The following is a 72,089-nucleotide window of genomic DNA, read 5'->3' on the forward strand; positions in this document are numbered from 1 at the left end:
CATTGAGTTGACCGAGAGCTTATTTGGGCTTATGTATTGCTTCATGGTTAATACGACCGGTGCTTCATGTATGTCATGCTCTCTTGGATGCGCTTGATGCATTGACAGGGTCACTTATCACTGGTGCTTTCTCTTGGGTTGTTTGAGCTTCTGAGCTTGCTTTGTATGCCTTTTGTGCCAGTGGGAGCATTTTACATGCTTGCTTGACCTTTGACAGTTGCATGCTATTGGAGCACTTACATGTATTTGGAGCAGTTTATGTCTTGAGCAGCTTTTAAAGAGGGCATCATTGCGCGAGCGAAGGGTGGCGATAGAGTCAGGGTTCAGAGGGGAATCAATGCCCAATGTCGATTGGGGGGGTTGCTCACAGGCAGGAGATGGCTCCTCCATCACCATGGCGAAAAAAATCGGGCGCAGTATGGCACCTTCTTCTCCACGATTTTTCCTTCATCAAGTGCATGAAACTTTCATGCTACATTAAAATTTGGGCTCCCAAGGGTCATGCCCATTTTGGCCAAACTTTGGTCCACCTTTTCAAATCTTGCCCACTTTGTGGCTATTTCCCCGTCCGCACTCGGAATCAAGCTCTGAAAAATCCTGGGCATCCGGCTTAGCATCCCGCATTGGCCAGTAGCTTGTGTCAACCTGCACGACTATCTAAAAATTTATGAAAAATCAACAAGTGTCGCTAGGGCACTTTTAAAGCACTTTGGCACTTAAAATCGTCCTAGATCGAGCCGCCGCCTTTGACGTTGAATATTTTTTCCTTGATATTCATAATTTTTAGCTATTTTTAAGCACTTCCCGTCACCTAAATTCCTCTCTCACACAAGGAGACCCCAAGAGGCTGCAAGAGGGAGGTAGAAGGATACCCTCCAAGAGGCTGCGAGACGGAGCTAGAGAGAGAGAGAGAGAGAGAGAGAGAGAGAGAGAGAGAGAGAGAGAGAGAGAGAGAGAGAGAGAGAGGAGTTACCCCGAGAGGCTACGCAAGGAAGAGAGTTAGCCCAATCCCCATGTCTTGGTCTTGGACTAAGCCATCTTCTCTTATGCTCTCCCATCTCGAATCTATTCCCCCTTCCCTATCCTTTAAACACGCTTGTGGACGATGGCTCCAAAGTGACGAGGTGGAAAGAGCATGGGAACCACTGCAATTAGTCAAGGAACAGCTATTGCCAAAGATACGAGAGTGCCCAAGGTTGTTGAAGTTGCCACTACCAATGGAACATCAGATGTAGCGAACGCGAGCGCAAGCAAAGAATAAAATCCCAATGTCATTGTGCCAAACCAAGTTATTTACTACTATGTTATTATTTCACCACATAAAATAATATAGTTTATGCCAAATTTTTACATAAAATATAAGCTTCTATATTTTTCACTACACAAATTGACAAATTTATCTAGAGATTGTATTAATACACGTATAAATGGTTAACTACTACCTATGATTTGTAGTTAGATTAATCAAGATTATAATTCGTAAGATCATGATGGAAATAGTTGCAAGAGAATATTGTACGAAATGAGTAAAAGACTATATGCACACTTGAGATTAATAAGATAACTCAAGATATTGTCAATGCGACAATGTTAAGCTTGATTAACGCTTGTTATGAAAAGTCAATACCTATTTAAGGGTCGTGTAAATCATCTCGTTAAATTATTATTGCAATATTTTTTCTAAAGGAAATTCGCTTATGTTGGGTAAAGTTAGCCCCAAACAGAGAGTTCATGTCTTTCTTAACATGTTGTAAGAGATGTACTCAGTACTTCTTTATGGGGAGGAGAATCCTCATTAGAATGTAAGGTTACCTTGGATAAGGTCTACCTTGGCTATGGAAGCTATGAGTTGCACGATGGTGTGATTGTCATTACATAATTTAATATATATTAGAAAGGATTGTTTGTGTTTGCTAAAATCTAGATCTTTAATTAAAAACATTGACAAATAGGATAAAAGGAAAGGTTGTGCTAGGCTACTTCCAAGCTAGCTACGAGACCCTACTCCAAGAGTGTCATGGTTATTGCTTCGAGAGGCTTAGACCAGCTCCGTAGTGAAAGGTCCGCAGGGATAGTCTCGAGCAATAGGAAATGTGGGTGCCAGGGGGGCTCTAGCCGTAAATTCTACATTTTTCCTAGAATCTAATGAGCCCCTTCGTAACCCAGGATGGAATCCTGGAATCCTAAATACTAGTTACAAGGGTGGAATCTTGGTGGGTAGAATTCCCTTTCTCGTGGAATTTTGTATATCTTTTGTAGGGTTAGAAAGCTGAAAATTGTAATAAACTTCCAATATAATAAAGAAGTTTGCTTTACTCAGGGGTTGTTTGAATTGTATGCATGTCCTCAGATAAATTACGTGAAGGAACCTGTGATTTAATAGAGTAATTAAGGAAGATGGTTATATATATTCCAATAAATGTGTTATAGGTAATTAAAAAACTAAAGATGATTTGGCCATCAAAGGAAAGTGGGTGGTCGTAACCGCCGACAGGTCCGTCCAATGGTAGAATGGTCCCAGTTAGCTAGGAGCTTTTCTAAATCGACAATAGAAATAGGAAGACAATAAATAAGTCGTTAGGTAGAACCTCCGATAGGTCTGTCCAACAATAGGGTGGCCCCGATTAACTAGGAGCTTTTCTAAATTGGAAATAGAAATAAGAAGATGATGAATTAGTCATTAGGTAGAACTGACTTGCATTGTTTTAGGGGACGAGAATGGGATTTTGCCTTATGGGCAGGAGGGTTGACATACCACACTCCCCTCTGTCTCCCATTCTCTTTGAACCAAGTACAATGGCAAGTCCGCTTCAGTTCGAGTAATCCTATAGGAAGTGGGAACTCGAAATTACTGACACTAGTTGGTTGTTAGGACCGTTTGATTTTAGGAACCCCGAAATTCAGGTTGATCCTAGTGGATTTGGTCGGAACACTTCCTTTGAGATGTAGACTTAGTGGGGTCTAAGTGAAAAACCCCGTGAAGTTCCAGGGAGCGTCGGGCGGCGTCATTTGGAAAACCTACTAATGGACTATAAAAAGGTGCACCTTGAGCCTGGCGAACACCTCACAGTTGGTATCAAAGCACTCGTTAAAATAGAATACAATGTAAGCTTAAGAAGTTTTTTTTTTTTGATGGTAAACAAAGCCTAGGACAAGTTTTCTTCTCTTTGTTAATGCATATTTTTGAATTATGGCAAAATAACAAATCTTAGAAACGATTCTTGATCTTCTGAGTAATGTTTATGTCAGTAGTCATTCAGTTTTTCCAAGAGAAATCTAATGATGTAGATATTAGATCAATTGTACAACCCCTCACCTCTATATTGTGAAAGATGGTGGATGATTAGTGGAGGATACTGCTATATCAATACAAGCCGTCTAGCTTATCTTCAGAATAATCTAAAAAGGATAAAATGGATGGAAGATCTTAAAGTTGTCAAGATGTATCTATTTTATGAGGCCAGTGTAAACTCAAACTTGTATACTAGAGGCAAGAAGATCAAACTAAACCAATATATCTATGAGAAAGTTATGAAGATCCTTCTAGTTGTGCCGATAGAATAAAATTCATAGGTCACTCTAGCCACTGCAACTACAAAAAGGATGGATTTCCTGAACTCCCTCAAAAATATAGATTCCTAGATATCTACTCTCCAAATCCAAGATACTTTGTAAAGGATGTATCAGAATGTTATGCTTAGATTGTAGTAGGGAATTCTTTTCTGAAAAAAAAATGAGCATATGAGCTATCTAAATAATGTATTTATTTTCATCTGATTACCTTGTACATCCATTGTAATAAATATTGATTGATACTTTATCAATCAGAGAAATAATGGAACCTTATTTTCCATTGGAACCTTTGAAATTGCAGTTCAACTTTAGCAATGGGAAGAGAGTTTATTTGAAAATTATTTCAATAAATTAAGTGATAAATAATTTGAGTATCAAACTCTAATATTAATGCTATATAAATTTTGTAAATTTTAACTTTATAATTATTTAAAAAATTCATATTTTTACACCCACAATAATTCCCAACAAAGCCCAAGAGAAAATGAATCTTTTGAAGCAAGTCAAACCTTTGAAATTTGATAGGAAAGGTGAGAATGTGGAAGCAGATGCAGAAATTTGAATCGAATCCATGGAAGATTATTTTACTACTGTTGGAATTGTACTTTGGTTTGAGCTGCTCCTATTGTGTGGGAAGTACAATCAAAGCCTAACAATAATAAGTTCCAGAGCTACAATAACCAGAGTAAAGGAGCATTCAAAGGTCAAGCAAAAAGAACCCAAGACCAATTTTACCAAGGTCAGAAGAAAAAGGGAAAATCCAATACAGTTGGAAATTTTGTTCCTGCCCAGGGAAACAAGGATGGTCTTAGGTGCTTCAGTCTAAGTAATCTTGTAGGAAGTCGGAACTCAAAATTACAGATGCTAGCTAGCTATTAGGAGACCCGTTTGATTTTAGGAACCCGAAAATTCAGGTCGATCCTAGTGGATTCGGCCGGAACACTTCCGTTGTAATGTAGACTCAGTGGGGTCTAAATGACAAACCCCATGATGTTCCAAGGGAACGTCGGGCGGCATCATTTGGAAAACTTACTGGTGGACTACAAAAAGGTGCACCTCTTGAAATGAGCATGGCGGCGGACACATCACACATGAGCTTTCTTATGATTATAAGGAAGATCTTGTAGTTGATGCAGACTTGCCTATTGATCATGTTACTTGGAAGAGAGTTCGCATCAACTGGACTAGGACCATGTATGTTATGGTTTTTGGGGCATCAGACCATTAATGTGAATTATGAAGACTAGCCGATAGCCATGTGATAGTAGGAGGGAGATTGAAGATGCTTTGTGTGATTTTAACTGGGGGCAATCATGGTGGCTAGAAGGCTTGAAGGTGCTTCTCAGTGTGAATATGAAAGTTATCAATGACATGTTTATTACATTGTAGATCGGCAGATTTCTTGGAGCACTTGACTTGGAAGCCCAATTATAAAGTAACTATGCATGTTGCTCAACATAAAGAAGCCTCAGGCTTATGATTGGATAATGTTACCTTTGTTCTTAGAAGATGGCGATATTTTATGTGGAGGGAAGTTTGTGTTTTTTTAGGAGACAATCAAGCTTGTAGGGTGGTGATGTAGTTTTTTGGAGCTAACCACACACTTGCTAGAATCTTTGTATTGCTAGCATAGTGCTCGTATGGATCGCTATAACTGTCAGGTTCAACATTCTATTTGTGTTTCCTACAAGAACTATTCTATTTGTGTGATCAAAATAGAGAAAGGAAGGCAGTTAATGTGATTAAAGCAGTTGATGGACACATCATGTGTGAAGAGAGGCAGCATTAGTTTGATACTCCATCTTCCCTTTAGATTGAGATCAGTCTAAGTGCAGGTGAAAGGAGTATAAGAGATGATTGATGTCGATGCTTGGAAGCATTGTGAGGCAATCAGAGGTACGTTTGCAAGTGATAATTGTCATGGAGGCTTCATTGTACTAAAGTTTGGCAAGTTAGTGAGTGATCATTATGCTAATGTACAACCTTAACCTGAGTTACCAAGAGGAGTGGAAAATGTTTTATCATGACATGACCGATGATAAATTGCAATTTGTGATGGTATGCGTATTATATGAGAGAGTTTGGTAGTATGTCGTGTGGAGGAGATTGTCAAATTCTCATAATAAAAATATTATGCACAAAGATGGTTTTTCACAAGGCTCGCCTAAGCAAAAAAAAAAAGATGGCCACCATAAAGAATTGTTGGTGGCGACCTAAATAAACGTTAAAAACCTTTTAGAAGAAAAGCTTAAAAGAATAAAAAACTATGAAAAAACTTAAATGTAAAGGAAGATAAAAAGCTTAAGCTTTTTGAAACACAAAACGTGTATGTAGAGAGGAGAGGAAAAACTATACAATGAGGGTGTGTTATGAGAGTAGGGGCCTTCTCTTGATTTTGTTCTTCTTGCTATTGTGACAAGAAGAGTAGGGTTGCACATAGAAGCTATATATATATATATATATATATATATATATATATATATATATAGTGAGTGGTTCATGTAACCTTTGAGCATTGTGGAAGTAATATGACTTGTAGATTTATGAAAATAAAGGTACACTTTTGTTTCTATAGTGTTGGTTTTAGCTTCATGTTTTGTAGCTACGTAAGACAAAAGTGTTGTTGGTTATTTCATAATTGAATTTTTTTAGTTGATTTTCCTTCTTAAAACAAAGTCATACTCATTATCGACACTCCTTGTCATCTCGTTTTTGGACTGTATGAAAGGATTATCTTCAAATATTGCTCGTGAAACAATGCGAGAAGGGGGCCTCGAGATTTTGTGTCCCCACCCCCTCACATTGTAGGGTAATCCCCCCCCCCCCCAAAACACAATGTGAGGGGGGGTCCTCGAGATTTTGGAAAACCCCCCCCCCCCCCCCTTCCCTTCACATTGTGCAAGTCCACTCTCTCAAACCCCTCTGTCGATTAGAGTTTCTCATATAGTTGTGTTTACAAATGGATGCTACTAAGGTGCAACACATGGAGGAAGCTCAAGAGCTTGCAATGAGTGAAGACACCCCTAATGCTCTCGCACAAGAGCCTAGGAGTAGTGGAGTTAGTCCTAAGGACATAGTTCTAGATTTCCTTTCTCAAGTGGGACAAGATCATCTGGTACCACAAGTATTACATGTATTTTCTATCATTGCCACTTTGGAGGAATGGATCATGGCCTCATGAGTCTACCTCGAGGAACAAGACCACTTTTGTGGATCAAACATCTAGTGGAGAGGTTCATATTGAAGACCTTCAGTATGTTTATATGGCCGATGTCTTTGTCGAAAAGCCCCTAACACAATATTAGTGAGTTTGGGAATCTCCCAATTCCCATTTTTTGAATACTAAAAAGGTAGCACCTAGATAACATGCCCATAAGTTTCTCAAAACCACATGATGTGACCTATCATTGGAAAGCACTTGAAAAATGGAATCTATTGAGCTATAGAGCGCTCAATTTGGAGTTATAGTGCTCAAGTTATGACAAATCCAAATATTTGACCACGTGTCCCAAACTTATGGGAAATTCCCATATTCCCCAATATGGTTTTCCCTAAGAAAAAGGTTTAATAGGACAGTGCTAAGGGTTCCTAAGGGCATGAAGAAGGCAGATCTATAGTTCCCTCTGCACACAATTAGAAGTGTCATGCCATTGAGTACTTTTTTGGATTTGTTTGTTTTTTGAATGTGTTGCTAGGGGATGAAGGGAAAGAGCCTATAAAGACCCAGAGATACACAACAGCTTGTTAAAGTGGAGGCTAATGAGGTGCAAGAGGTCTCCCAACTAGTAGATGTGGCTAGTGAGAGGGAGTAAAGTGCTCAACTTGATATTGAACCATTGAGAAGGGAAAACATAGAGGTGGGTTCTATTGATGAGCAAGAGACTGAGGAGGAGGATGTTGATATTCCTACAGCTTTGCTCTCTGCCTTTCCTATTGGAAAAAGGCACCAATCCCTTTTTAATATTAGGAAGGACTATTGCTTGGCCATTATTGCATAGTCTTGGAACAAGTTCTGACTTTATTGTTTTAGATTGGGTTAAGTATCTACTTGTGGATTAAAATGTCAAGGAAATGGAATAATACTCCACAGTAAAGACTTTGACCATGATATACAAGGATGCACTTTGATATGAGTCGTCCCTTTCTTCTGAGGAAGAGTTCGAAGCAACACAAAAAAATTTGAACATATCTCACTTGGGCATATCAAACAAGGACTTGACTCTCGTAAGTCTTTCCAAATCAACCAATCAAGCATTCAAATATAGAGTAAGGAGTTGTTGGTTTCGTAGAAAATCAAAAGGTCAATTTTATAAGCTATGTTCATTTGGATACTATATTGATTTCCATAAGAATTTCTTAATAATTCACTAGGTATGTTTGCTAATTTCAACTTGTTGTGTACGAGGATGCGTTCATTGGTCATGCAGCCACCAAACACAAGGGAGGTTTAGGCAAGGACTCTACCCTGGGCCATTATATCAAAGGCATCACCTTTCTAAAGTTTGTTATTTTCCATCACAAGTTATCGAGAGATTATGCAAAGTTCCCTCTTTTTACATAGAAGACCCTGTCAAGATAGCTTGGAGGGTATCCTATTAGGTGGAATGTAGAGAAGATAATGTTTTTGGAGAAATGGAAAGCTCTACAAATTTTTGGTCAAGACCCTAGTATATACACGTATGACCTGGTAAATACCACTTAGCATATGCATCATTTTCCCTAATGAGTGGGATCAAGGATCCAAATGTGCTTGCAGAATATGGAAAAATTCACCTACTTAAAACTAGATCAATTCCAAAAATTAATAAACAATCTTTAAAAGAACTAGAGCAACAACTACAAGATGAAGCTAGGCCATCTTCAAAGAGGCCATGAGTAGAGGAGTGAGCTTTGAGCATTGACTGTATTGTCACTTTTCTCAAAAATTGTGGTTTTTCAAAAAAAAGTAAGATGTATTTTTAGTGTACAAAAAATCATTTTGAAAATTGATAAGTGTTCCTTTATGTGAAGATTTCTCCAAAACTCCTCTTGTATTTATTTCATTGTATATGGTCTTATGAGGAGCTACTGTTTATGGGTATCCAAGCCTTTCCTTGTCTTGGTCTAGTCTATCATCGCCACATAGTATGTCTCATTATTACTGTATTAGAATTCTCCCATGATTCCTTTCTTCTTTGTCTCTCCAAATGTTGAATTACTTTGTTAATTTTAGATATTTTTAGTGCTTCTTTTCTATTAGCTCTATGGACAAGCTTGCTAAAGGTCCATTGGTGTAGTTCTTCTAAACTATTAGCTTTCTCTACTCCTCGACCATGTCTTATGTAGTTGAAATAGCCAACATATGAGCTTGATAATGGGTTTCTCCATGCCTTGAGTTGACCATACTGATAGACTATCATATTTCTTAGTGAACCAAGGTGTGTGATTATATATAATGTGCTACCAAAGTAGAAGAAAGGATGCTAGATTAGTGCTGCACTTTCAATTAAGTGATTATACTTTATCAAACATTATGAAAACAACATACTATGTAGTGGGTAATGTGTTGATTTGTCCACGCACTAACCATTGACTTTTTAAACTTGTCCAATGTTGTTTCAAAGCTCTGATAGTCCTGTGAGTGCCATATGCACATGTCAAAAAACTTAAATATTATATCTAAATATTTTCAAATGTTGGCCTTGCGTGATCGCATTTCACCATTATCAGTGTGGTCCAAAACCGCATTATGGATGTACTTCCACCTATTGAATTGAATTATTTGAGTGGATTGTATTACTTGACAAGGATTATCTAAGGGTGGAATAGATAAAAATATTCATGCTTTCACACCTCCAATGAAAAGTTTATTTGGCATGTGTATACCATCCTTTGATCTTTTCTCGTCCTTTTCAATATTTATATTTTCACCATGCAAACCGACACCCGATAATGCATTCTCAAGTACTGCAATTGCATTGACATGCATAGACCTAGGTCGCATTGTCCATGCAAAATATACATGCAAGAAAAGTTATTTCTCAATGATTCTACACATACCATGCATTGTGCAGATATGGACTCGAGACAAGGGAATATCTAAAATTGCTCTGAAAGTTGGTTCGTTTTGTCGAGTTCCTTTGAGGTAGGCATGCAATATATGCATGGACTCTTCGAATTGGCCCCTTTTGAAACATTCTACATGCACTTTAGGGTATTTAGATTACTTACTAAATGCCATTCTACTTTGAATATTGCAACCCCTTCCACATCCAAGATTCTTCCATTCCTTTGCTCGCTAATGATTTGGGGTATATTTATCTTATGGAAAGTCGAAATCAAGGTTTCAAAATTCCCTAATATAACCTAGAATACACTCATCTTATAAGCATGTCACATTGCCCACATTATTAACACAAGTAATCTTTCAACATAAATATATTGCTCACCTCAAAGGACCCTAAAGAGAATATATTGCTCTATGACTGGACACTAAACCATTTTGGATTGTGCTTTGAAATTGTTGGATTGAGCGCCCTATTCATGAGGGTGATGGTGACCGATTCTAGTTTTGTATCCTTCACAATCCAGCACTCATCAAGCTTACGTATAAATTTTAGAACACCATCACATTCACTTAGAGTCACCTCAAATAGTTGAAAAAAGTATAACTGTAAGGCCTCCAAGCTATAAAATATATTTTTCTATTTGTTATAAACCATTGCCTCCCTTGTTGCTCCATAGTACATATCTTCAATATGAAAGGGAGCTCTTAGGAGCTATAGAACTTGATTATTCACTTGTTCCACATTCCTTTAAGTGATGTTGGATTTAGTAATATTGATCTATGCAACTTAAATTCCTTCATCTTTGAAGAGATTTGTAAAATAGTTGTGTATCCCGTGCTAGATATGCCTATCTCATCCAACAAAACCTGCATATCGCTTGAGCTAAGTTGGTTCCCTCTTAGGAAGGCATCAATCTCTTGTTATGTAAGCTTTTGATACTTTGGATCCTTCAACATCGCTTTGATAGCTTCCTTATTAACAAGCATTTTAATATGTTCAATTGATGCATCCATGCTTGAAGCCTTTTCTTCATTAGGTAATAGGATATCTCTGCATTCAGAATCAAAATGTTTAGTTATCATATAGTATGTTATAAATACTTTATGAGATGGAGGAAGGAGCAGCAAAGAGCTTATTTACTTCAATGCATGTATCCTTTTCTTAATGTCATTGCTTTCTAGCTTTATATCCTGAATATTTCAAAGTTTTTTTGAAAAAAAAAATGTTTTTAATGATTTTGTAATTGTCTTTCTCTATGTTGAGGTGGAATTTCTTACAAGGCCCAAACTTGAGTCCAAATCTCTCCTAATGGGGACTCCTCAAGGACTCCTATTTTGGTTATAGGGTCAAGAGAGGAAACCCTAAGCAAGGATTTGGGGGGGTAGTACCTATAACCCATTTTAGTAAAGGGAACATTTTCTCAAATATTTTTAATCAACTAGTAAATATTAATCATTTTGTATGTCGAGTAAACCAACCTACTATCTTTGTGGACTATGAAAGGTAGGGCCTCTTAGAAGCATGAGCATCCATTCACCTAATTGGAGTTCATCCAACAAGCTTTAAGCTCTTCAACTAGAATGTGTATAGATCACCATCTAAGCTTCATTGTGAAAGGGGATGGGTGGAAAAGGCAATAATTGTATCACTTTTTTTTAAAATAAAGAGATCTAGTCCATCTCTAATTTTTTATCTTTGTTTAGGTTTTATTCGTTGCACCTACCTTATAATTTTACAATAAAAATCACAAGCTTACTTTGAACTATGTACTTATGAACTAGTCTAGCTCAAATACTTGTTGGTTTGAAATCCAATCAAATACTATAGTGGTTGATTTTGAACTCCACAAAAAAGGATATAAAGAGGTGTCAATTAGGTATTGCATATGTTTGTCATATACGAGATTGTCCATGTGCCTCCATAACCATGTTGCCAAAACATGTGTGTACACCCTATATTACCATGAATATGATTTTTTAAAATTGATGTGTCAATTGTTGCTAATCAAGATAAGAGTAGTGACTAGGTCTAAAGGCTTAATGAATGTTATAAATTATTTCACCATAGCCAAAAGTATATACTGAAGATAATATCTAGAGTAAAAACTTGGTTTGTTGATATGCATTTCCCATTAAAAAGATGTATCAAACACATAGTATCATCATAGTGCTTGACGAATCTTACTATGTTGCAAGGTCTCATTGGTTAGATTATTTTAAGTGAGAGATATTGCATTAAGTTGCAAAGTTGAGCTCCTTAGAATGATATGTTTGGGCACACTTATGTCTCAATGACTCTTAAATGAGTGCAAAGTGAGCATGTTTCTATTTATAGGACAAAGCTCTCCATAATAGCAAGCCTTTATTTATTTTCAATAATCCGAATCTTAAAAACAAGAGTGCTAGGTTCCCCCTAGATTTTTATGATCTCACTCATGTAAGAGAGGAATCCTTCCTCATGTTGTATCCTCATCCTCATAATATTGCAGGGATGCACACATATCCACAACACGAATATGTGTGGAGAGGTAAAATGCATGGACAAGGGATGTTCATTGCCTTTCATGGCACCTACTACTTGGGTTCTTGTCATAGCCTTTGTTGTTTAAAATAATTGATTCCATTGTTGTGGCTTGCAAAGCTACATTCTTAAATAGGTTATGGTATTTTTATTCTTGGGTTATAGTACTAAAATGACCTTCCACTATTCCTTCGGGTGGTTCTACCATGGAATCTCCAATCTTGTGTTCAAACACATCTTCTAAGTAGTCCATCCTACCCTAGTCCATACAACTAACCACCGATCGATTGGTAAGGCCAAGTCTTAACAATAAGCATTTTAGCCTTGACTTTTGTATATGTCTTCATCCCAATAAGTTGTAAACCCAATCTTAAATAAGCTAACCTCTTGTTTAACTTTAGACTAATGGGCATTGAGAATCCTCAAACCCAAATGTTGCTTCTCCATGAGGTGCTTGAGACATGTGGTCAGCCATGTAATGTGTTTTTCTCTTCTTCACTACCACAAAGAAATGAAAATCAAACAACAAAAATAGTCATTGTACTATTGGTACTATCACACAATGCTTTTTATAAGATACAATAGTGCTTGATGATACAGTTGGCGAGTAGTGGCAAAACTCCTTAATTTTATGCATCGTTACTAAGCCTTCCCTTTCAATAGTTGAGTGGCTCGCCTTAGCATCGATGAGTTATCAATACTTAAAGTCCATAGCAAAGCCCAAATTATGCTCACCAAGCTAAGACAACACCCCTTCTATAGCCTTTTTTGACACATCAAGTGGACATGGAACGTGATTAATCAATTTAGGGGCTATAAAATAGGTGTGATGTGATCATGCACTTATTTATCTTTTGATAAGCTTCTTGCATTGGGAATAAAGGCACATGTGCCTACGTTGCCCATGTATTACTACACAAACACTACCCACACACATGTACACTGTAGGTGGTGCACACCCATCATTGTCACTTCATTATTTATTCTTTCAGTGACATTTGAATAAGTGAAGGCTAGTCACACATTGTGATTGTTGGGATACCCACATCTTGATTTTCTCTCTCTCTTGCCCTCTTACTCCATCCGACATAGCTCACTCCTCCATCGATGCCACTTGCTCGTGGTCTCACTTAGGCTTCTCCCTTTAACTAGTACTAGAGCATTGGTTCGAGGAACTTCTCCTTAGTTTACTTCAGCCCAAATTTGAAAAGCTTTAGCCCTTCATTCATGGCAGCCATGGTTTTAGTCTGTCAGGGTAACCATTGATGCCCAACTCTCTTTGGGCCTCTCAACAATCATTAAGGACCATCCAGGGCATACTTCAAGTATTATCAACAACCTCTTGACCTTTAATAACATCAGCATTGTGATCAACAAGGACATTGGCAAAAACATGTGTAAAATTTAGCATGAATTTCTCAAAGCTACTCTTCATGCCTTAACCTACTCCTCCTAGTCATCTCTTGCAACCTCAACACTCTTTTGCATTAGGCAAAGGCCCGACATTGGTATTGAGCATGTGGCATTAGATTTGAGCTCCCATACTTTAGTCCTTGTCTATCATACAAGACACTTTGTTGTAACAACATCTAAGACAACATACTCTCAGAGTTTGAAGCTCCCATTTATATCTACTTATGCTCATTTGGTACCTCGATGCTTGAGGGATGTTATGATCTTGTATTGGGATGTTTCTTGGCTAATTTGAGCCCTCATTTGGCTCAATTTTCATAGGTTTTTTCACTGTTGTTATAACAAGGCAGCAAGATTTTATCAAGGAAAAATAAATGCATATTGCTCTTGGATGTCATTCGGGTGCTAAATATAAATGTATTGATACTTAGCATTGTTCTATGCACTCAAATATGCTATGGGATACACTTGAGCCTTGATTTTAGGCTTGGTGACATTCATCTTGGTTGTGATTACATGCCTTGGTTGCTTCAGTGGCTTACATAGTTACGATCTTGAAGATTCTATTGGGTTTTATGCTCTTGCCTCTACACTCGATGTATCTGGGATCCTAGATGGCTATGTACTTGATGTTTTGAGCTTGCATTACTCATTTGGCATTTGGCTTCGTTCTAGTGGAAGCCACTTGAGCTACTTTGATATTTTGCATTTGAGTAGAGCTTTGGGTTTATGCAATTGAGCTTACTTTAGTGAGACCATGGGACTCAGTTGAGTTATGTCTATGCTCTCCATATGCTATTTGGATGTAGTTTTCACCTAGTGGGCTAATTTGATTCATACTTTGAGTTGGCACCTACCTCTGTCAAGTTTTTGTCAATGATATATTCATCTTGCTTGGCTATGTATTGATCCTCTTGACACTTAATCAATTGTGTATCCGGAAGTTATCTTCCGTTATCTTTGAGACTTATTATATACATGATAATTGTACCTATTGGATGTATCTCACTCTGACACATTGAGTTTGATAGTTCTCAATACCGGTTGCATGCTCAGTGAACTGCTAGTGGTTCATACATATCCCACTTGTTGCAAAATATACTTGGTACTTACAAATTGGATTCTGTCAATTGATTGCTCACACTTGGCTTTAGATGTATTGTTGTCATTATTTTCAAATTGCTGTAATTGCAAGTTTATGCATCAATTATGAGGGCAGATGTTTTGACTTGACTATCACTCCTTGGTAGTTAGTAGGTATAACCCTACTCTTTGTAGTTTTTTTCCCCTACTAGGCATTGTCTTGGTTGTGATTTTGAGCTGTTTTGCTATCATTTATAGTAACCTATTTGTATTGGCCTGTTCTCTTAGTCATTGCATTATAGCTAGTGGACTTAATGATAGTAATATCTTTAGCATTGACAAGTTGGATGGCACAAATTACAACTATTGGAAGGCACAAATGTGGTAGATTCTAGTGCAAAATTTGCATATTAAGACATTGAGACATTGACAAGTTGGATGGCACAAATTACAACTATTGGAAGGCACAAATGTAGTAGGTTCTAGTGCAAAAATTGCATATTAAGTCATTGAGATATGAGGGTGTAAAATCCAAATGCTTTGATGGAGAGTACTGGGCTGAATTGGATGAGTTATATAAACCTATGATCATTTAGTCGTTGTCTAAGAAAGTTTTCTATAATGTTATCTCTAAAGGGCAGATTGCTTGGTAATTATGGGAGAGAATTCATGATATCTATGACAAGCAAAGTCTTGCTTCACAGATATATTGGCTAAAGCAACTCATGGACCTTGTATGAAGGATGGGATTTCCATGTCCGTCCACTTGAATGATTCTCATTCTATTTTCAGCCACTTGTCTTCATAGGGGATTGACTTTTACGAGAATCTTCCTCCCTTGTTCTTCATGTTGGTTACATTGCCAAAGTCATGGGACACATTTCGTACTGTGTTTGCAAATATGTCTGTTGATGGGCTGAAATTACAAGATGTAGATGGTGCACTCGTGAATAGAGAGATTAATAGAAAGAATGTTGATGTTTCTTATAGTTCTCATGTTTTGACAGCCATAGGCAATATTGGTAAGAGCGATAATGATCGTCATGGAAGAGACACTTAGCAATCTAGTTTTTAGTCACATGGATAGCCTCACAATAAGTTGTGTGGCTGTAAGTCTGCATTGACTTGTCATTATTGTGGGAAGCAGGGTTATATTCGGCCATAGTGCCATAAAATGAATGATGACAAGCACAAGGAAAAGGAAAAGAGCAAAGTCTAGGAAAAGAATGATGATTGTAGCATTATCCCTAGCAAGTCTAGCATCAAGATTGAAGAGATTAATGTCATGTAGACTAATTCTGATGATGATTACATACTTACAGCTTCTTCTCTTGATGTTTCATAGTTGACTAATGCCTCATTTACATATGCTTAGTATTGGCTTATTGATTCAAGGGCTTCATTTCATGTTATCTCTCATCAAGAGTGACGCTACTCCTATCACAGCATATAATAGGTTCCATCCAATTGTGTAATAACTTGGCATTGGATATTGTTAGTATTGAAGATATCCAACTAGAGTTTCTTTTGGCAATATGTTTACCTTGCATGATATACACCATATTTCAACTTTCACACTGAGCCTACTTTCTACGAGATAGTTGGATGATGCACATTATGTTGTCTTTTTTGGTGATTCGTTATGAAAGATTACCCGTAGAAATCTTGTCTTGGCATGAGGTCCCAAGTCTCGAACTCTTTATCCCTTACTTGTATCTGGGTCTATTGACTATATTTTGGCAGTGGCTGTAGTACCACATGTATCATTATGGCATCGTCGCCTTGGGCATATGTCATTAAAGGAAATGAAAATGCTTACATGTTTGCACTATCTTTCACCCCTTGGTTATAAATGTTTTGATTTTTGTGATCATTGTCTTTATGATAGGAAAACCCGTAGTTTGCACAAGAAGTTTCGTATTATATACATAAATGAACCTGGTTCTTGTTCATTCTGATATTGTGAACCTATGCCTAACAAGTTATTAGGTGACAGGAAGTATTTTGATACTTTCATTAATGATTACTCACATAAGGTTTGGGCATACCTCATCAAAAAGAAGTTGAAAGTTTTCACTATGTTTTAGAGTTGGCTTGCATTTGTTGAGAATCAGTCTTGGTATCGGCTAAAATGCATACAATCAAACAACAGGAGGTGAGTATGTATCCAAAGCCTTTCAACAATTTTGCAATAAGTGGAGCATTAAGCTTCAGTTGACTGCCCTGTACATCCCACCCTAGAATAGTATGGCTACGCACATGAATATGTCAATTTAGGATAGAGTCCATAATATGCTTAGCTAGATAGGCTTAATGCAACACTTTTGGGTTAAGGTAGTTACTACTACTGCACATTTGATTAATCAATTGCCATGCATTGCTCTTGAATATCAAGTTGTTGCTAAGGAGGTATAGTCTAGAAAACCTCCATCATATGCTCATTTCCATATCTTTGGTTGTGAGACTTTTTGCCATGTTCCCAAGGACAAGTACAATAAGCTAGATCCTAAGCCTATAAAATGCATCTTGTTGGTTATGGGGATGCAGATGAGATGGGCTATCACCTATGGGATTCACAAGCTCGAAAGGTCATCCACATCATGATGATGTTTTCCCTTAAGAGAAAATGCATAAGAACTCTAAGTAGATTGTTGAGGTACATAGGGTGATATTTTAGGAAGAGCCAGTTGTTACTATACAGCTAACTGGATAGCCTATAACTAATGCTCCAGTGGCCCATGACCCTTATGTTAGACATGATGTACAAGCCCATAGCTTTTTTTTAGGCAATCTACTAGAAACAAGCATAAGTCTAATCAGTTTGTACCCTCCATGGATTATATTATGGTGACAAACGTTGTGGTAAGCCTCTTACCTATGATCAGACCATGCACAGAGATGATAGTTACTCTTAGGAGAGGTCCTTGTAGTCAGAGTACGACTCACTATAGAAAAATCATACCTAGGATTTGGTTCCTTTGCCTAGTGGAAAGCTTGCTTTACCATGCAAGTGGGTTTATAAGTTGAAGAGTATCCTTGGACGCCCCAAACTAGCCTATAATGCCAAAATGATTGCTAAGGTTTTAAGTAGGAGCATGGTGTTTACTTCGATGAAGTCTTCTCTCTTGTAGTCAAGATAACTACCCTACACTTGGTATTAGCTTTGGTTGCGTAGCTAGATCTAAACCTTTGTCATATGGATATCAAGATGGCTTTCTTATATGGGAACTTGCGTAATGAGCTTCACATGCAATAGTCTATGAGCTTCGTATGCAATAGTCTAAGGTCATTGAGAAAAAAAGGCAGGAAACACCTAGTGTACAAGTTGGAAAAGAGCCTTTATGACCTTAACCAAGCACCTAGGAAATGGTACCACAATATCGATACTTTCATACATTCGTAAGAATATGTGCATGGTGATATGGATTTATATTTATATACAAAGAAGGTATGCAATGGCAACCTCGTGGTTTTGGTACTCTGTGAATGATATGTTGATTGCTGGGAGTGCTCTCATAATGAGTTGGATGCCTTGAAAAGTCATCTCAAGTAGAGCTTTGAGAGGACATGGGACCAATCTCGCACATTCTTACGATGTGCATTACGTGCGATTACTCCAAGGGGCTTCTTTACTTATCACACGAGTACATCCAAAAGGTCCTTAAGTGAATTCATATGCAAGATGTCAAGCTTATTGGTTGTTCTTTATCTTCTCATGTGAAGATTAGTCAAGCCAATTGTCCAATGTCTGATGAGCAAAAGACTGAGATGGCCAAGATCCCTTATGCATTTGCAGTGGGGAGTTTTATATATATGCTATGATAGTTACTCATCCTCGCATAGCATTTGCAATCGGAGTTGTGACACGCTATATAGCTACACCTAGTAGATGGCATTCAGATGTCATGAAGGGTATCATGAGGTATCCTAAAGCCACTACAGACATGTACATACGTTTTAGTAGCCCAAATAGAGGAGCTGTGGGTTACACTGACTTTGATTATGCAAGATATGTAGACAATAGAAAGTCCACATTTTAATGTTGACCTTTGCTAAAGGTGTTGTTTCTTGGATGTCTTAAGTGCAAAAATGCACGACCCTATCCATTACAAAAGCAAAGAATGTCACGATCACTCTAGCTTGCAAGGAGGGATTCTAATTAGGCTATTTATTCGCAACCTTGGTATTACTGAGATGTGGCCCCTACATTGCATTTGAACTATATGTTACTTGACCAAGAATTCAATCTTCCATGCAAAGATAAAGCACATTGACGTGCATTACTACTTTAACAGAGAGATCCTTAAGGACAAATCCATCGATCTTCTCAAGATCTCAACTCACCAAAATCTTGCACATCTACTCACTAATAGTCTCTCAACAAAGCATTTGGTCTTCCTTAAGAAGCTAATGGGCATTAAATGAGATAATGCATTTCCTCATCCAATTGTACTTTATATGCATTTAAACTTTCACTTTTTTCTTGTTTTCTCCTCACTAGGGACACAATTGCCTTTTAAGTGGGAGATTGTTGGAGATAAAAATGCATGTGTCTATGATGTTTTTGTATTACTACACAAATAATAGTCACACCTCTACATTGTAATTGACAAGCACCCATCACTATCACTTTATTTTTTATTCTTTTAGTGATATTTGAATAAGAGAAAGTCAAACACACATTATAACTATTGGAGTTTCCACATCTTGAGTTTCTCTCTTGCTCTCTTGCTATATCCATCATAGCTCACTCCTCTACTTTTGCTTGCTTGTGCTCTCGCTTGGGCTTCTTTCTTCATCTTGCCATTCATCCATCCACACAAAGCACAAGCAACTTCTATATTGGTCTACTATGATCACATAATTTACAACAAAATACCAATAGTAACCACTGTGGCTTAAGAAGCCAAAAATCCACTTAGAATAAACTAATGATGCACATTAACAATCATTATTTATCTCAATTATGTCCATGACAATTCCCTTTATAGACACCACATGCCCAAGTTGCAACTATGCTTAACACCTAAAATTGACACTTTAAAGTATTAACTAACAATTAGTGATTCTTACACCTTAGAAAGATTTTTCTAAGCTTGTCAAGGTGTTTTTTTGAACTATAATTTACACAAAGATACTAAGGCGATTACAAAGTATGAGTAAAAGCTAACAAAGCATTGTAGATAATGATTTCAAAACTCTTGGTCTATCTAATAAGAAGCTTATTTTGATAAAACGATTAAAACACATTTTAAAATTTTAATATGAGAATATGTAGATAATCTTTAGCATGATATAGTTCAAACATAATATATTAAAATTAATCACACACTTGATCTTCACCCCAAAAAGTGTAATGCATTATGAAATACCTTTTTCAATACATATATGAGCGCACCTTTTATTGATAATGACAATCCAAAATTTTGAGAATAATTGAATCAAGTATTTATTTGTCTTTGGTGTAGGTGAAGGAATGAAAATGTCCTCCAATGTATCTCTTCATCTCACTCGTCTACCTTTAGATAGAAAGGGTTATTCAACATGTTTCTCCCTCTCTCTTCTTGATTAGTAAGGCTGAGATAAGGATGGGTGATGTGATAGTGAAAAAAAAAGAGATGGAACACCACCCAAGTCTCTATTATATGTGAGAGGTGTTAGAAAACATAGATCTAGAGTTAGAGCATGGTTAGAGTATAAAGAAAACAGAAATACACAAACATGACAACTAACAAATGGAGTCCTTTAGGTCAAATAATTAGCTTTACAATATTGAAGAGTTGAGGAAATGAAGCGAAGACCTTTTAATATCAAAGAATCAAAATACTATGTAGAAATACTGATATTACTCCATCCTCTTGTAGAAGTATTGCTATTACTCCATCCTCTTTAATATACTTTTCCCACAAAAGAAAGTTGCTTTGACTTTTGAACATGTTGAATGAAGTCAAAGAATCAAAATTGTTTAGGCCCAATTTCAATGAGTCCATTAGAATATCAATTTTCATAGTTTTTAGCTTGTGACCCAAAGATTTTATCTAGCTTATCCCAAGCCCCTTCAGCATTTTTTATGCTAGATATATGGGGAAGTACATCTAATATTACCACTTGCAATAATCCCCTGGCTTGTGATTTTTCTTATTCCATTGTGCAACATTTGGTGCCTCTTTATCAAGGAGTTCCCGAATATCCTTGTGCATTAGATTATATATAATCTTCATTTCCAAGGAATGAAAGTCATTCCCATTAACTTTCGTAACTTGTTCATCTTTTGACACATTTAGAATGATTGTTATATTGATACTAGATTCGATTATCTCCACAATACCCTTTGATTCTTGAAGATCAAGTTGGGTAGCAACAATCCTTCCTTCACCAAAATGTACTATTTTCTCCACACCTTGAGAGCAAGTTGTCTTGCGTTTGTTATCACATGAACCTTTATTTTTGTAGATAATGATTTTTCACTTGAAACTTGTTCCAAACATTTTATTCCACCATCTAACAGCATTGATATGCCAATTTCAAATCATATACACATGTTATTTCAAATATAACCAAACAGGACTTGAGTGACTTAAGTGGCTTGCAACCACTTTTGTGGTTGGCAAATTACAAGATTAGTATCAAGCAGAAGTTTTTGACATGGTAAGTATTCACCTATTTCTTCAACCATGTTTTGTCTCAAGTGGACAAACATTTTTTACTATAATTCAACCTTTCAAAATTAATGAAGAGCCACCTAAACCGTTGCCTTAATTACAAATTGACATTCAAGATGATTGTTGATTGCCATTTAATAATGGCTTAGAGTGTTCCACAGAGAAGTGTAAAGTCACCTTCAAACTTAAAGCAAGAACCAACCCGAATCTGTGCTAACAGCTCTTACAAGAAATTGAAACATCACAAGGACTTGACATGATGGATATGGGTTTACAATGGCTGTCATGCAACAAAGATATTGCTTACCCAATATTCACGACTAATGCATCAAGTCACCATTTCAAAGCCAACAACTTTAAGAAATGCCATCGTTGATACAAAATCATGCACGAAAGCTTCCCCATTGCTTCAGGGAAGCTGTACGATATACCTGTTCTTTCAACTCTCTACAGACTCTGCTTCAGAAAGCAGGTAGAGTCTGTCTGGATGCTTGATCTATTTTACCACATACAGACTGCTGCTATGTAGTAGAGCAGGTCAACATGCACTAACATGCTCCACCAACCACATTATCCATGTTAGGACAAGATTTCTGAGGTGCTCAACCACGAGTTGTTGCTGGACATTTGATGATTGCACAATTCTCTTCAACATGTGATACTTTGGACATGCCTGTCAGGGTAGTTAAAATACCAGGTGTCGTGCGTGGAAACTGCAAAGCACATTGTACAGGTGTTCTCTTATCCCCAAGCTCAGGAAAACCTTCGACCACATTCGGTTTCATATGCTTGACAAGACCTCCCTGGAAAAGTTATAATTTCTAGATCCGTTAAAATACCAGCAACTCAATCACCAAATATATGTTCAGGTAAGAACTTTCAAGTTTCACTAATAATACTTCACCTGAAACAATGGGGCAGATGCAATCACACTTATCCCGAGCTGGGCTGCAGCATGAATCAGAGGAAGCCGTTTACCTTTCACCACCTGCGTGGGATTTTTCAGCACATCTTGCAGACTCAGGTTGAATGGCACCATCACAACTTTGAAATGGTGATTTTCTCCACCTGTCAGCTAATTCACTGATGAGCACTTTGCTGCACTGAAATCGCTAAACCAGCTAGTAGATTAACTCTCAACTATCTGTATTACTGTCATATCCTTAACAAAGACTGTTATCACTCAAAACATTGATATACTATGTCAAACACAACAGTAATAAGTGTGATCAAATCAGAACTAAAAGAACCAAAAAACAAAGATCCGTTTAACCAACAAACTTATTTTTTTATTCACAAGGTCTTTGAGAACATGCTACCTGCTTCTCGTGCATACTTCCACAGCTCTTCCAGTGATAAATAATTTTTGGCTCCAGAGGTCACTCGAAAGGCACTCCAAGATGAGACACCATACATTGAAATTTTCCCTTCTTGGGCAGACTTTTCAAGACCAGCAAACAAAGTCTTCATGCGTGACATGACCACTTGCCGAGAAACTGCACCAAGTTCAATCTCTGGGTTGTGAACATAATATATATCAATGGTCTGCAGCCCTAGATTTCTTCTGCTTATCTCCAGCTGGCATACAAAGGGGCAATGAATCTCTCTCTCTCTCTCTCTCTCTCTCTCTCTCTCTCTCTCATGCACTTACAGAAGCTAAGTTCTGGAGATAAGTTAAGTTCTACAGAAAAGAGGTGAAGCATGTACTAGCCATGTTAGAAATTGCCACTTACAGAAGCTAAGTTCTCAAGGCTGAAATGAAGGTGGCCTGTCAAGAAGGCTATTGCAAAGTAGACCCATGCTATTTGACAAAAGATAGAGGCTGTTAGTGATCTCGGTCATCTCTTGGTTGTGAGCCCTACATTGAGTCAATGAAGGACATTAGGAGATTTGTCTGGGTGCACTCATTTTGGTCACTTTTGTTCTTATTGTCATTTGTCCCTATTTTTGGGACCCATCCATCTGCTTGGCCAGGGCACCATCTGAGATTCTTTGCAGGGTGTTTTAGGGTTATGCAGCCCGAAATAATGTTTTGGGTTTCTTGCCTATTTATAGGCACATCTGTCGACTAGTCATTATCACTTCCTACCTTATCACTTCTACCACCCTCATTGCAGCTACCGTCTGTAGCACATGGGGGGTCTGATCTTTGTATTCAGCTTTTTTCTAGTATTCAAATGAGTTTTGTATTCATTGCCTTCATCAATTCTTCTTGCTAGAGTATTCCTCTTCTGCTGCCATCTCTCACATCATATCATATCACCAATCAAGCTACATCTCCTTCACCAACTTCCTCCTCCCTTGCCATAGGTGCATTTACTGCAGAGGCGAAGCGGAAGCAAATAGAGAAAGAGAGCTGAGAGCATGCACAGTAATTGAGGAGTTCGATAACTCAGAGCTGAAGAGTGTTTGACAGTGGAGTAAGAGGGAGTCGTCGGATGGGTGTGTACCAGTGTGGTACACACAAAGAATAAAAGAATGTATTTATACTTGGGGTACGCTACAATTACACCCGTTAGGGTGGGTTCACATGTGTCAGGTAATATATAGCCGGGAGAGCGAATAAAAGGGCCTTTACAACAACCTCCCACTTAAAGGTCTTGAGCGAACCTTTAACCAACTCCCACAAGTCTAATGCAATGCTCATGTTGAGCCTTCGCAAAACTTTTAGTGGGAACATCTGCAAGGTTATCTTGTGATTTGATCTTAGTCAAGGTGACTAGACCATCATCCAGAACCTATCTGATAAAACGATACCGAACATCAATATGTTTGGTACGTGCATGAAACATGGCATTCTTAGGCAGGCATGCAGAGATCTGGCTATCACATCTAAGTACAGGTGTTTTGGTGGGCAGCCAAAAATCCTTGACCAAACGACCAAGCCAAACTGCTTCTTTTGAAGCCTCAGTGGCTGAAATATATTCAACTTCAATGGTAGAGAGTGCTACTATTTTTTGCAATCTACCAACTCCCACAAGTCTAATGCAATGCTCATGTTGAGCCTTCGCAAAACTTTTAGTGGGAACATCTGCAAGGTTATCCTGTGATTTGATCTTAGTCAAGGTGACTAGACCATCATCCAGAACCTATCTGATAAAACGATACCGAACATCAATATGTTTGGTACGTGCATGAAACATAGCATTCTTAGGCAGGCATGCAGAGATCTGGCTATCACATCTAAGTACAGGTGTTTTGGTGGGCAGCCAAAAATCCTTGACCAAACGACCAAGCCAAACTGCTTCTTTTGAAGCCTCAGTGGCTGAAATATATTCAGCTTCAATGGTAGAGAGTGCTACTATTTTTTGCAATCTAGAGCACCAAGAAACCACCCCACCCGTCAAGGTAAAGATATACCTGCTAGTAGATTTGCGAGTATCCAAGTCACCTACCATGTCTGCATCACAATACCCCTGCAGATCCAACGTACCATTGCCATGGCAAATACATTTTCTCTGTGTGCCCTTAAGGTACCGTAAGATACATTTCACTCCTTCCCAATGTGCTTTGCCGGGATTTAACATGAACCTGCTTACAACTCCCACTACATAAGCAATGTCAAGTCTAGTAGCAACCATAGCATACATGAGTGAACCACAAGCTTAAGCATAAGGAACATCTTTCATGGTACTAGCTGCCTTGTCATCTTTTGGGCGATCTGCTTTGCTAAGCTTAGGGTGGAAAAGGTACACCAAGAGGCTTAGCATCAAACATAAAAAAACGATCAAGTACTTTGTTGATATACTTTTCTTATGAGAGAAATAAGAGTTGTTGCTCCCTATCTCGTGTGACACGCATGCCCAAAATATGGTCGGCTGCCCAAATCCTTCATAGAAAAGGCTAAATTCAACTGCCTTTTCAATGCATTAATCTGGCTTTTATGCTTACCAGCAAAAAGCATATCATCCATATAAAGCACAAGTATAATAAGGCTTCCATCATCAGTCTTCTTAATAAATAAGCAGTGATCTGCACTACTCCTTTTAAAACCATGTGAGAGCATAAGGGCATCAAACTTTTTATACCATTGTCTAGGGGCCTATTTCAAACCATACAAGCTTCTCTTAAGCTTACATACCAAATGCTTCTTTCCATGTATAACAAAGTCTTCGGGCTGTTTCATATACAGCTCTTCTTCTAGGTCACCATGCAAAAATGCAGTTCTAACATCCATCTGATCAAGTTCAAAATCCATAGATCATAGTTGCATTCGTACTATGTACGGACTAGTTCGTTCCGTAAGGTTCGTACAGTACTGTACGGTACGTATCCGTACCATTTCATACCAAAAAACAAACTATTTTTGCCTTTGAAGACTAGACCATACAATATCTTCCAACTCCTAAGCCTGATGTTTATTATCATAATTCCAAGTCTCTCTCACACACACACACACAAACACTCTCTCTCTCTCTCTCCCAACTTCCAAGATGAGTATGCAATTCCAAGAGCATCCCTCCCCCCCCTCCTCTCTCTCTCTTTCTCCAAACTGCCAAGCCCCTCTCTCTCTCTCTCTCTCTCTCTCTCGTCACACACACACACAAAAGAATGAAGAGCTTGTTTGTCCATCCACCCTAAACTTTGCTTTGTTCTTTGATGTATTACATATACAATCCCATCTGTCTTCTAGTAGCGCATTGCACATGTTGTGCATGAGGTTTTTTATCCTCATGTCTTCATCCTATTAACTCAAGTGGCATTGCTATTTTAGCTCTAAACATGTGTTCTATTATCTATAATCCAAAATAACCGAGTTTTTGTTTTTTTTTTCATACTAATATCGTACCGTACCTTATAAAATCATAAGGTACCAGTTAGTACCGTATTTTATCGTACCGTACCGTATCGTACCTGACAACCCTGCCATAGATACTACAATGGCAAATAACACTCGAAGAGTGGTCATTTTGACAACAGGACAAAACACTTCCTGAAAATCAATGCCCTACTTTTGTGTATAGCCCTTAGCCAGAAGTCTAGATTTGTATTTGGGTTTGTCATCCACACATTTGATTTTATAGACCCATTTGTTAGGAATGGCTTTTCTATCCTTCGGCAATGTAACCAAATCCCAAGTATCATTCTGATACAATGACTTCATTTCTTCCTGCATAGCTAGCTCCCACTTTTTTTTTAACTCACATGATAAGACCTCTTTATACGTAAGAGGCTCACCTTCATCTGTAAGTAAAATACAATCCAAAGAAGGATCAAATCTTTCTATAGGTCTTCTGACACGTGTAGACCTTCTTACCCAATGATCTATGTTATCACCTAATGGATCCACATCCAAAGGAATGTCAATGACCTCATTGTTTGGCTGCTGAACTGAATGTTCGGGTTGCTGTAATACAGTTTCAAGCTGCTGTAATTCATTTTCACCATGCTGATTTTGGTACTCAAGCTGATGTTCAACTCCCCTTGCTGCCCATTTTCATCTGGCTCAATAATGATACGTTGATTGTCATAATCACCATCAAAATGAGCTGAATTTTCAGTGGCTGATGGCTACTCAAGTAACTGATCATACTGAAATTTAACTTTCTTTTTGTCTGAGTCATTAGATGTGACATTTTTCAGCAGCTTCGACTCATTGAATATTACATCCCACCTGCATAGCAGCCTTTTTATGCTTGGAATCCAAACTCGATAGCCCATTTCACCTTCATCTCCATAACCCATGAAGATGCCTCTATGAGATTTCATGTCAAGTTTGGTTATGCTATCAATAGATATATGTACATAGCATTCGCAACCAAAGACTCTTAAGTGGTCAAAAGACGCACGTTTGCCAAACCAAACCTCTTCAAGGATGCCACTTTCAAGTGCACGATGTGGAGATCGGTATCAAATATGCACCGCGGTTTTAAGAGTCTCTCCCCAAAACGATTGCGAGAGATTAGCTCTGGACAACATGCACCGAATCTTCTCACATAACGTGTGATTCATTCGCTCAGCCACACCATTAGATGATGGATTGTAAGGTGCTATAAGCTCTCGTTTAATCCCACTGTTATCACAAAACTTATTGAATTCTTTAGATACATACTCTCCCGCATTATCTGTTCTTATGCATTTTAACTTTAAACCTTTTTTAGTATTAACCAATGCATAAAACCTTTTAAAAGCATCCAATGCCTCACTTTTCAGACCCATAGCTTCCTAGAATGGTCATCAATAAAAGACACAAAATAATAAAAACCACTATGAGTTTTTATTGGCATGGTGCAAACATCAAAATGAACTAAAATCAAGATACATGCCTTCCCAGAGGCTCCATGAGAGTAAGGACTATTTACATGTTTATCAAAAACACAATCATCACAAAAGTCAAGCTTTGAGCTTTTCACATCAACTCTTTCAAGTGAAGAGAGTGCCTGCAAACCCTTTTGGCTCATATATCCAAGACGCTTGTGCCATAACTCCACGTGTGACTATACTTCAGCAACTACAACAAACTTTCCAAGAAGTGCCTTGTAGTAGAGATAATACAGAGTCCCCTTTTTACTACCTCTAGTAACTAGCATAGATCCTTTCTGTATTTTCCACATACCACCACTAAAAGTAGTTTCTGACCATTTTCTAGAGCCATATGTATGGTGTCCATTTCTTCAATATCACATGCATGATTGTTGCCAAGGTAGACTTTTCCAAGATTACCTTCTGCATAAGTAGAAAAACACTCCAGAGATGGAGTTACATGAAAAGAAACACCACTGTCAACAATTCACGATTGTGACAAACCATCATGAGCTGACAACAAAGCATTTATCACATCTGTTTTAGTGATACACATGTCCTCCATTATCATAGCAAGCAGATCTAAAAATGCAACCAGCAAATCAACATCTTTATCCTCTTCTATTTTCTCAATAACAACACTAGATACCACATTTTCTTTTTCTGTCTCTTTAGGGGTAGAGCTGTCATCCTTGTCATTCTTTTTACCTTTTGCATTAGCCTGCTTCTTGCGTTCTTATTCCTTTTTAAAGTACCTACAATGGAGCTTTTTATGCCCTTTGCAACCACATTGATAACAAGTTATATCTTGCTGTTTTTCCTTGCTTTTGCTGCGATTTTTATTTTTATTTGCAGCATTATACCTTTTTTCAAGTCTTCCTCTTACATTATAGGCTGATCCAATATTTTCCTCACTTGCCTTGCGTCTAATGTCTTCATTCAGAATAGAGCCACGCGCACTATCAAATGTCAAGTTGGGGTTATTGCTCAATGACACAACCAATGCTTCCCATGAACTGAGCAAAGTCATGAGCAAGAAGATGGCCCTCAATTTAGGATCAAAAGCTAGCGAACCTACTTCCTGTAACTAACTCAAAATACCAGTGAAAGCACTCAAATGCTCTAAGGCAAATTTGGCCTCATCAAGATTCAAGTTGACCAACTTCTACATGAGATGTACCCGATTGACAAGAGTTGTATTCTCATAAGTAGTCTTAAGCTTTTCCCAAACTACATAGGCAGTATCAAGCCCCTTTATATCAACCAAGATATCATCTGTGACAGCCATTTTGATGTAAGTAATGGCCTTTTTACTCATTTTAGCCCAATCCTCATCTGACAAAGCAACAGGCTTATGTTCTTCTAAAGCATCATCACAATCCTTTAGAAAGAGTATACCTTGCATAAGATCTTTCCAAATATCAAAACCATTTTCGTCAAATTTACAAATCTCAAAGAGATTCTTTGTGTCAAATGTAGATGCACTACCAGTCATCTTCAGCAATACACAACTGCAATAAAGGGCTGAATGCTTTCAGCCAATAGCAAGGTTTCTGAATTATAACAGAGAGTACACACTCTTGTACTTCCAAAGTGTCCAAGAAGCACATATTTAGCTGCAAATTTCAATCTCAAGTACTAATTACAGCATGTGCACGAATCAAATCTAATACATTTGCATTAAGGATAGCTTCCACTTCAATAGTACATCACCAAAATTCCCAAATGCAATGACCCAAATGCTGTATTTACCACTGTTTCACTGCATAATGAGTATTCAGCAATGCATGTACCAAGAGAAATTGCCCTTTTTCAACATTTGAAGCATCCAAAACTCTAAAGACTCCGTACTCAATAGTGAATCTGCTGCAAATTTCATTGTCCAATCTCAACACAACTCAAAAATGCATCACCAATGTGAAAAGCCCCAAAATTTCTGCGGTGAATCTGCTCCAATTGCATAAATACATCATCCCGAGCATCAAGGTTAATGTTGCAAAAATTTCACGATTTCTGCAAAAGCCCTAAATTTTGCGGTCCAACAATGCACAATTTCCAAAAATTTGGCTCATCCTAGTAAATATTTCCCTTGCATTTGAGAATCCTCAAAAATTTTTGAGGCCCATGCACTCAATGTCTAGAATTTATGGTCCAGAGGTCACTCCAATATGTGTCAAGCACCAAATTTGGGAAAAGTCCCAAATTTTAAGACACAGATTTGCACTCTATGCTTTGTAGGTGTGAACACCCGGTAGAGAGGGGAAAATAAGGTGAAGAAAATTTTTTAAAAATATGCCGTTGCCCTTCTGCTCGTCATTCGTGCGACAGGATGACCTGACGACTGACATGCAGCAGTCTTTCTTCCGTCACGTTGCATGCCTCCAGTCCCGTCGCAGAGCACTCATCGTACAGCCTTCCTGTCCCTTCACGCAGCAATCATTGTGCAGCCCCATCGCGCAACGTCGCCTGTCCATCAGTCGTCAGTCCGTCGTTGACAGTACCCAACCAGCACTTGCTCGTTCATCAATCGTCAATCTGCCATCGGTTGTTACCCGTTCGCCTACTCCCCAACAGTCCGATTGACTTGTTGTGCAGTCTTCAACTGACTTGTCGTGTCGCCTGCTCCTCAACAGTCCACCAGACTATTACGCATGTTGGTCTACTCCTCAACAGCTTGCATGAGCCATTGGCTCTGATACCAGTTTGCAGAGGCAAAGCGGAAGCAGATAGAGAAAGAGAGCTGAGATCAGGCACAATAATCGAGGAGTTCAATAACTCAGAGCTAAAGAGTGTTTGACAGTGATGGAGTGAGAGTGAGCCGTCGGATAGGTGTGTACCAGTGTGGTACACACAAAGAATAAAAGAATATATTTATACTTAGGATACAATACACTTACACCCATTAGGGTGGATTCACATGCGTAAAGTAATATATACATGGGAGAGCGAATAAAGGGCCTTTACACCTAACATTTACAGCCTGCAACCTTTCACCCTGCTTCTACAGCTATTCATCCATATTGACCCTTCACCCTATTGTTATCATCCTGCTTTCTTTCTCAGCATCAAACATCTTCCCTAACCCTTTGTTCTACAGTCCTCTCTGTTCATGGCTATTGCCTGCACACTGTTCAAATGTCCCCTTGAGGTCTGGACAGACCTGGATTTTGTTGTTCAACATCTTGCTGGCCACCTCACTAAGGCTGGAAGTGCTGCATTTTGATGCTGCACTGCATGGCAGACCTCTAACAAAGGCTGGAGATCTGCTTTTCTTGTTAGAGCAATTGTTAGGAGCTGTGTTTCTATTGTAAATGACCCTTGGTTGCTATTTTTTTACTCTGAACAACAGATAAAGACTAAAGACTTGGCGTTTGGAGGTCATCAATCCTCCAACTCTTCGATGCTTCACTCTTCTACACTTTGAAAGAATTTTCATGAAGTTTATTTCTTAGCATGGATCTATTTGGAACTTCCCCGTCTTCTACCACCTCTTCTTGCACTCAAACATTTGGTTAGATCCACATCTATTAACATCTATAAATAGAAGATGTGGATAGCCACTTAGCATCCTGTTTTGCATATTCAGACTCTCCATCAGCTGGCATCCTCCTCCACTGCTGTCTGCACCCCTCCATCAGCAAATATCACAGTTCATGGCACAGCCAGCGAGTCTCCAGCCCCTAGCAACCTTCTCGTGCTTTATTGCAAATTGTTTACTCAACAGCTGTTGTTTCCTGTTTTTGCTCCTCAGGCCTGCCGTACACCTGATGTCAGCATATCAGCTGTCACCTTGCTGATTTGGAGCAGTAGGAGGTTGTGTTCTTAGTTTGCAGCAGCCACCCTATCCCAGACATCATCATTCACATCATGCCCCGAATGGAGGTGCTGCATTTTCACTGCGGCAGTCATATGGAGCTGTCTCAATTTGCATTTCCAGCTTTGTACAAGCCACCCTGCTGCCTGCTACCATTCAACCTGTACAGAATTCATTATCTTCATTTGCAGTAGCTGATCATTTCTTGAGGCCGCCTACTGCCTTTTGAGATCCATTCAAAGTGCAACACACTTCAATTCATCCCTACCCTAGTTCACATCCAGATGCAAAGGCTCAAGGTCATTGTATTCACTTTGGCATGGTGTGTTTTATCATTCATTTATATTCTCTTTGAGTTACTCTTCATCTTTGAGTTCTACTATTTATTATTATTTACTGTCATACAAAGTTGTAGAGCATAGGAACCGGTTGGGTTGAGGATGGCTCGCCCTATGCTATTTGTAGTAAAGCTCCTTGAGCACCTATGATCAAAGGCTGTTAACACTTTGGTGTACATCCTCAACCAATGACCGATTATGGTGGTCCCTCATAAGACCCCCTTCTACTTACATGCCCACTCTTGATGACAAGATGGGTTAGCTCAAGCCCAAAGCAGAGCTCTTGGTTTTTGTAGTCTCTCTTCCGAAGCTAAGGTATACTTGTTTAATCCTAAAACAAGTCATATCTTGCAAAGAAGGGAGGTTGTATTTAATGAGAGGGGTATCATGCAATCCTCCTCCACCCACCAAGTTCTCCAAGCTTATTTGTCAACCTACACTTCCTAAGGTCATGTCGTTTGAGCTTGGGCTTCTTCTCACTTCTAACCTGCCCGCAAAGTCTCCAACTCCCAAGCTCCCTCCTAGGAACCTGTTACCTCGCTAGTGCCAACAAACCATGCAGGATATAGGAATCTTTCCACCAAGTACAATCTTGGGCAAACCTAAAGATCTACTAGGCTTGCGTTTATTGCTTTATTTATGTCTATTATTATGACAAATTACAAAGAGCACTCTAAGCCGAACAATTGGCATGAGACACTAAAATATCCCCCACGGCGAGAGGCCATGGAAGAGGAGCTTGATAGCATTGACCAAAATGAAACTTGGACCTTGGTGGATGATTTGGGCCACAAGAATGTCACTGGAATAGAATGGATCTTTCAAGCTAAACGAAAAGTTGATAGAACTTTGGGCAAGTACAAGGCTCACCTTGCAGTGCAAGGGTTTTGACAAAAACAACACATTGAATATGAAGAAACCTTTGTGTCTACAGTCATGGATGACATCATTCCGTTTGTTAGTTACTTTGGCCTCCCATGATGGTTGGCTTGTCTACCAAATGGACGCCAAGAAGTGCCTTTCTCAATGGTTATTTTAAGGAAAGTCTATATGGAGCAAACTCCTGGGCTCACTCTTCCAAACCATAGAGATGAGGCCTTTCATTTGTGAAAAGCTCTTCATGGGTTGACCCAAGCACCGCATTCCTAGTTCCATAGAATAAATGAGTTTCTTAAATCCCATGCATACCATTCTACCCCTTATGACCTTACTATGTACATTAAAGACACTTCAAAGAGAGACCGCTACATTCTTCTCTACGTTGATCATTGGCTTAGATTTTGCCACTATAGTGGATATAAATACAAAACTTTGCTCTTTACATGTATTGAGATATACTAAGTGTACCTATTCTTATGGCTTAGAAGGTTTGATTCTATGGGGTTACATTGATTCTGATTGGACATGAGACCTTGACACCTAGCATTCCTATGGTAGCTGCATATTTTCTTTGGACACAATTGCCATTGTTTGGTCAAGCTGGAAACAAGATACGATTGTTGCCTTCACTACCAAGGCTAACTATCAAGCTCTCTATAATGGCACCATCGACGCTATCTATTTGACGAGCTTGGAGGTGGAGCTTTACTTCCCGTGCAACATTCTAATTGTGATCTACCGTGACAACCAAAGTGTGATAGTGCTTGTTGGCAATCTTACCATCACTCCAAGGATGAAGCACATTGGGGTGCACTATCACTTTACCAAAGAGCAAGTGGAGCTAGGCAACATTCACATAGATACCTTGACCAAAGTGGTTAAGTGCCCAATCATTCAATATCTATTTTCACGAATCAAAATGGGTGCTCCCTCCCCTTCAACATCAGCACAATGGGGAGAGGGGGTCCCAATAGCTTACCCTTCCATTCTTCTCTTAGTACATTACAAGGTTGTAGTCACTATTTTTTTAGCTACAATTGTACTTTCTATCATCATCTAATTGCATCTCAATGATCATGATTGTAAAAGGGCACGTGGACAAGTGAATGAAACCCCTCCAAGTGTCACCAATGCATAGCCCCACATAAGAGTATTTTTAGGATTTCTCTAGATTGTTTTGCCTACACACTTGCCAGTTGAGTCATTATCACTTCCTGCCTTCTCACTTCCACTGCCTTCGCTATTGAATTCTCTCTTCATTGCCTTCATCATGTCTTCTTGCTTGATTGTTCCTCTTTTGCTGCCATCTCTCACAGAGGTGATCACCAAGTACATATCAAAATGCACAAGGAGTATATTAATAATTGGTGGACTGAAGACACCAAGAAACTAACCTCTGCAGGCTTATTACAACAGCCATTTCAGAGGAGACACAATGTGCCCCTATGTGTACAGGTTAGACATGATGGATGCATGGGCATTGTGATGAAAATGTGAGTTAGCAATGCATTCACATCAGCTTAGAGGACACAACCAAAGGCTACACTCAAAACTGCACTTTAATCCCAGGATGAAATTGTTGCACACAGATGAAAAGAGAAGAAACTGAAAATTTGAAGACCTCAAAGCTGTATGAACAACAAAATAGAAGGACACTCTACATCGAGATAGGAAAAATAAGATACATCTGGACAGGAATACATACATGAACAAAACAAACTGACATAGGTAGAAATGCCAAAGATACTAAATAGGTCAAACATGGAGAGTGCCCAAAATGAGATCATGCATAATATAGAGATGAGAGAGCTGAAACAGAAGCTAGTATGATTCATGCTAAGTCTAAAGAGTAGAGAGTAAAGGATTGCCAACTCTATGAACCTTAGACCTCTAAAAGTGACACTCACAACTCTGCCTGATAGGAGATTCTCAAAAACTCGAGCATTGGAGGATACAAAAAAAGCATCCCCTCTCAAAAAATTAGATAGGTGAAGATCTATGCTGTTTTGGTGATGGAGAATCTCTACACTGATCCTCAGAAACTGAAACTACAACTAGAAATGCCTCTAATATTTGAACCTTGATCATTAAGCTCAAGTGGATAGCTCCAGAACACATAATCATCCTCCGTAAGTGGCTCAGCTTTGTCCATGTAAGGAACATTGCAAGAAATAGTCAATAAAAATGTCACGGTACACACTTGCTTGGCCCCCTCAAGGACCAGAATGGTCCCTTGATGTGTCCCTATGATAATAAGTGAATGCTCCATTGTAGTTTGATATGTAGTCCTCTAGAAAGGTCCCATCATTAGACCTTGAAGTATCAACACCTGGAATGTCCAAATAATCTCTATCAATCCAAACGTAAGATCTCTACCAAGTGATACAGAATAATCATGCATACTACCAACAGTCTTTGACTCTTCATAACATCAACCATGAATGGTGAGTGGACGTAGGTATCTAAATATAACTTCTGCATAAGCTGACTGAATATAAATCTATTATGTTTGAATCAATCTACGTCCCCTTTTATCATGCTACTTAAACTCTAATCTATTCAGTCCCAAAAGAATTCCTCAAACACGATGGACTCGTAACCTGAAGCCTTTACACATTATATCACCCTTTCCACATGCATATACCTTCCATGTCTAGAAAGTAAACAAATGTCCCTTACCTCAAGATCATTATGTGGGACATCCTCAATGGCTCCTTTGTCAACCATCCTTACAAAAACTCAAGGAAACAGAAATTAAAGTGGTCAATCTTGCAGTTGCAGGGAGTTCTGGGTTTGAGAAATGAAATACTCACCATTTGATCACCATGCATTCAACTTACCAATTGAGCTTCACCTGTTTGCTCTGTCTCCTCCCCCCCCCCCCGGCCCCAACAAGAGATCATCTCAAGATGAACTGTCAAGGTTAGGGAAACATATATTGGACCTTACAATAGCACACGGATCTATCCAGATGGTCAGCCTCAAGATCCCTTACATGCTTTCCTTAAGTGGAGGATCTGGCACAAAGGCCTATGTAGATGTTGGTATTGATCCCTCACATGGTTCCTATGGTGGAGGATCTAGGACAATGAACTATGTCAAAAAAACCCCTCCTTAGTGCACCTTGCATCACTCAACCAAATCTAGAGATAACGTAATCCAAACTCAAAAAAGGGCGGAAGACACAAATTCACAATATCCTCGTGCACTAAATGGGTTATCCCCAAACTAGTGTGACTTAAGAGGCTTACCTAACAAACATGACTTACTGGTCTGCAGAATTCAAATAGAAGCAATTTGGTGATTGGCATTTCTTAGGTTTAGTTTTCCAAGATATGATCATCAGTTGGCCATCCACATGATATAACTTGCCTACTTCCAAGTAATCCAACCCTTATTAAATGAAATCTGTTGTTCTCTGTCAGCGTATAGCACTGGCAAAGGTGTTATAATTCATCCTCCATTTATTGTGAACACAACAACTATGTGATGTGGTACTCTGTGCAAATACACTCTCCATTTATCTCTGCCATATAAAATATGGATTAAACGATACATCCAACTAGACAGCTGATGACCCTATTCCTTCGAATACATAACATGTTTAATTTTTTGCCACCCTTTTCTCCCAGATTGTGAATATTTTGTACCACACAGACTCCAAGTGACCCCACATATGCACTTGAAAATGATCAACAACAGTCCAGCATTCAATATACAAAAGTATCAACCATATCACATGACAACATTATGTGCCTCTTGTACATTAAGCAACTGGCATTAGACATACAAATTCACACGGAAACTAAGTACATAGACATGTCACGGGAAATATGTGGTCTGCAACTAAAAACCCTAGGTACATCTCAAAATTAAATGCGCAGGCGCAAACCTCTTAGTGTAGGATCTTGTTATCGCTAGTGGGGATGTGGATCAAGAGAAAAGACATGTTCAATACCAATCTGGTAAGCAACAGAAACTAGAATCCAAATCTGCCCCGGTGAAGCAATTCAGTCAACAATAATTTTTTCAAACTGCTTGTGCTATCATGCATATACAAACACTGTCTCAGGCACAAAGACCACATATGATTGCACAATAATCATGAGCTAGTGAATAACAGCATGAGAAATATCAAGCAAAAGATATGTGTAGATGGATCCCAGAGTGATTAGAATGGATACTAGAGTCATTCCAGGTAACTAGATTGATGAACAAACTCATAGGATGAAACCATAGACAAATTCAATACATGGGGCCCACATGAACATGGAATCTTTGGCCAAATGCCTTTCTTCAATGCAGCCAGAGACAATGCATTAAAAATATGTCTCTCTTTAACAACCTTTTTCAGAACTAAGAAAAAGAAGATGCCACGAATAGCCAATGCATTTAAAATATGCATTTCTTTAAACAATCTTTCCTCTATAGAACATTCATGATCAACTTTCAAAAAATAATAGTGATATTGTGTGATATGGTTTCATGTTCCACCGTTGTGCCATCATTATTTGCCTTTGAACCAATACAGAAGCAGAGTCTTAAGAGACCAGAAATGAGGCCCTTACTTGATTTAATACAAATGGAGTAGAAAGGCAATGCACACCTCCCACAAATTCTTCCCATGTGAAGAGACCTGTTTTAACATATTTGTTCTCTATGTATGTCCGCGGCTCTACGCTCTCTCTGTAATCAAAGGATAAAAAGCCTCCCTTCGTACACACAAGCACTTCATTTCTTTTAATAAGCCCTTGATTGATTGCCCTTGAGATGCAACTCCCAACAGCAATTTCACTGCGCATGCTGCGATAGTTACTCGCTCTGCAAACTTATAAGCAAAATGTAAGATAGGTGCTTCCCTGAGTTCTCTAAAGAGCAACATTTACAACTCTGTAAACTCTGGTAATCAAATATTATATAATGGAAAATTAGATAAGCATTGAGTATTACGTGTCAATAATATTGATGCCATGTTGAAAGCACCGAGTTATAGCCTGTATGTATTCTCTGTCTACCTCATCATATTCTGATCCCCAAAATGTCCCGATACCTAGGGATGAAACTACAAGGTCTCCAACTTCGCCTCCAACTCTAAATTGCCTAAAGTGGCCCAAACCTGCAAAAATAAAGGATAAAAAAGGGTGATGTTGAACATTTAACAAAAACTGTAAGATCTATGAGACTATATGAGGTAAGTCTGACTACTTCGAATGTTTGATAAAACTGAGAACTGGTGAGACAAAAATGAAGCTAGTTGCTTGGCTAGAGCTATGAAGCTCCATAGATTCCAGCCTTCGTTATCCAGAAAATAAAAATGAGCAAAAAGTAGATTGAACTTACTTTTAAAATGTGTATAAAATAAGAAGCTAAATTGAAACAAAATACTTTCTGCAAAACTTATAAATTTAAGTATAACATCACACATCCTAGCAACAATCAAGACTTAGAGAATGGATATTTAGATGAAGACACACTTGAGTAAATTTGAATTTTATAGACCTACAAGTTTGCAAGCTACATGTCCCACCCTATGTTTCTATATTTGTGACCCACCCAAACTTGGATCAACCACTGTCGTGTCTTAGAAAGTTGGGCATGGGTTTATCTTGTGTTTATTTGCTCACCCCCATTGCAAGAGAGTTTTTATTTTTTTGTGAAGAAGTTTAAATTAATGTATGAAAAAAATTTTGTGAGAGAGCAACAGGAGAGAAACACGAACACAAAGAGAAGTAAAGAGATAGAAAGAGGAAGCAAAAGATGGAGGATGAATACTGCATTGACTGAAGAAGAATACTGATACAATGGAGATGGACTGATCAATCCTTGCACACAGCCCAAAGCATCAGTGAGGGCACCAAATGAGGCTGAAGACGATGGCAACACCAAGCACGGAGAGTCAGAGTGTCGAAGCGTGCACCTGCAAAGGGAAGACTAAAGACTGAAGAGTGTATGTGTCTGCCAAGTGGGAGTGCAACTATAAATAGCAAAAGCACCAAAAAAACGGCTGACCTGATCCTAAAGAGGCCATGAACGCTGGCCGACTAGTAGTCACTAAAGAAAAATACCAAAAAAAAAAGGGAAGACCTTAAAAAAATCCGAGATGGCAATGACAATGTCCGCAGGTGTAGGCAGACTGTGGAAAGCAAAAACTAGCCTAGGAATGCACACAAGAAGCCAACAAATAAAGAAAATGCACCTAAACTGCATACCTCCTATGTCTTCGTCAGACCCTAATAGAAGCTCATAACCAAGAGATGAAAAACCGACATAACTAACATACGCAAGCTAACACCCCCTCTCAAATCATGGGAATGTGTGAAGACCTGACAACCTCATGTGATGAAGCATAGAAGCCTAGGACAAAGGCTTCGTAAAGAGATTTGATGTGTTGTCCTCCCTAGGACAATAGGCAACAAATGCCTTGGTGGAGCCAAACCACTGGCCCCAACATCTCCGAGTCACTCGTTCTTCTCCAAGACAAGCAGTAAAATCTCCTCCCACGAGTCTCTCGTGGATCCTCGATGTGATAAGACTAGTATAGAAGACAACAGCTGAATCAGAAGGATCATAGCCATGACTTTAGAGGATATCATCCGACCAAGAGAGGCAAGCTCACCTCTCATGTCCTCCATCTTCATGATGTGCTCCTTCATAGAGAATGAATCATCAAGACTGAGCATCCGCAACTTCTTCTCAAGGGAAATCTTGTGGGCAAGCATTTTGTGCTGATACAAAAACGTAAGCTTCTTCCACACTTCCGTCGTGGTCTTCAACCTACAAACATGCACAAGAACAAAATCCTACAAACTCATAGAGAGAAAGGATCAGGCTCGAGAGTTGAGCCGATTCCACAAGGCTGATTGGTCCATAGAAGTCCCTCCCATCTACAGGATCCTCCTTAGGACGGGGGATGGAATCTAAAACAAGAGCCCAAAGATCAAAGGGTATCGAGTATGCACTCCACCTTACATGACCGCAAAGAATAGTTGGAACCATCAACTTTGTCTTCTTTGGGTGATGAAGGTAAGAGAAGCACCTACACCAAGGGTATCAAAGGCTAGCATCTTCACATTGGACAGAGCCTTCTGTGATAAATGAATACAAGGGGGACAGGTGCGAACAGAGACTCCTCTCACCAACTATAATCGCAGTAATCGTATCTCCGCTCAGAAGAGTGCCTAGAAAGAAGCTCCTCCTCTAAGTCATCAAAGCTCGTGAACTGTAAGATATCTTTGATCCTACAATCACCCAGAAAGTTGCATTTGGATGGAGACTGTGGGGAACAAAAGGTGGTAAACTACAAGGATTGTAGATGCATTGCCCATCAAGGAAAATCTATCGCCTGCCACCAAAAAGCTATCGCCTATAGCAAGAAACATGCATTTTCAGCAAAGCAAAATGTGGAAAAACAAGAGCTTCCCGATGCAAGCTGTCGCCTAGCTCCTGAGGAAGTCGCCTGGCTGCCAAAAGGTCAAACATGGACTAGACCACTTGAACAAGCACTGAATGAATAAAAATCCAAGCTGAAAATCTATGTTTTGAAGATCTCGGCTGCTCCTCTGCGATGGAAATCTACTCTTCTGCAAGAAATCTCCGGACTACGTCCTCACTTGAGCAATGATACCATATCAGAGTGTGCAACAAAAGAGAAACATGAACACAGAGAGAAGCACAGAGAGAGAGAGAGAGAGAGAGAGAGGAAGCAAAAGATGAAGGAAGAATATTACACTAACTGAAGAAGAATGTTGATTCAATGGAGATGGACTGATGCGTCCCTAGACAGAGCCCAAAGCATCAATGAGAGCACCAGATCGATGGCAACACCATGCACATAGAGTTGGAGTGTCGAAGTATGCACCTGCAAAAAGAAGATTAAAGACTAAAGAGTGTGTGTGTGTATGCCAAGTGAGGGATGCAGCTATTAAAGCCAACCTTCTTCTCAAATAGGGTGGTAAATCACCTACTTTAACACTAATTACAGCAAGCATAAAATTCACATAAGCTGAAATTGTTGTTGTGTCAAAAAGCAATGGAGTGCGAGACAAGAATCAACAAGGACAGACTTGAGGGTGAGAGTAAGGGAATCGAGGACGAGTGTACCAATGTGTTACGGTACACAAAGCATACAAATGTATTTATACGTTAGGGTACAAATAAAGGGTGTGTTCACACCCATAAGTCTATACACATAGGGGTTAATGGGAGTTTACACTCAAAGGGACTTTACACCCAACAACCTCCCACTTAAAAGCCCGAAGTGGTACTTTTTCGCTATGCAACTCCCACTAGTCAAATGCAATTCTCATGCTAAGCGTTTGCAAGGCTTTTAGAGAGAACATCTACAAGGTTATCTTGGGCTTTGACCTTAGTCAGTGTGACAAAACCATCATCCAAGGCCTATTGAATAAAGTGACACAGAACATCTATGTGTTTGGTACGTGCATGAAACATGGCATTCTTAGCTAGACAAACAAGCACAAGAGTACGTGAAGAAAGACCAAAATCCTTGACCAAACGGCCAAGCCAAATAGCTTCCTTGGAAGCTTTTGTGGCTGAAATATATTGAGTTTCTGTAACATACCCACTCGTAGATTTTCGAGCGTCAAGATCTTCTGCCACGTCCGAATCACAGAACAACTTATTGGTAGCAAAAGGGCTTTGGAATATTGTTTAGAGAATGAAGCTACATCCTACTATAGCTCTAAAAGTTGCAAGTGTAGAAGAAACAATTGCTACAAAGGATATTGTAGGTTCTAGTTCTAGTTCTAGTCCAATCAATACTAGAGTACCGTCACCTACTCTTGAGCTAATTCAGTGGGATAGCACAGATGCAAGGGCTCATTTTGTGATTACATTATCCATTAAACCTCATTCGAAGATTGCATTATTTGTGCGATGATTCTATAAATTCACTCATGTATGAGGTCTAAAATGGATTGGGATACATTTCCAAGTTTGTATCAAAGGAAGAAATGAGGCATGTATTGCTTACTTGCATAAGCAATTAAAGAGTAAAATATGGACGAAGGTGACTCCATGGATGTCTTTTGACAAAGATCAAAGATCTTTAGAAGAAGTTGATTGTTGTAGATGATATTTTGCTAAATTGTTTACTCGTGCAAATTATTCTCAATGGTCTTCATAGCTCTTATCAAAGTTTTGTGTATACTCATTGTTTGATTATGATATTAAATCCCAATGCTTTGTTATTTGATGACTTGCTTTCCGTTTTGCTACAATAATAATAAAAAGATGAGTCATGCTAATGAAGTGAATCTGATACAAGGGTGTTGTAGCACGAAGGATGCCTTGGAGTGCAGGAAGATTGTCAAAGAAGCCTCTGAGTCTGCAAATGCACGATGAGGTGTCATCTGGAGCAAGAGACTGTCATGGAAGGATAAGGAGTCTCTGAATTTGAAAACGTTGGGATGAAGAGTGGTACCTACGACTAAGGAAACAACCGATGAAGCCTCCGTCTGCAAATGCAAACCTGCAAAGCTGACGCCAGCTACTAGGAGTGATGCCAAGTGGCGAGGATGACCCAAATGCTGAAAATGCAAATGAAGACAAACTCTGGGAGTGAAAACGCCAGTTGTGGAGTGACGCCTAATGGGTGGAGAATCAGCTAGGAACCAAAACGCATGGTGCAACTACCTCTGATGATGATGGATGTTGACGCCTATGATGGAGAAAGGCCGCTAGCTGTAGAAGAACTCCACCAAGCTGCCAAACGCAATGTGATAGTTGATGCCTGATGGATGGATGAAGTCGTCAGCTGGAGAAGACTGATGCCAAGATGATGGAGCTACCGCCAACTGTGGAGGTGAAGCATCAGCAAAATATCGGGTAGGCTGCTACCAAAACACAGCTCCAAAGATGGTGGAGGCTAATACTTGATGGTAGGAGGTGAAGGTGATGGAAGGAGAGTGTCAGAAGACTGATGGAGAGAGAGTGGAAGTGACGGACTGAAGGATCAACCATGTAGAATGAGTGACAGAGGCAACTTATAAATAGGCAAGAGATTGTCTAGGGTGGCGCCCGGAGGGGAAGCGCCAACTATCTAGGGTGGTGACCCATTTTGGGCGCCCAACCTCTTTTTGGGACTATCCAGTATGTGAAACCCTAAACGCAGAATGCAGAACTGTGTATGAAGGACTTCTCAGCAGAACTTGTATTGCTTTCCTTAGCATTTGATTAAAAGTTAATCAAATGTGCTAATGTGACTCGCACATCTCAGGTGCAAGTCAATCATTTCAGAGTGTTGGACCTAGGATCCCAAGATATCAATTGGTGCCAAAGACAAAAGTTATAATAAGTTATATTTGATAGGTACTCGGTGGTACCCAATGTCAATCCCAAATGACAATGACAATGTTTGGCAAGTGTAGGCAAACTATGGAAAGTAAAAATTGGCCTAGGAATACACACAAGAAGCCAACATATATAAAAAATCCACCGAAACTGCCAGAGCTCCTATGTCTCCGTCAAACTGTGACACGACCTCGCAACTAGGAGATGGTAGACTGACATTACTAACATAGGCAAGCTAACACAAAAACTCTCTAGAAGGATCTCAAGCACCATTCCATAAGAACAAAGGAAGGGGTGTTGAGCTAAAACATGCTTTACAGCTAGATTAGCATTTTTAAATCACCCCAAAACACGCTTAATTAATGGAAAACACAAAGTTAGTGTGCATCTTGAGAGGGTTTTAGTAGCCTCCCAAAACCCTAATTTTTGGGGCATCACCCAATATCTATAAATAGATAGGCTGCCCACCTTTCAACCTCGCAGGTTTCTCACTCTATCGTGCAGACTTCAACCATCAACCAACTACCATCTACTGCCCAACCATCACCGACTACAGTCCATCACTATCCCCAGCCTTGGGCGGCCTATTTTCAGACCTCTATGGAACTCTCTCTTAAACAAAGACAGGCCAATCAAGCTTCAGTGATAATACGTGAGAGTCAATTGAGAATAATACGTTACATATCCGTGATCCATTATTAACTCATGTCAAAGTTAGTCTTTAGACAAGCTATACTATGGTTCAAACCTCAAACATTATGATTCATATATATCACACAAAGAAAATGGAAATATACATATAACTAGCTCATGTACTATATGGACTGAGTCAAGTTGCAATATCATGATTCTCATTCCAAAACAAACAAACCAAATGTCAAAATCCAAAATGAATCATAATATATCATAAATAACTAGTAAATGAGACTAAAGTCATATATTAATCAACTCTCAAGACAAGAATAGAATCTAGATACTAGATTGACCAAGTCCAATAGCTAAACAAAAGCATATAAAAGTATGTATATCATCCAAAATTATGAGTCCTCACGAGTCAATGATCATCTTTAACATTGCCCAGTAGTTTTTATCAGAAAACCCATGTTTTTGGGTCTCTCCTCCAAAAAACCAAAAAAAAAAAAAGGTTTAGGATTCAGGGTTTAGGGTTTAAAACGTTTCTTACTTTAAGAAACGTTTCATAAGTTTTCAAAATCAAAGAAGCATGTTTCTTTGCTGCTATGCCACACTCTAACTGGTAGTTGATGCACTTGGGACCCATCTCTGATGGACATCACTATCCAACACTACATTGCTCTGCCCTTGGGCATTCTCTACACTCTTACATTCATTTACAAAATTCATTCACTTCAAAGATTCTTCTCTCTGTGTATGACTTTTGAGTTGTTGCATTTTGCACTTAGGGTTTGAGTTCACTTGTCTCTATCTGAGATTTTGTATTTCAGTCTAGGTCGTACATGCTATGTTTCCTCAATCCAAACCCTAATATATCTTCACATGGTATCAAAGCTCGTGCTCTTGTAAAGAGTATCCTACGATGATTGTGGAGGCTAGCCTTTGTGCGAGACTCACATGTGACTCAATTCTGACTCAAAATGTCTCAGGCACCTTCTTCTTCAGATCCTATGACGTCCTCTCAAGCTTCTCTATTATTGGAGACTCTAAGAAGGCATTATGGCCTCAAGGAGAAGGTAGACACACCTTCATATTTACCATCATCTTCTTCTCATTTTGGTCATCTTATAAATGAAGAGCTTGAGGAGTACTTGCGCATCATATACAATTCAGTTTATACTCCTCCAAAACGAGTGCTACTACTCCGTATGAACCAATTGGTGAGACTAGCCATCTCCCTAATATTGGAGGGACCATGACATTCGACATGTCTAGCGATCCATCTCTTTCATCTCAACCAAGCCTTATATCAGGTTCATATTGATATAGACAAGGAGTCTGTGCGTGAGTTGAGCTGAGAGTGAAGGTGCGAAGAGTTGAGAGCAGCAGAGTGAGAGAGTGAGCACAACACAATGGGTATTCGGTACAATGACAAATGTATCACATTTTAGGTTTTGAATATATATAAAGTACATAGTGTAAGGGTGCATTCACACCCGAATACAATAAAAGGTACGATGACCCTTTATTTTCAACAACCTCCCACCTAAAGGCCATGTGCCTAAATGTAGAGGAAAGAATCAGCTAAGTGTGTGTATCTACAAAGCCAAAAGACACATATACTATCCAACCCCCATCTTTTGGCAACAATGAGCAAACCGCTCGGCTGAGAGATCTTTCGTGAGAAGGTCTATAGGATTATCATATATATGTACCTTGACAAGCTCAATGCCTTTGTTGTCAAGTATCTCCATGATGAAGTGATAGTTCACTTATATGTGCTTTGCCTTTGCATGAAAAATAGGATTCTGTGCTAGCATAATAGCACTCTGACTGTCACAATGGAGGATAGGAACCTCTATAATCCCTAGTTCTCTCACCGGACGTGAAAGCCATAAAGCCTCTTTGCATGCCTCTATGGCAGCCACATATTCCGCCTCTGTAGTAGACAATGCAACACACTTTTGTAGCCTAGATATCCAAGAGATTGCTCCTCTTATGAACATAAACACATATCCTGAAATAGACTTCCTATAGTCACGATGGCCAGCAATGTCTGCATCCATTAAACCAACAACATATGACTTCTACTTACCAAAGCAAATACACAAATCCTTTGTACCCTTAAGGTATCTCATGATACCCTTCATTGCTTCCCAATACTTTTTACCAGGATATGCCATGTATCTGCTAACTACTCCCACTGCAAATGCAATGTTAGGACGTGTAGCAACCATAGCATACATCAAGCTACCAACAGCTAAAGCATAAGGTATCTTGGCCATTTCAGCCTTACCATCATCTGATGTAGAGCTGTCGTCTACACTAAGTTTCACATATAGAGGCAATGGTACACTAATAGCTTTCTCCCTCTCCATACTAAAGCATTGCAAAACTTTCATAATATACTCCTGCTGTGACATATAAAAAAGACCCTTTGTTCTGTCTCTGAGTATACGCATGCTAAGAATGTGATTTGCCTCACCAAGATCTTTCATATCAAAACTATTGTGTAGACTCTGTTTTAAGGAGTCCAAGGCATGAACATCCTTGTTTGTAATTACCATGTCATCCACATATAAAACCAGGAAAACAAGGCTACCATCTGCTACCTTCTTGGTATATAAGCAATGAACAACCTAAGAACAATGAAATCCCTAAGATTGCATGAATGTATCAAATTTGTGATTCCATTTGCAGGGTGCTTGCTTCAACCCATACAGACTTTTGTTGAGTTTACATACCATGTATTATTTTCCCTTTGCAACAAAACCGTCAAGCTGCTGCATATAGATTTCCTCATGCAAACCACCATGTAAGAAGGCGGTTTTTACATCCATCTGTAGGAGTTCAGTGTCCTCAAATGCAACCAAGCCCAAGATGGTTTGCAAAGTAGTCATTTTGACTACAAGAGAAAAGATTTCATCAAAATCAATATCATATTCTTGCTTGTACCCCTTATCAACCAAGAGTGCCTTGTACTTGGGCAAAGAACCAAAGGTGACTTTCATTTTGTAAACCCATTTGCAAGGTAGCACTTTTTGTCCTTTTGGCAAAAGTACCAAATCCCAAGTGCAATTATTCATGAGAGATTCCATCTTTGATAGCATTGCTTTTTGCCATTTCTTACTATCCTGTCTATCTATTGCTTCCTGGCAGCATGATGGTTCACCACAATATGCTAACATGACATAATAAGCCACATAGTTTACTCCAGGAACAAATCTATTTGGTTGTTTTTGCACTCTAGTTGACCTACGAACCTAGTGGTCAATATTTGCTGGCTGTTCAGCCTGTAAATCTGCATTAACAGCTTGTTGTTCTACAGGTACAGCTTGCTGTATAATTGGTTCAGGTTGTTCCAAGTACACATGTTATTGCTGAATTTGTGGAACATCATGGGCAAGATCAACAACATCATTCCCTACATTTTCAGGGACATTGTCCACAAGTATTTGCTCCTGTCTAATGGGCATTCTATATGTCCTATTGGTACATCCTCCCGGAATACAACCCTTTGGACCTCCTTTGTTCTTTCGGGCTGTTTGTGCATGCGATCTTCTCGGAAGATAACATCATTGCTACGTACTACTTTTCTTTTCTCGGCATTCTCTCTAGCCGCTTGTTTTATCAAATCACTAACCCAAGTTCAATTCTCTTTTTCTATTCCCAAACTAAATGCCAAATGATATGGTGAATGTAGGAATTAAAGTCAAGACTATCTAGTCACCATGCATTCAACTTAGGCTGGTTACATAAAGGCTTGGACGGCCAATTTGATGTGCAAAATGAAGGGGTGTTTGACTGACATGTTCAAAAGGGATTGAACTTGCAATGTTCGCACGACGAACAGTTTTGGATGGAGGATATCCCCCACCCGAGGGTAAATTGTGCACCCAAGCCACTAGGAGGTAACCACCTTTACTTAAAAAGTTGCACAGCAACTGGCAAGTATTGAACTTTTGACCAATTACCTCAAAGTTTGAGACTCTAACTAGTGGGCCGATCACAATTTGTTGATTACTTTGGTCGTGCCCAACATTTAGGCTAGAAGCCTAGACTAAATTCAGGGCGAGCAATACTTTAGGCCTAGTGTATAACCGGCCTACAACCCCTTTTGTAAATGCCCCGAACAACGTAGTATGCTTAACAATTATGATTTTCGCTTGTTTTCGAGATTTAATATAAACGAGAATGAACACTTAAAGCTGAAAATGAAAATTACTCACAAAATTATAGCCATGAAAATGTAAAAGTAATGGAGGTAAGATTGAGGGTTAAAGATACTCCCCCCCTCCCTCCGAAGGAATGTATTTCTGCTCAACCCAAGTCCCTTAGGGAAGAGCTCAGTTACAATCAACCTGAGAGTGAGGATGTACAAACACATGCATTATCTATTATGCAATGATAAGAATTGATTTCTTTACAGTATGAGAGAAGAAAGAGGGGAAATCAACCTTTCTCCATCGTTGATCAACAGTACATGGATAGGGCTTGCTTCTTGTCGCTAAAATGGAAGAAAGAGCTCGAGAAGGAGGTGCTGTAATGAATTTACAGGCTTGCTGTCCTGTAAAACAGCAGTGATAGAAGAGGGAATATGGAGGAATTTAACAATGGAGAAGTGGGGGATGATGATGGGGATGGATGGGGCCAATTTCTGGCTATCTGTGGGTGCTGTACACGAGTTTACAGCAAAGAAAAATGATGCTGAATGAAGAAAAACGAGCTCTTATTTATAGGAGAGGGAAGAGCTAGTACAAAAGGGGAAAGTGAAGTAACACAAGACAAGTGTCCAGCCACATGTCATGAGATGTGACAAGTGGTGGGACACTTGGAAACTTGTGTGACAAGTGTCTTGACACTTGTCTCTTCTCTATGGCCTTCCTTTTTGGGCTGAATACTGTCAAGAATAGAAACAACCAAATTTAGTAAGCACAGTCAGAGTACAGAATTTACTATTTTTAGAATGGCATCCCTATTTTTTAGGACTAGCATTTTTAGGCTAATTCAAGGCTCCTAAAATTTAGGGACATCCTAAAATTTAGGGAACCCCCCAATATGGGTGTCATATGAAAGCTTTTTCTGTGTACATCGCAAAAATGGTATCAGAATCTTCATGTGACTTTCCTATGCAAAGAAATGTGCATTTTAAGCTTTCAGCCACACATGCACATTGTACAAGCATTTCATGATCATGCCATCTTGTTGATTGTAAATGTCTGCTCTGGCGGATCTAGCCCACACTTCAAGGCATCAATCCTTTCTGTGTGCGAGTCTAACCCTGATATGCGCGAGTTCTGGTCACAGGCGCCCAATCAGGCCATATAGGTGGAAGTGTGAACTATCTTTTCTCTAACCCACCACGCCGGTCCACCATAACTTGTGACCACTCATCAGTGGCCAACTCCAATGCACTTTTCTTTATATCTAATTAATGCAAAGTAAGCAAATTTAATAAATCATTATATAGACAAATTAATGAAAAAGGATACAAATTCTATTTCTATAGACTTATAACACCTTTGGCCAAAGCTCGTTCATTGTCTCTCTTTTTTTGTGAAAATAATTGAATTAAGTAGCAATATTTACATCAGACTATCAGGTTAGCTAAGAAAAACAAAACAGACACAAATCAAGGCGAAAGGTTGTCAAGACCCTATCACACAAAAAGGACAGTCGGAGTGGAGCGAACAATATCCAACCAAGGAGCAGCAATGTCAAGAAGAACCAGATCAGTTGAAACCATAGAGGAGATCTACCATAACACTAAACCACGAATGCAAGCCTTATGACGATGGATACCGGAGACAAAATCAAAAATAAAGGCATTCCAAGTATGATAAATATGCCACAATGCTGTCCATTGAAGGAAATGGAAGAGACAAAAATAATCTAATTGCAAGACAGACATTGAAGGCATCCTTCCCATAATCCACGAACGAGTTGATATCCACTCCTAAGTTGTCGAGAACCACACACAAGAAACAAAACTCCAAATCTGTTGCGCAACAGGGCAAGAGACAAAGAGATAAAGCAATGTCTCATCACATGTAGTGTAAAATAAACAACGACCACAGGATATCTTACGAACATGCAACACATCCCCAATTGGAAGACCCCCAGTAAGCAACCTCCACATGAACACTTTACCCTAATAAGGAACCTAAGGAACCTTAGACTTCCAGAGTTAGAGGAATCTTTCCTACCACTTCTTTTTGCTGTCCTGAATATACCATAATTTATTAGCCTTTCCAATGACCCATCTCTTGGCCTCGTCTATCTGATGATAGATCCGATTAGCTGAGCTTTTCTCAAAATCATCAAGAAGCACAAACATCCAATCTCACCAGGGAGACAATAGCTATAAAGCAGGCAAAGGAGGAAACCTCAAAAGCTCATCCTGTAAATACGACCAAATGTCATGATAGCCACGAGGTACCCAAAAGTGCCCACAAATACGCCAGAAAGAGTAAAGACAGGGCTACCCAGGAATGAAACCATCATGAACTGTCTGAAACCCCAAACGAGCCATCCAATTAAACTTATCTCGCTACAAGCCTTTATCAGGCCAATCCAACAACTTGGAGGTAGCTAGCACTTATCCTTGCAATGAATTCTCCTCCTTATGAAGGTTAGAAGGGCGCCAAACTACAAAATGTAACATCTCCTGAAACAATGCAATCAAATGAGAAAGGAGAAAAGATTGGGAGACCTTAAAAGGCCTCGTGGAGGTAAGCACATACCACCAAGAAACTTAAATAACCATGCGACCATGAAAGATACCAATCTTTTCTATGAAAATTTTTACAGTATCTGAACAGAGATGACTCTGCATACATATTGCCTACAAAAGTGCTAGTCTCAAAGCAACTGTATGCAAATTAACATCCAATAAAGCTGCTCTTCCCATCCTTTTAGAAGTAGTCACATGCTACTACGAAATCCACACCTTGCCCAAACGATTCCCTTTCTTTTTCCACAACATGAAGCAGATTAATTGAACCAGTTCCAAAAGAGACTTTTTCGTCCAAGAAAGTAAGGCATAAAAAACGAGACCATACTAATCATGATGCATTAAGCAACTTTAAGTTTGGCATGAAAAGGCTAGCTTTGAGATTTCTAGTACATGAACCGATCATGTATATGGAATGGCATACAATCAAGCAAGGCACGGGAAGCTCCATCCACACCAATAGGATAACCCAAGAATCGGGTAGTAACTCCTTTAGAAATCATAGCTACTTGCCAATTCAAAGCTTGCAAATCACTCTCCATTCAAGAAATCATGGTAAATTTCTAAGCATTAATATGAAGCCTCGACGCTAAAGCAAAAAGATTCCACATAACCTTTGCCCTATTAACATTAGTGCAATCAGCCTTAAGAAACATAAAGGAATCATCTCAAAGATCAATCCAAAAGTTGGGCACCAATAGGAAGAGACACACCAAAAATCTCAAAAATCTCACCTTGATCAATCAACTTATCCAACAATGAGAGCATTGGGTGAGTGACCTCTCTCTCTCTCTCTCTCTCTCTCTCTCTCTCTCTCTCTCTCTCTCTCTCTAAGGTCACTTGTTTTCAATAATCCACTAGCCCATATTATACTAAATAACCCCCTTTCTATAACACCTATACTAAATTGACCGTGCAAAATATAGGAGTTGGACCCAAGACTTCTTGTTCCCACCTGTTCAACTTAACCAACAGAGCTACACCGGTTTGGTCTTTCTCTCCCTCTTTTTGTGTTTCTATTTACAAATGCACACAAAAACACACAAGAGCGTGTGCACACCAGTTTGGTCTTTCTCTCCATCTTTCTGTCTTTTTATTTACAAATGTGCACAAATACACACAAGCGTGCACGCGCGCGCACACACAAACGTACGCCTATTAAACTTCGATGGGGGAGAACGATACCTGCCGCTGCGCCAATCCGTCGTGCAAACTCGGTGGTGCCAGCCCAGTCAGCGCGACCTGGGATGTAAGTGGAGGGGTCACAAGGGGGAATTTCTGCAGGCCAGGCGGCGGGCATGGAGTAGGAGGCGCGGGGGGTGCAGAGGGCGGACGGCTGCTGACGACGGGGGGGGGCAGGGAAAGACACACACGCAGAGCCTCGAAAGACGAGAGCGCTCGAGCTCGCCATGTCCTGTGGCGCAGCTGGCGGTGAGGGCAAGCATGCCATGGCTGCCTCTCTGTGTCTCTCTCTCTCTCTCGCCCTCCTGGGGTGCATACGATAGATACCAGTCCTTTATCTGATATCGCTGTCTCACTCGAGTAATCACTTTCACAAAATATCTAATCTAACTGTGTGAACTTCTTATGATAAGGCTATTACCTTTGACAAAATATCGTTCCTCCTAACAAGTTTTCACCTTAATATACTTACACAATGATTTTAGACCCAAATGATCTTCTATTTTTTGAATGTCAAGGCTTATATTGAGACTTGTAATCGAAAGATACTCAAACCCTTGACTACCAACTCAACACGTGATCATGTTACAATAGCCATCTTTGTGGCTAACCGAGTGGAGCCATTGTTTTTTCCTTACATTATACGAGGTGCCAAGAATGGAAACCTTGAGTTTGGGTTTACCACAGCATCTCACTACCACTTAAGCTAGTAGGTCTTCTCTTAGCTTCCATAATGATTTTAACCCTAACAAACTTCCACAATGATAAGCCATTGCAAAAGTTCTAGCAATAACGTTGTCATTGAAGCTTATGAGGGCTAAACCTTATTATAAGCATGCTTGATTTTTTGAAGAGCTTCATGCACATCTTTTGGCCTTCCAAACATGTTAATTACTTCCATTTTTCTTTTTACATGCCATCACAAAACACATTAGAAGTGATGGAAAGTTGAAAGTTGCACATTTGGGTTTCCTTCAATGTTTAAAAGGTACGGCTAAATGTCAAAACTCAAGCCCAATTCAAAGCACTACCACGTGGTCAAGATGAGATTAACTAGGCACTCCACATTAAGATTCTCCCAGCGCTTTGTATCAGTGTTCTCTTAGTGCTTCACACTGAGGCTCAAAAGCATGTTTCATGTGTTCCAACAATAAGAAACATAATCTAAACTTTGAAAGCTTTGGTAACTTAGACTGATACAATGTTGAATACACAAAAATGCAATATATGGGGATATGGCACTTGTGGATATATAAGGAGTGGAAGACCACATTAACATGATCAAGCTTAAACTATATCTCCAGAAAAACTTCTATCACATCTTAATGGTCTATGTGTGAAACAATTGTGGTGTCATGGTTTGAAAGGTCCATCCTAAAGATGCTCAAGTGATTATCCTTGTTCTTTCATTTTTGAAGTTACATAAAGCGGAGCATTATAGGGGTTCCATTTTCTATTTCTTTCTATTCCTCTCTTTGTTAACTTAACAACCATTCATTGCTACATGTTTCATGGCATTGTAATTAGAGAGAAGGTTTCTAACGAATAATTTGAAGTTATGATAAGACCCCAAATGTGGAAAGAAATAAGAGAACTTGGGGCTTAGAGATCGCAATGGATAGACTAGCTAAGGTCCTAGAGGAGATTTGGGCAATTAAGTTACCACTAAAGGATAGGATTTTTAATTGGAGAGTTATCATGGCCACTTTTATAACAGCCAGTAAGCTACAAGGTATGGGCATCTCAAATGGTAACTATAGATGCGACATTAGAGAGTCAATGGAGCATCAGTTCCTGAACGAGTGTATTTCTAGCCAAGCATGGATGCACATTCTACCTCATTTGCACCAACATGAGCTAGATGCAAATCGTTTGGAACTTTGTGTGTTTAGGGAAGGGCTTAATGGAGATAAATTAGAAGTGTTAGTGTATCATACTATTCATTTTGCTACCCTACAAGAAATATGGAAGTCCAGAGTGAGTGTGATTTTTGAAAGAAAGAGGATGGAAGTGAATTGGTCTATAGTTTGGTGGATTTGGCATACTGCCAAAGTTTTATGTCGCATTAGTCAAATAGATCTGGCTAGAATAAGCTTCATGCTCAACTAGCTAGCTCAAATTTGTAAAGTTGGAAAGTTATGTTTCATTTGATATATTACTACCTTTTTAATAAATCTAGCTAGAATAATTTGTTATTGGGCATTAATTCTTATTATAGCATTGTTTGAGTTTCACCAAATTGGAAACTTTTGGGTGTTTATGGCGCCCCATTAGAGAACAAATTTTCTTCTTGAACATATAGCAAGAACTCTAAAACTCTGCTAAGTCATCGTTTGAATTTTCATTCATAAGTCCCAATAGTAGCTTGTATTCTTCATTTGGAAGCACATTAAGGACATAAATGTTATGGTCACAAGTTTCAATGAGCATAACAATCTTGAGTTTCATTTTTGAGTGAATTATTCTACATGTTTGGTTATAGTCATTAGGAAGAAGTATTGTTGGACTTCAAGTTTGATGTCTATGTTCCACACTTTTTCATGTATAAACACTACCAATAGTCTTCAAAAATATGTCCATGGCGTGGCAATCATTTTATTTGCTAGTATAGGATATGAGCATAGTTCTATTGATCAAAGTACCTTTGATTGTCCTTCTTTATGGTCTGTGCAAACTCACGAGACCTTATGTGCATTTGTCAAATGTTTTAAACAATATAAAATTTAGACATATAGCTTTTTGTGGTTTTACATTAACAGCAAAATTATGCTAGCTTACATTGGCACTAATGTTGAGATTCAGCAATCACACTCACTAAACAGCCTCTTTGTATGGAGCTTGAGGGCCAAGGACATGCAGGTTTACCTATCCCATATGCACAGTGGTGCCTACTGCAGTTTCCTACTTTCCTATAAAGCATTGTACTTGCTTCCTTTTCTTAATGCAATGATAGTACTCTTTTCTTTTCAGTGAAGTGTCAATGTCATTGTCCACATACACAAGATTGTGTTTATGAGTCCAAGTCTCAATCTTGGAACCTAATTCACTTGTGTAACAAACAGTGTCTTTGTCTTCTCCATCATGAGTCCACACTTCTCTTTCCATCCACCATAACTCACTGCCATGTCCTAGATCCCGTATCTTTAACATGGTATCAGAGCGCAGTCGGGAATGGCCTAGCTCATTTCACTCCTCTCTCAGCTCCTCTTCACTCAAGTCAGCTCAAGTCTAGCTCAGTCCCAGCTAATGAGCTCATTTCTGAATTCTATCTCCACTTGACCTATGGCAGCCAAAGCCAAACCTGCACCCTGCCTCAGTGGAGCTTCTTGATCTCCCTCCACAGGCAATATTTCAACACGCCTTCTTCTGGAGAAATGTTCCTTGGCTCAGGGCGCTACCTCCTGTCACTTTAAACACCAACATTAGTGACCTACAGCTCCAGCATTGCGGAAATTCCCCATCGTTGTCCTAATCTGCGCCGCCCGTGTTCAAGCTCTTTGCGTGCGCCGTGCTGCCCACGATCTGGACGATTTCCATGGGGCTTTGATAGCCCTTGACATAAGCTTCCTAGACATGTAAAAAGTTTTGAAAATGATCAACTACAACTCCTGCAATCTGAAAAAAACCAAGCCTCTGTCTGAGAAACCCTAATTCCACCATAGCCAAAATCTCCCAAGCTCTTTTTTTCTCTCATTTTCTCACTCCTGACACTTTACCAAGCTAAAGCCCACTCTAATCCACTATCCCAGCACTAAATCAAGGAGGGGAAGGACCTAAGAAGATTGAAGAACGACCGAACCATTCCGAACAAGAAGAATCAAGCTCAACATCAACACAGACATAGTGTGTTTTCACACTGTCATTACTTGTGTCTCTTGACACATTGTAATCTGCTCTTCTACTAATAAAATCTAAGAATTCTAGAGTTGATTTGTTGCTGATCTTGCAACCTCAACATGGGAAAAGACTCTCCAAATGCTCGATTTAAAGGAGTCGGGTTTCACATTTGGCAAACCCGCATCAAGCTCATTCTGATGAAGAAGGGTCTTTGGGCCATCACAAATGGCAAAGAGAAGAAACCTCGAGATGTGGACCTTGCAGTTACTTGGTAGAAGAATGATGACAAGGCACAAGCCATCATCAAACTGGAATTGGATGATAGCTACATCCATCATGTGGATGCCTGTGACACGTCCCATGATGACACTTGGGATAAATTGGATACCTTATTTGGTGCCCAGTCAAAGTCATCTAAGTATGGTCTATTAATTGAATTTTTCCGACTTGATATGAAGCCTCATACATCCCTGGCATCCCATCTAAACTACATGGAAAGCCTGCTTACTCAACTTGTAGGGATAAAGCTAAAAATGGATGAAGATGTTTGCATTGGTGTCTTGTTAAAAAGTCTACCTCCTGCTTATGATAATGTATCAACCACTCTAACCAATATGCCTGATCCTCAACTTGTTGACATTAAAGCCTCTCTGCTAGAGGAAGAAAAGAAACTTAAAAGCAAAGAAGAGCCTAGCACTTCAAAGGATGAACAAATGTTATATGTAAACAACAGATACAAAGGTAAAAAGGAACCGCTCTTCTGTGACTTCTGCAAAAGGACCGGACACATTGAGAAGTTCTGTCATGCTAGAAAGAGGTCCCAAAAGGCCTATCTTGCAGCTGTGAAAGAAGAAGAAGACCATGGACCAAAACTAATTGTGCGCTTTTAATAGAGTGGAGTATGTGATTTAATATATATAGCCCCTTTCTCCCTCCTTGAGCTTTCCAAACAACAACAAAAAAAGTGTTTATTAAAAGAGCTTAAAGCTTTAAAAGCTTTGATTTTTATCAATAAATCAACGTGAACAAAAACAGAGAGACTCACAAGTAACTGACACGGTTCAATTTTGTTGTGGCAATTCCATGAATTCATGATAGTTTAGAGATGTAATGCTAGAGCAAATCAATTGGTGTTCTTTGACTAGTCTTTGCTTCTCTCTGGCATAAAACCAGCTCTCCTCCCAATACCACCTTTATGAGTGGTTTTACTCAAATTCATGGTTTTGATGAAGGGGGGTGTATAAAGGCTCCTTCATATAAAGGTCTGACATACTTTTGAACCAAAGACTTAACATCCCCATAAGATTAAGGTGACCACTTGAGCAATCCACTGGCCATCATGGGGGACATACACCCAATCTAATCTAGCCCACCCCCCGCCCCCTCCACAGCAAATCATGGTGGTGATTGTGCCAACTAAACTAGCATGTGAGAACTCCTGCCAACAACAGCAAAAGAATCCTAAAAAGCAAAGTCAAGTGCTAAAAAACAAGATGTTAACCCTCAAAAGCAAAGTCAAGTGCTAAAAAACAAGATGTTAACCCTCAAAAGCGAAGTCAAAGTGCTCAAACTAAACTTATAAATGGATAATTATCGTAGGCACTATCCATGCATAATGCACACCAATATGTTAACATTCAAAAGTAAAGTCAAGTGGAGAAGTATGCAAATTAAGTGTTGAAACTTAATTCAAAAATGGATTATTATCCTAGGCATTATTCATCCATAACATGTAGTTCAAAACTTTTATTACAAATATGTGAATATTATTTTTGTAAACATTATATGAGGGCCATGCTTCTTTTGTGCCAATTGTAATACCTCCTAATGATAGATTAGGTAGTTTCATTCACCCCAGTTTGGATTAGGCTAGATTAACCTATGAGATATGCATACAACATTAAAAAGAACCACTCAAACTCCTTACAAGTAAACAAGGTGGCCAACTTTTAGTGGAAATATTAATTCTACCCTTGGTGTATAAAAACCAAAAAGTGAATGGAAGAGCTCATTCTTGAGTGTGCCATTTTGTGAGATCTAACTTTCTTCGAGAGAAGAGTGCAATGCTTTTGCTCAAAGGTGAGTGACTAGGCAAGAGATAGTCAACCAAGGTTATTCAAACCCTTGTATGAATAAGATATCCATCTATGTCCCCTTATTGAGTGCTTATAGAACCCGACATTTTAGTCATGTTGACTTGGATAAGGGCACAAACTAATTAAGTAGGGTGCTTGTACTTTGACTATCCATAGGAATTGGAGGTTTGTGCATGTAGAAAAGATGGATTGATGAGGAATCAGTCTCTTTCTTGTGTGGCGTGCTCTCTCCAAAACATGCATGGCTAGGTTGAAGATGTAAGATGATGTGTTTTGATAGAACTTGATTTTGAAGGCATTACATCATGAGGCATAGCTTAAAGAAGAAATATTGAAATCAACTAGATAAAATATAAAGTTAAAAAAGAAAAGAAAATCTAAGATAAATATCTCCTTACCATTGATAACTATGATGAGCTTACATTGCATGTGGATTTGATTGCACATGGCATGATGATAGTGTGAGAATCAATTGTTGGCTTGCACAATCTTGCAAAAGTAGCCATGAATAAAATAGTAATAGAAATTATGCTCTCTAGTAACCATGAGCTAACTCTTGAGAGAAGGTAATCATGAGTAGACTAGTAAGACAAAGTAATCATGAGTAAACTAGAAGTGGTTCTTGTAAGAGAAACTATGCTCTCTAGATCAATTGTACGTCAACCATAAAGGCAATCGCACCACCTTGACATCCTAAAGAAAGTTATGCACTAAAGTAGTGCACTTGAGTGCATACACTCGATGGCCATGTGCATGCGCTAGATTTGAGATGGACAACAAAGATGTAAAGAAGTATTCAATAAGGATATGTGCACTATCCTAAATTGCATGCCAAAAAGAGAACTAATGACAAAAAAACATGACATTCTTAGGATGCCAATCATTCAAGTGTAGATAGGAACTCTATCAAATGAAGGCATTGCATAAAACACATTGTTTGCCCCACCCAAAAAGCACATAAGGCATTGCATAGGACATGCCTTGATATGGAGCATCATCCTATCACCATTTCAGGTGCAATGGTGGGTGCATTCATTTGGTGATGGTTACCACCATGACCTAGAAGAGAAGCACATAATGAGATGGAAGCATGGAAGTAGGGATTGGAAGGAAAGAAAAGGAGTAGGAGATGGAAGTGTGGAAGCATGGATCAAAATAGAAGAGAAGGAGCAGGGAAGAGGCATTCACAAGAGTGAAACAATGCTTAGGTTCACCACATCTCCTTTTGTCCTTTTTTGTATGATCCTCAAGTTTCTTTGAAGCATCACAACCCCTAAACTAACCAAACCATTCGAATCCATGCTTAACTTGAGAGTGCACACTTATCTCATCATGGTTACTTGAGGTCTACCACCATTGTTTCAAACACTTGAGTGCATGCTTGAGTCTTGCACAAATAATCACCTTCTCAAGTTCACTCAATAGCCAATAGGAATAGTTGAAATGCCATTTGCTCGAATTTCCATCACTTTGTCCCCTTGAGTGGTTGTCTCCCTGAATTTCCAACATCACTCCAATGAACCCTCTTTGCCTACTCAATTACCACCATAATGTGGTGTAAAGGCATGACCACCCACTTTTGTAGTTAGCCACATGCATTCACTATATATTGAAACCAAAATTGAATGTGCTTAACTTTTGAAACCATGAGTTAAAGAGACACAAACTAATAGAAGGGGGAAAATGGAAATGACAAACTCAATCATGAAGAGAGAGAAAATCATAAGGGACACAAGCAATACATGTAAGAATTGGATCAATGACAATGATTAGACTAATAAGGTCTTATAATGCATTGGTTGTGCAATAATCAAAAGCATTGACTCTGAACGTCAACTGCTATACATATTTTGAAGAAATCTGAGATCATAAGCACTTCAATATCTCTTCTATTTGAGAAAATGGTGCAACTAGTAGAAGAGGAAAGGCAGAAACACACAACTCACAACATGGAAAAGGAGAACTCTTAGAGAATGTCTCATGAGACTTATATGAGTCCTTAGGAAATTTTTTAGCTATGATAATAGAAATAAACTCAAGCCAACTAGCACAATTTGACTTAGAATGCCAATATCAAATGTTGGTAGACCAAGTAGAGACATCCTCATGGATCTAACAATATCAACACAACATGAGAGAGTGAACATGAAATGTGAGATGGATGATATACAAAGGCTACTACAAAACATAGGCTTAGCAAGATCCTCTAATGACTACATAAATAACCTTGTACAAAGAAAACTTATAGAATTCAAGTGCACTACAACTTGGGATACATGTGGCCAATACACTGCTTGTGGGAAGGGGCATCACATCCCAAACCAAAGAGAAGTCAAAGATCCCCTCAATAGCCAAACAATTAGATAAATAGAGAGTAGGTGATTACCTCTAAGCATTATTGAGTAGTTTTAGCACATATGCAAAGTAAACAACCTAATCATTGACTTGAAGAGGGCATAAGAATTTTGGTTGTTGCAAATCAAATAGCCTTAGAAGCTTGGGCAATCTCAACAATTGAGAATGTATACTTCAATCTAACTATAGTAGTAGAAGAGTTCAAAATCCATCAACTAGGCAGGATAAAGCAGTGGCCTATTATGATCGAAAGTATCAAGTTCTTTGTAAATTTCATGGTGATGAAAGGGGTAGTCCATGATCTATTTCTTGGACATCCTTAGATACAGAATGTAATATTAATCAAGAATTGGGGCAATCATCTAGTTTTCCTAGGCAATAGAGTGATGTTGATTTCGATGCAATCTCTAGCATGCTTAGAGGAGATACAAATTGCTCATTAGCATCAAGACCACTCAACAAATATGTTTCTTGCCTTGAGGATAAGTAAGACTAGATGCATATCCTAGCACATTGGATCTACTATTCGTAGAAGAGGGAGAATATTAGGAAGTTCACAAATGGATTAGCCAAGGAAGCAAGGAAGAAATCATTGCACACATGATTGGGCCCAACACAAGCACAATCTTAGTATCAATACTCATTATAAACCTTGAGATGTTACAATCTAGGAGAAGAGGGTTCTATGTGCCTTCTAATCTTCTTAAACTTTTAGAAATACTTACAAATGGATATGGTGTCTTAGAGATAAAAGCCAATTTGCTAATCTTTGAAGAACTGTTTGAGCAACCTAGTTGGTAATGGATCAAATTTCCCTGGGCATTGTTCAACTATCACATAGACTTAGTGATAGCCCTGATGAGAACTAATGACTTTGATGCTAATAAAGGTAACAAAGTAGAGTTTGAGTCATGAATACAACAAAGCAGAAGATAGAGATTAAAATCTACTTATTATGACACATATAGATAAACTATTTAGCAATTCTTAGTAGATCTCAAGCCCTCAAAGGTTGAAGTACTACTTGTGGGATGTTGTAATAGTTGAAATAAAATTTGAATTGGAATGTTTTGACCATTTGGAGGTCTTAGATCATGAACTATTAAGGTATAAGCCCACAAACCTTTTCTCCACTCTTGAAATCCTTGCAACAGAAGAATCAAAGGATGTAAACTTTTGAAGCTCGAAGACCTTGACTCGACTCTTGAACTCCTTGTGATTACAGAAGAAGCAAAGGATGTAAACTTTGACTCCCCTAAGAGTTACGTAGCTTGAGCTTGGAGTTTGAATGCAACATGAATGTTGACCCTAAAACTCCTCATTTTCCCAAGAGTGATAGATGGAGAGGGATCTCCCTATTCACTTGAGATAATGATAATTGAAGGACACTCCAAAAAACAATGACTTTAACATGAAAAATCAAAAGAAACCATAAGATCTTCCTAAACATTTTACAAAATACAAGAAGGGGATCGTATTGTCATGATGCTTGGCACAAAGAGACATGATAAGTCCAATATATTAGTTGATGGGCTCACAAAGGTTAAGGAAGTAAATCTCATTGAGGAAGGAGGAATTAATGGGACCAAGTTGACAATTAGAAAACTAGCATGACAAAGCTAGCTCCCCCACTAGCTAGCCTAAAAATAGAACACACTCGATATTCTATATATCAAATCATGTTCTATATAGCACATTCAAAATCATTGTTTGAGTATATGAAATAATAAATATGGGCGTAACAAATGACTAGGTTGTCGAGGCTATTTTCCACTAGGACACCACCTAAGAAGACCACAAGTATATCTTTTACTAAATCATGTCACTATAGAAAGAACTCTTACAAATCTTTATAAAGAAATATGCAAGTGTCTTATGATCATTCCCAATTAGGTGCCCAGTACTGAAATTTATGACCAAACAAAGATAATAGAGCTTTAACAAAAAAGTGATGTGAAAAGTCAAATTTTAAGAAAGTGGTATGCACATAGGGTTGAGATTCCTTGTATTAGCAATTGATTCATGTCGAATGCCAAACAATGTCATGTGATAATGACACTCCAATATGACCCCCACCCATTGTGATGTGATCTCTCTTCAATCAATCATTCTCTCAAGAAACTATCCACTAGAGCTTGAACACCATCCCCTCTTGGACAAAATTTATATTGAGGAGAAGCTTCATATTGTTAGCTTGTTCGAAGGACCCTTGCTACATAGTGACATTGTTACATAACTCTATGTGTTAGCATGCCTGACATTTTGACCTAGTTTCCCAAACAAAATAACAATACAACCATAAATTCTACATTGTGGCTTTTTAAGACCGAATTTCCAAAATCCTATATATAGATAAAATTAAAGACCATACATATAACTGTAATTTGTCTTCTTTCAAAGATCATGCACATAGAACAAACTATCATGAATCTCCCCATTGTACAAAGCTAGGATGCTCTACAACTCTTCTTCTATGGAGGGGAGGAGCACGAGAAATCATTGATATCAAGTAAAGGTAAAAGCAAGTAAAGGTAAAGGCTAAGATTCACAACTTATTATGACAATATTTTGTGCTATATGCAAATGGCAGGACAAGGAGCATCCCTTTATCAAATATAACAAAAACTGGGGTACATTTGTATTTACCATTAAATAAAAATAGAAGTTAAACATCCAATTATGTAGCATTGAAGACCTAAAGTTTGACCTTTTGACCAACTAGACAAGGTGATAGAAAGATATAACATGATAAAGGGATTAATACGAGAATATGGCCTCGCCAGCTATGTAAAAGCAATGTGTTGATCAATTTGGATAGTGGTATATGCGGATTACACCAAAACATTTAGATCACATTCCAAATCTACTTTAGTTAAGTTCAAACTAGGCAACATGAAAAGAACTTGTCCAATAACACTCACATTGTGGGTAATGAAACATGCTCCAGGCATGAAGCATCAACAGGATAAATATGATAAGATAGAGAGAGATCCAATGGTCTCAATCAAGTGGCATGACAAGTTTGAAATAAACAAGAACAAATTGTTGTTCAATGCTCTCCCAAAGGAAGTTTTGTAGGTTACAACACAACTTTTTAATTCCATGTTCACCTACATCAGGCCCAACGTATAAGCCAATAGGATTCTCAAAGGGCTAATGGAGGACATCATGATAGGTGGAATAGCAAGAGTAAAAACTTAAATGACCTATGGATTGCTACATTAACGAATGAGGATGGAATCAATTATGAGTGCTCGAATCCTACTTTACATGCAATCAGGTGACGTGCACTAGGAGCTTGACATTTGGACAATTGGACACATCCTTATTCTTTCAAGGGTTGAAAATGACCTACAGAGTGATGTATTAATTAATGAGAACAAAATCAATTACGAGTGCCAAAAGCCTACTCTATAAGAAACTAGGTGTCATGCCCTACGAGCTTGACATCGAGACCATTGGATGCATCCTTACTATTTTAAGGATTTCAACCTATGAAATGCACAACTATCTCTTAGCTAGCCTATTCACACACTTGACAAATCTAATAACTATATACAATTAGAGAACACAATTACCAATGCTCACCATGTTGTAGTCATTGCATTGATAAGCCACATCCTTGACCCATGCACACACTCCTTTGCTATCAACCTTACTTCCATTGTTGCCCATGAATAAAGAAGATTCCAATGACAAGCCCAAGGAGATAAAGAGAAGAAGAGAGCTTCAGAACCACATCCCTTTGTTTGTCACACTCTCAAGTCACACACTCTTGCTTCCATTCATAACTCACCAAAGGAATGGGATGGAGAAGAAGGGGAAATGATGCAAGAAGCTTCTCATTACCATGTCCTTCACTTCGTACACACTTTCACAATCCCTCTTCTTCACTCTCACTCAAGACAACAAAGTAGCAAGAAAACTATAAGGAAAAGTTTGCATGGACACGAATAGTTTATTCCATTTATTTTTCATCTCTTTTATATATGAATTCTAGGTTCAAGGTTTTCCCATCTTCCTTGGGCATTCAACCCCTTTTTGTCACTACATAATTGGATTTACCTCTTATTGCATGAATCTACATCTTAGTATTAGTACAAAATTTGACTATGTGTTGTGTCCATATAATTCTACTCAATTAGATACAATGTGTATTGGAGGGAGCCAAGTTCTCAATGAAACATCCAACCAAAATTTACAATAATAATTTTTTTAAAAAATTTTGACCCTTTATCTCTTTACCATTAACATTATGCCCCCCTCCTAGACAACTATCAATCCCATGGCACTCATGTCAAGGGTAACTTGTTGTTGTAAGCAAAATGTGCTAAAAAGATTGGTGAGGAGTCTTGGTATAGGAGGCGTGGTGGTTATAGCTGAAGAGTTAGGGAAAGAGGGTTGGAATGGCGATGTTGATGGATTTTATGCTTTAATAGGTTGCCTCAAAGAGAGATTTAGTGGCAATTGGGTAACAATTGATGAACTATGGTTGAGGTGAACTACTAATGTTGATGGGTTTGCAGGAGATCCAATGTACCTATTATGTCATGTAATGCCCTACGGAGGAACCACCCCTCCCTAAAAAAATCAAAGGAAATTCCCACCCTGTCATTGCCGACGACAGGTGGTGAGGGAAAGGACGAGGATGACTAAATGAGAGGAAGATGATGGGAGAGGAGGAGGACGTGGCAGGTGGAAGGGAGCCATCAACGCAGATGAAGATGACAATGATGGAGGGGGGAGGCCATGTGGCTTACCAAACCCCCCCCCCCCCCCCCCCCTTTTTCCCCCGACCAACCGCGGCCACCTGGAACCCTTGCCGCCATGCACCCATGAGAGGTGGGTGGAGGGAGACACTAGTGACTCCACCTCCTCCTCACACAACCCCCCCCCCCCCCCCCCCCCACCACCACCCAATCAACATGTAGAAAAAAAGCGAGAGAGGGGGCCAGGACGCTGCAAGGAGAGAGAGAGAGAGAGAGAGAGAGAGAGAGAGAGAGAGAGAGAGAGAGAGAGAGAGAGAGAGAGAGAGAGAGAGAGAGAGAGAGAGAGAGAGAGCGGAGGAGAGAAGAAGAGAAGAAGGAGAGAAGGGGGAGAAGAAGAAGAGAAGAAGAAGAAGGGGAGAGAGAGAGAGAGAGAGAGAGAGAGAGAGAGAGAGAGAGAGAGAGAGAGAGAGAGAGAGAGAGAGAGAGAGAGAGAGAGAGAGAGAGAGAGAGCGGAGGAGAGAAGAAGAGAAGAAGGAGAGAAGGGGGAGAAGAAGAAGAGAAGAAGAAGAAGGGGGAGAGAGAGAGAGAGAGAGAGAGAGAGAGAGAGAGAGAGAGAGAGAGAGAGAGAGAGAGAGAGAGAGAGAGAGAGAGAGAGAGAGAGAGAGAGAGAGAGAGAGAGAGAGAGAGAAGAAGAGAAGAAGAGAAGAAGGGGGAGAAGAAGAAGAAGGGGGGAGAGAGAGAGAGAGAGGTGAGTAGAGAGAAAGAGAGAGAGAGGAGAGAAGGAGGTGAAGAAGAAGAGAAGAGGAGAAGAAGAAGAAGAGAGGGAGAGAGGGAGAGAGAGAGGAGAGAAGGAGGAGAAGAAGAAGAGAAGAAGAAGAAGAAGAGAGGGAGAGAGAGGGAGAAGAAGAGTAGGAGAGAGGGAGAGAGAGAGGAGAGAAGAAGAGAAGGAGGAGAAGAAGAAGGAAAGAAGAAGAAGAGGGGGGGGGGGGAGAGAGAGAGAGAGAGAGAGAGAGAGAGAGAGAGAGAGAGAGAGAGAGAGATTCCTTCCCTTCCCCTCCGAAGGGGGTGGCCACATGCATCTCCTTCCCCTGTGGCTGTGGACCTATACCTGTTCATAAGATTATCCATCACTCGCAAACGGCTCCACTACTCGAGCACAAGGTGCAAAAGTCTTGCGTGACTCACAAAGATCGGGGATTGCCCCCTCCCCCCAAGCGAAAAATGACAAGCGCGGATGGGAACCCCACAACAAGCAACAAAGCCTCGGGCGAGGGTATCACTACCAATCCAATTGTGATAATGTCGGACGTAAGTATTATATTTCCAAATTAAAGGACTACCTGCTTTGATTTCCGCACGAGGTGCATTCGACCGTACTAGGCTGTGTGAGAATAGGTGAACTAAAAGGATAAAGTCCATCTCAAATATTTGAGAATGAAGTTGTGATGTGCTTGTATCAAGGGAAGTTATTTGCCCTAGTTGTTATGCAACAAATCCATGCATATCATAAGCGGCATATACTATTTCTATAGTGCTAAGCATCGATAAGTCCTCGATCATTCTTTATGTAGGACAATATTGTTAAGACTCACAGATGCATGTAGGTGGTACATGCATGGGAAAGATTATATGAAACATACATCGATGGTATACAAATTGATCTTGCATTAAAGTCTTGTTAATATCTTGAACTATTAGTTAATTGGGATCTTGAAGTCATGCGTAGGTAGTACAAACAACAATCATTGGGATTAAGACTATGATGCCTTGAGATTCACCAATAGAGACTATGTTATCAAAACCTATTCAAGGATGGGCCAAATGCAACAACAACTCCATGGCAAATGAAGAGCTCAAGGAATTAGGAAACCCTAAGTCAAAGGAAAGACCGATGCTTTTGAACTCGTTAGGAAGAGGGTTTAGTTATCAATTAAAATAAGGGATTATTAGAACTCATGTCTTGAGCAATGTTGAAACTTCGACATATGTCCTAGCTGAATGGAGGAAGTCTTAAGTAAATTTTGCACGGAATCGCTTAGATCCCAATTGGGAGAGCGAACACGCGATGGAAGGTTATCGCGACTATTCCTACAATGTTTGGAAAAGGATAGCTTTGTTTTTGTTGATTGATCGAATAACATTCTAAATGCATTTGCATTAAACTTATTGTTGGGATGTGATCTGGATGATTATTCGAAGTGCTTGTGTTTGATGGTAAATGCATGGCAAGGGTCAGTAATGACAACTTGCCATGGGAAATAAAGGAATGTTCCTCTGAAGATGATATTAGGCTGATTGCCTTGATTGTGCTTGATTCTTAATTGGATTAATTAAGGAAGGATATCTTACGCAGGTGGATCATCTCCAAGGTCACGCCGCGTCTCAACCTGAAAGGGCACTGTTCGATTCACGGGCCGTAGGTCAAGTGGTGAAAAGGCCAACCACGGAAAGTGTGTCTCACTCCTAGGTCTCTCGGGGTCAGTGGAGCTCTAGACACCCCTTACCGAGTCTGAAACGGAGTTGTAGACTGCCATGACCCCAACATCTAGGGCGTTGGAAGATCCTATTCTAGATAATGGATGGAAATTATGGTACCATGTGATTTGGACCGGGTACTTTTGTTGGACAGAAGGGAATATATATAATTTCTCTTGTATGGGCAGGAGTAAGTTAAGGAACTTGTTTGTCAAAAGGATTGCTTGTTTTGTTTTTGTGTCAGTGCTGTAAATTACGCGAACAAACCTTGTTCCCTAAAAGGTTTAATTAAGGAAGCTGATTTTAAGTGTCGCACATAAATGTGGTAGGACCTAATTAGAAAACTGAAGTTATCAAGGGAAGTGGGTGGGCGGAACCCCCGACAGGTCTATCCTAGGTAGGGTGGTCCCAGAGAACTGGGAGGCTTCTCACAAGATTTTTCCGTCATTTGACCTTTGGACAATGCGGGTTAATACTCGAATTCATACCATTTTTGGGGATCGGAATGGGATTATGCCCTACGGGCAGAGAGGTGGAGTGATGCATCCCTCTCATTCCTACTTCTCCTTAAACCAAGTGGGATATGAACTTGCTTCAGATTGGGTAACTCCGCATATAGTAGAGTGTCGGGGAAACCTTAACTACTAGGGATTCAAGATTCAAGTTGATCCTAGTGGGTTCAGTCGCAAACATTTTGTTGTGAGGCGGACTCGAGAAACCCTAGGCGACAAACCCTGTGACATTCTGTGGGAGTGCCAGGCGGCGACGCTTAGATTTGTTTCTCGATGGATTGCCAAAAACATGCTTGGATAGCCGGGCACGTTACATGTCATTTGTGCTCTTCACAAGGAGTGTATCTATCTTATTAATGTAGTGAGTGATATGCTTGCATGTGCAACTAGGAGCTAGGGTTAATTCCAAGTAAACTTGGAAAGTTGTCCTACACTTAAGGACCTACTTGGTGTGAAATTATGTTATACAGATTTCAGGGTGACAAGTCATTCGAGCAAGCCTAGGATGTCTTGCCTTTGATGTGACTTGAGATTGTGATGTGAGGTTGTGGGCTAGGAGGTTACCCTAGGTGTAGTGATGGTGGAATGTGCTTGTTTATTTTTTATTTTATATTTTAATTTTTGAAACAATTATAAAATAGACTAAAATACAAGTGATACCTCACTCAAGAATTGGCCTAAGTGTCCTTGCTGAAGGCATCCTTTACTAAGAAGGTACTCCTTGATAGATTTGCATTGCTACAATGAGGACTCTAGGTAAAAGGGGTATGTACATATGTCAACTAATGTCCATCATGTCTTCCAAAAAAATTGACGCAATGTGGACAATAGTGTATCTCTAAGGTGAAGTTGAATCACCACCACTCAAATTAATGCTTGCACTTATGCCAAAAAATAGTGGAAGAAGCCCATCTTCATATGGTGTCATGGGTTGTTGTAGTAGCTTGATGAGGAGCTTGAGGTAGTTGCATGTGGTTATGGAGGGGTAAGGAAAGTTGGTGAACTCTCGTACATAGTGTCCAAAAGAAAGCACTAGGTCTATTCGCTAGAACGTGTAGGTTCTATCAATATGGATGGCTTTTATATTTGCAATGCTTGGGAAGCCATATCTACCATATTGACTTTCTTTATACTCCTTGCCATGCTACCTCAAGTAAGGGCATAGAGTGGATTTTCCTTTATTTTTTATGTGCATACCAAAAGGCTTCCCATACCCTCATAGTGTATTCTCTAAGATGGGATATCACCATTTTGTTATTCTTTTCTTTTTCATGTGAATAACATAAGGCTCTATGTCAATGGAGGATGTTGAATGAGGTGTTTGAGGTTGCAAAAGATTTGTTTCCTTTAGTTCATAATCTTCATAACTTTTCTTCCTTAGGTAGTCAATCAAGTTTTCTTTAGTTTGCTTTTCATTCAGTAGGTTGATCTCTTTGATTTTCTCCATGCCATCCAAGGTGTCAAAGATAATCCTAGTTGGGCCTTGAGCTCTTTGGTTTCCATTTGTGGGCTATGGGCTAATGGTGTGGCTCCTCTAAATAGGTAATGTTTCTTAGCTATGAAAAATTTGTAACCTTTTAATTGCATCTAATGCTGACTCTTACTATGTAGTAATATACCTAGATCATTGGACATCTTCATTAGGGCCATTTCATATAGTCTTTGTGTTTTACTTGCTATCTAGCCAATAGTCCATATCAAGCTAGTAGTAATTGTGTTATGTAGTCTTGCACATGCAACTTTCCACTGGCCTTGTGCCTGTAGATGTCTTTCATGCAAGTTTGATTCGGCCTTCTCTTAGGTCAACTAGAGGGAGACGTCTATCATTTGATTCATCGCCAAGCGACAGTTTGAATATCCATCTGGAGTTTGGAGTTGCTACACATGGTCTTTAGAATCCATAAGGAAATTCTTATATGCTTCTTGGGTCTCATCCAATTGTTTCTAAAGTTTTTGTCTAGTTGGTATTGTCTCAATTTTGTTCCTCTTAAGTTGTTCACATAGCCATTCTAGAGCCTCTACTCTACTTGTTGTGCTTTGTCCTCCTATAGGAGGTTGCGTGTGCTCTTGTATGAATCCTCAAATGCATGGCCTATTTTCTTGGTTCACTATCATGGTCTCTTTTGCCCTTGTCAGCTTGTTGATCTATGCTTTCATGCTTCCTAACTATGTCATTATAAGCTATGAATGGTTGCTAAATTAGATGATTATGATTCCTCCATTGATTTTTCCTTCCCCATAGAAGACCCCCCTTCTCTATCAGAATCCAAGCCACTTTTTGTGATTCTTCTTGTGTAGTACTTCTTCAATGGAGGCCCTAATTGCTTGTTCATGCTCTTCTTGAATTTGCTTCATCTAGGCTTCTAGCTTCTTCCATTCCTTCTTTGACCTCCTTTTAGTAGCTTTTATAATAGACTCCCACATCATCTATGGAATGTCCAAGGGTTGAATTTCTCTAGGCATCTTGATTCTTTTTGCCTTCACTCTTTGTAAAGTTGGGCATTGGATCACATAGTGCAATATAGCCCCTTTAATTCCTACCCAACTCTTGCGAATCACATTGAGGTTCTTTCATAACCCAAATGTTCAACTATTGGGTTTTCATGAGCTTTCCAAAAGATTTGACTCTTAACATCTTGATTGTTTGGGATGGAAAGGTGACCTTGGTAATCAAGACACCCATTGCTTGTGTGATAGTCCTTTATCTTAGCTCGTTCCCTATTTGAGTTGGTCACATCACAATTGTGCTTGACAATGGGATGAGTGTGGAGCTCTTATTGTTTCAAGAGTTTGACCATCCAATGTAGACTAGCTCTCACCTAGTCTCTCTCACCTCTCTCTCATAACCACTGGCTATTCTCACCAATAGTAATATCAATCAATAGTATCGTAGATATATCTTGAGCTCACTCATCATTATAGTCTCTTGCAAGCCAAAGGGTATCTCATGATCCTTGTGCATCTCCCTATTTGAGTTGGTCACATCACAATTGTGCTTGACAATGGGATGAGTGTGGAGCTCTTATTGTTTCAAGAGTTTGACCATCCAATGTAGACTAGCTCTCACCTAGTCTCTCTCACCTCTCTCTCATAACCACATGCTACCCTCACAAATAGTAATATCAATCAATAGTATTGATATTATAGTAGATACATCTTGAGCTCACTCATCATTATAGTCTCTTGTAAGCCAAAGGGTATCTCATGATCCTTGTGCATCAGTCTTGCTCTGCAAGCTTGCGATCCAAATACCCTTAAGTCATTGTCATGAGAAGGATATTGAGACAAGGAAAGAGTAGAGAACCACCAAGCACACACACTCTCTCACTCTCACACACACTCTCTCTCCCTCTCTCAAAACAACACACAAGAGCTCAAAACAATAGAGGTAGAGACCTAGAGAAAGAAAACTCATAAGTATGAGACATGGATGGACTTTTTCCTTCTCTCTGCATGCGATTAGGTGTGTAGATCCAGACATTGTGGCATGTATGATGATCTTTATCATTTCTCACATACCTTGGAATTAATGTCCTATTCTAGTGCCTAAAGCCTATCTATCAAAGTTGATTAAGTTGTTGAGAATAATAAGATTAGAATGGGAATTCTTGAGCCATCTTCTACACATTATTCCAATCAATGGTTTATCGTACCTAAGAACAATGGAGCACTCAAATTCATATAGGACATGCATCTAGTAAATAGATAATCATCTAAAATGCTAGAATAGGGACTAGTTGTGGATGAGTTTGATGAGGCTTTTACAATATGTGCTATCTATTCTCTCAGAGATCTCTACTTAGGGATGTGACTGGTTTCAACAAGCATTGGAGAGTAGAGATTTGACGATGATAAAGAATCCTTTAGGCCTTGTCAAGATGTGCACTTTACTGAAGGGGGCTATGAATTTTGTAGCTCATATGATGAATGCCATGAATAATGTCCTTAGAGATTTCATCCCTCAGCTTACTATGACGTTCCTAGATGATGTGCCAATTAAGGGCAGTGCAGAAGAAGAAAAATATGAGATATTGGATGATCAAGGTTACATGTACTTTGTTGCAACACACATTGTAGATTGTGAGAGGATCTTATCTAGGTTAAAGGAGGTCAATTTGACTTTATCAGGATAGATATTTGTTTTGTTGCGAATGAAGTCTTATTATGGGATATATGTGTGGCTCATATGGTAGAAAGGCTTCTCCTGCGAAGATTATGCCATTGAAAAATAGTTAAAATTTGTACATCTGAGTATCAAAGGTGTGGAGATTCCTTAGATCTTGTGTCTTCTATATGATCCACATTCCACATTTTGCACATGTTGTAGATAATTTATATTAGCTCTTCAAAAAAGGACAATAGCTCCTTTCAAACAGGAGGCATACCAAGGTAACGCAGAATCTAAAGAAGTTGTTGAGGATAGCTCCAACCCTTAGAAATGTAGATTGTGCATGTGAGAGGCCTATAGTGATCACAATTGACACTAGTCCTATTGGGATTGGTTGTGATGTTGGTCTAGATGATGAAGAAGGGAATAAGTATGTTATGAGATTTGGAGCAAAAATCTTGAATGAGAGGTAGATGAGGTACGCACAAATTAAGAGAGAACTTTAGGGAGTTGTGACTACTCTCAAGTGCAACAAAGAGTATTTTGTTGCTTCTTCTCTTGTGGTT

General features: G+C 39.2%; 1 protein-coding gene across 1 annotated transcript; it reads right to left on the reverse strand.

Moving 5' to 3' along the window:
• Positions 1-21,386: 21,386 nt before the first annotated feature.
• LOC148031464 (putative oxidoreductase C215.11c) lies at positions 21,387-51,778 on the reverse strand. Its single transcript, XM_087685004.1, has 6 exons — positions 51,435-51,778; positions 37,523-37,688; positions 37,141-37,393; positions 22,618-22,876; positions 22,203-22,366; positions 21,387-22,101 (listed from the first exon to the last, which is right to left on the reverse strand). The coding sequence occupies exons 1-6, from the start codon at positions 51,745-51,747 to the stop codon at positions 21,901-21,903; spliced, it is 1,356 nt and encodes a 451-aa protein (XP_087541130.1). The 5' UTR covers positions 51,748-51,778; the 3' UTR covers positions 21,387-21,900.
• Positions 51,779-72,089: the final 20,311 nt, after the last annotated feature.

The sequence above is a fragment of the Lygodium microphyllum genome, chromosome 9 (assembly GCF_053477565.2).
Source record: "Lygodium microphyllum isolate KBCC chromosome 9, Lygodium_microphyllum_v1.1.10, whole genome shotgun sequence".
Taxonomy (NCBI): domain Eukaryota; kingdom Viridiplantae; phylum Streptophyta; class Polypodiopsida; order Schizaeales; family Lygodiaceae; genus Lygodium; species Lygodium microphyllum.

What these genes read in the sequence shown, in the direction of transcription:
- LOC148031464 (XM_087685004.1), bottom strand. Translation starts at nt 51,747, where the DNA reads ATGCACCCCAGGAGGGCGAGAGAGAGAGAGAGACACAGAGAGGCAGCC. An exon ending in ACGGATTGGCGCAGCGGCAG is followed by an intron (nt 37,689 to 51,434) that starts GTATCGTTCTCC and finishes TTATTTTTGCAG; the next exon opens with GTTTGGGCCACTTTAGGCAA. An exon ending in GGCATCAATATTATTGACAC is followed by an intron (nt 37,394 to 37,522) that starts GTAATACTCAAT and finishes ATAAGTTTGCAG; the next exon opens with AGCGAGTAACTATCGCAGCA.